We start from the raw sequence: 71687 nt of genomic DNA on the forward strand, positions 1-71687 counted from the left end.
ACCCTCTCTCCTTCCTCTCCTGAACCCTCTCTCCTTCCTCTCCTGAACCCTCTCTCCTTCCTCTCCCTCCCTCTCTCATTCCTCTCCCTCCCTCTCTCCTTCCTCTCCTGAACCCTCTCTCCTTCCTCCTCCCTCTCTCATTCCTCTCCCTCCCTCTCTCCTTCCTCTCCCTCCCTCTCTCCTTCCTCTCCTCCCTCTCTCCTCCTTCCTCTCCCTCCCTCTCTCCTTCCTCTCCCTCCCCTCTCTCCTCCCTCTCCCCTCCCTCCTCTCCCTCCCTTCTCCTCCCTCCCTCCCTCCTTCCTCTCCCTCCCTCCCTCTCCTTCCTCCCTCCCTCCCTCTCTCCTTCCTCTCCCTCCCTCTCTCCTTCCTCTCCTGAACCCTCTCTCCTTCCCTCCCTCCTTCCTCCCTCCCTCCTTCCTCCCTCCCTCCCTCATTCCTCCTCCCTCTCTCCTTCCCTCCCTCCCTCCTCCTCCTGAACCCCTCCCTCCTCCCTCCTCTCCCTCCCTCTCTCCTCTCCTCCCCCCCCTCCCCTCCCTCTCTCTCTCCCTCTCTCCCCCTCTCTCTCCCTCCCCTCTCCCCCTCCCTCCCCTCCCTCCCTCCCTCCCTCCCTCCCTCCCTCCCTCCCTCCCTCCCTCCCTCCCTCCCTCCCTCCCTAGGTGGTGTATAACATTCCTCCCTCCCTCCCTCCCTCCCTCCCTCTCGTCTAGGTGGTGTATAACATTCTGTACATCGCCAACTGTTTCTCATCTCTCCTCCCTCCCTCCCTCTCGTCTAGGTGGTGTATAACATTCTGTACATCGCCAACTGTTTCTCATCTCTCCTCCCTCCCTCTCTTCTAGGTGGTGTATAACATTCAGTACATCGCCAACTGTTTCCGGGAGCAACGGGCTACATGTGCTAAAGGGGCGGAGTGGAAGAAGGTTGCCAAGGTGATGGACCGGTTCTTCATGTGGATCTTCTTCATCATGGTCTTCCTCATGAGTATCCTCATCATCGGCAAGGCAACTTGACGGAGGGAGGGAGGGAGGGAGGAGAGAGATGGATGGATAGAGGGAGAGAGGAAGGGAGGGAGGAGAGGGATGGATGGATGGATAGAGGGAAGAGGGAGAGAGAGGAAGGGAGGGAGGAGAGAAGAGAGGGAGGAAGAGAAGGAGGGAGGAGAGGGATGGATGGATAGAGGGAGAGAGGAAGGGAGGGAGGAGAGAAGAGAGGGAGGAAGAGAAGGAGGGAGGAAGGGAGGAGAGGGATGGATGGATGGATAGAGGGAAGAGGGAGAGAGAGGAAGGGAGGGAGGAGAGAAGAGAGGGAGGAAGAGAAGGAGGGAGGAGAGGGATGGATGGATGGATAGAGGGAAGAGGGAGAGAGAAGAAGGAAGGGAGGAGAGGGAGGGACTAGAGGAAGAGAGGGTGGAAGAGAGGGGCATGGAGGTGAGGAAGAGGGAGGAGAGGAAGAGAGGAAGGGACAAGAGGAAGAGAGGGAGGGAGGGAGGAGAGGGGGAGAGAGGCACGGAAAGAGGTAGAAGAAGGACAGAGAGAGAGAGGGAGGGAGGGAGGGAGTGTGGCAGACGGAGGATAGAAGGACGAGGGAGGGAGAGGGGGAGGAGCCTCAATTCGTCGGGACATGAACTCTACAAGGTGTTGAAAGCCTTCCACAGGGATGCTGGCCCATGTTGACTCCAACGCATTCCACAGATGTGTCAAGTTGGCTGGATGTCCTTTGGGTGGTGGACCATTCTTGATATACTGTTGAGCTTTAAAAACCCAGCAGCGTTGCAGTTCTTGACACAAACCGGTGTCCCTGGCACCTACTACCACCCGGTTCAAAGGCACTTCAATCTATTGTCCTGCCCATTCACCCTCTGAATGACACACATACACCACCCATGTCTCAAGGCTAAAACATCCTTCTTTAACCCGCCTCCTCCCCCTTCATCTACACTGATCGATAGGCCGTCATTGTAAATAAGAATTTGTTCTTAAAACTGACTTGCCTTGTGAAAGAAAATGTTAAATAAAATCAATAAGTAGTGGATTTGACGTCAATAAGGGATCAGAGCTTTCACCTGAATTCACCTGGTCAGTCTGGGTCATGGTGTTCCTAACGTTTTGTCCACTCAGTGTGTACTACCAGGTAAATGGATCACAGAGCTATTGGAGAATGAGCAGATATACAAATATACAGTGGGTATACGGTTATTTAGAGTACAGATCAGAGATGGCCTGATGCAGTATAGTTCAGTTATTTAGAGTACAGATCAGAGATGGCCTGATGCAGTATAGTTCAGTTATTTAGAGTACAGATCAGTTATTTAGAGTACAGATCAGTTATTTAGAGTACAGATCAGTTATTTAGAGTACAGATCAGTTATTTAGAGTACAGATCAGAGATGGCCTGATGCAGTATAGTTCAGTTATTTAGAGTACAGATCAGAGATGGCCTGATGCAGTATAGTTCAGTTATTTAGAGTACAGATCAGTTATTTAGAGTACAGATCAGAGATGGCCTGATGCATTATAGTTCAGTTATTTAGAGTACAGATCAGAGATGGCCTGATGCAGTATAGTTCAGTTATTTAGAGTACAGATCAGTTATTTAGAGTACAGATCAGAGATGGCCTGATGCATTATAGTTCAGTTGTTTAGAGTACAGATCAGAGATGGCCTGATGCATTATAGTTCAGTTGTTTAGAGTACAGATCAGAGATGGCCTGATGCATTATAGTTCAGTTATTTAGAGTACAGATCAGAGATGGCCTGATGCAGTATAGTTCAGTTATTTAGAGTACAGATCAGAGATGGCCTGATGCAGTATAGTTCAGTTATTTAGAGTACAGATCAGAGATGGCCTGATGCAGTATAGTTCAGTTATTTAGAGTAGTTATTTAGAGTCAGTTATTTAGAGTACAGATCAGTTATTTAGAGTACAGATCAGAGATGGCCTGATGCATTATAGATCAGTTATTTAGAGTACAGATCAGAGATGGCCTGATGCATTATAGTTCAGTTATTTAGAGTACAGATCAGAGATGGCCAGATGCAGTATAGTTCAGTTATTTAGAGTACAGATCAGTTATTTAGAGTACAGATCAGAGATGGCCTGATGCATTATAGTTCAGTTATTTAGAGTACAGATCAGTTATTTAGAGTACAGATCAGTTATTTAGAGTACAGATCAGAGATGGCCTTGATGCGCTGTGCAGCATGGACGTTGTAGTCCTTTAGTCTCTATGGGCCAGGTGGCCGGTTGGTGAAGGTCATAGCCTGGGGGGAGACACTATTCAGGATGTGGGAGGTTTCTGGTAGAGAGGGAGAGAGAGAGGACTGTCTGGGAGAGGGAGATAGAGGACTGTCTGTTAGAGAGAGAGATAGAGGACTGTCTGGTAGAGGGAGTAAGAGGCTGATCCTAGATCTGTAGTCTTCCTGGAGAGTAGATTATAGATCCTCTAAAATAGAATTATGGGTGCCAAAGATCAGCACCACCTTGACCATGTCCTTGTTGCCATGGTCACCCAGAACTCTCTCTTCAGGTCATGATTCTGGGCTTCCTTCTGCAGTGGGGAGGAGAGGAGGAGCAGAGTGGGGAGGTATGGAGAGGAAGGGGAGAGAAGGAGGGAGGAGAGGTGGAGCATAGTGGGGAGGTGTGGAGAGGAAGGGGAGAGAGGGAGGGAGGGAGGACCAACATGGAGAGGAAGGGGGAGAGAGGGAGGCCCAACATGGAGAGGAAGGGGAGGGGAGAGGGAGGACCAACATGGAGAGGAAGGGGGAGAGAGGGAGGACCAACATGGAGAGGAAGGGAGGGGAGAGGAAGAGGGAGGACCAACATGGAGAGGAAGGGGAGAGAGAGGGAGGACCAACATGGAGAGGAAGGGGGAGAGAGGGAGGACCAACATGGAGAGGAGGGGAGAGGGGGAGAGGAGGGGGGGAGGACCAACATGGAGAGGAAGGGGAGAGAGGGAGGACCAACATGGAGAGGAAGGGGGAGGGAGAGGGAGGACCAACATGGAGAGGAAGGGGGAGAGGGAGGACCAACATGGAGAGGAACATGGAGGACCAACATGGAGAGGAAGGGGAGAGAAGGAGGACCAACATGGAGAGGAAGGGGGAGAGAGGGAGGACCAACATGGAGAGGAAGGGGAGAGAGGGAGGACCAACATGGAGAGGAAGGGGGAGAGAGGGAGGACCAACATGGAGAGGAAGGGGGAGAGAGGGAGGACCAACATGGAGAGGAAGGGGAGAGAGGGAGGGAGGACCAACATGGGAGAGGGGAGGGGAGGGAGGACCAACATGGAGAGGAGGGGGAGAGAGGGAGGACCAACATGGAGAGGAAGGGGAGAGAGGGAGGACCAAATGGTGGAGAGGAAGGGGAGAAGGGAGAGAGGGAGGACCAACATGGAGAGAAGGGGAAGGGGAGAGGGAGGACCAACATGGAGAGAAGGAGGGGGAGAGGAGAGGGAGGACCAACATGGAGAGGAAGGGGGAGAGAGGGAGGACCAACATGGAGAGGAAGGGGAGAGAGGGAGGACCAACATGGAGAGGAAGGGGGAGAGAGGGAGGACCAACATGGAGAGGAAGGGGGAGAGGGAGGACCAACATGGAGAGGGAAGGGGAGAGAGGGAGGACCAACATGGAGAGGAAGGGGGAGAGAGGGAGGACCAACATGGAGAGGAAGGGGAGAGAGGGAGGACCAACATGGAGAGGAAGGGGGAGAGGGAGGACCAACATGGAGGAGAGGGAGGACCAACATGGAGAGGAATGGGGGAGGGGAGAGGGAGGACCAACATGGAGAGGAAGGGGGAGAGGGGAGGGAGGGGGGGAGGGAGGACCAACATGGAGAGGGAAGGGGGAGAGAGGGAGGACCAACATGGAGAGGGAGGGGAGAGAGGGAGGACCAACATGGGAGAAGGAAGGGGAGAGAGGGGGAGAGAGGGAGGACCAACATGGAGAGGAAGGGGGGAGAGGGAGGACCAACATGGAGAGGAAGGGGGAGATGGGAGGACCAACATGGAGACCAACATGGAGAGGAAGGGGGAGAGAGGGAGGACCAACATGGAGGGAGGACCAACATGGAGAGGAAGGGGGAGAGAGGGAGGACCAACATGGAGAGGGGGAGAGAGGGAGGACCAACATGGAGAGGAAGGGGGAGAGAGGGAGGACCAACATGGAGAGGAAGGGGAGAGAGGGAGGACCAACATGGAGAGGAAGGGGGAGAGAGGGAGGACCAACATGGAGAGGAAGGGGAGAGAGGGAGGACCAACATGGAGAGGAAGGGGGAGAGAGGAGGACCAACATGGAGAGGAGGACCAACATGGAGAAGGGAGGAGGGAGGACCAACATGGAGAGGAAGGGGAGAGAGGGAGGACCAACATGGAGAGGAAGGGGGAGAGAGGGAGGACCAACATGGAGAGGAAGGGGGAGAGAGGGAGGACCAACATGGAGAGAGAGGGAGGACCAACATGGAGAGGAAGGGGAGAGAGGGAGGACCAACATGGAGAGGAAGGGAGGAGGACCAACATGGGAGAGAGGGAGGACCAACATGGAGAGGAAGGGGAGAGAGGGAGGACCAACATGGAGAGGAAGGGGGAGAGAGGGAGGACCAACATGGAGAAGGAGGGAGGACATGGAGAGGAGGACCAACATGGGAGGGGGAGAGAGGGAGGACCAACATGGAGAGGAGAGGGAGGACCAACATGGGAGGAAGGGGGGAGGGAGGACCAACATGGAGAGGAAGGGGGAGAGAGGGAGGACCAACATGGAGAGGAAGGGGAGAGAGGGAGGACCAACATGGGAGAGGGAGGACCAACATGGGAGAGGGGGAGAGAGGGAGGACCAACCAACATGGAGAGGAAGGGGAGAGAGGGAGGACCAACATGGAGAGAAGGGGGAGAGAGGGAGGACCAACATGGAGAGGAAGGGGGGAGAGGGAGGACCAACATGGAGAGGGAAGGGGATGGAGAGGGAGGACCAACATGGAGAGGAAGGGGGGGAGAGAGGGAGGACCAACATGGAGAGGGAGGGGGGAGAGGGAGGACCAACATGGGGAGGGGAGAGAGGAGGACCAACATGGAGAGGAAGGGGGAGAGAGGGAGGACCAACATGGAGAGGGGGAAGGGAGGACCAACATGGAGAGGAGGGGGGGAGGAGGGAGGACCAACATGGAGAGGAAGGGGGGAGGGAGAGGGAGGACCAACATGGAGAGGAGGACCAAATGGAAGGGGAGAGAGGGAGGACCAACATGGAGAGGAAGGGGAGAGAGGGAGGACCAACATGGAGAGGAAGGGGGAGAGAGGGAGGACCAACATGGAGAGGAAGGGGAGAGAGGGAGGACCAACATGGAGAGGAAGGGGGAGAGGGAGGGGAAGGGGAGAGAGGGAGGACCAACAGGAAGGGGAGGGAGGACCAACATGGAGAGGAAGGGGAGAGAGGGAGGACCAACATGGAGAGAAGGAGAGGGAGGACCAACATGGAGAGGGAGGACCAACATGGAGAGGACATGGGAGGGGAGGGGGAGGAGGGAGGACCAACATGGAGAGGAAGGGGAGAGAGGGAGGACCAATGGAGAGAGAGGAGGGGGAGAGAGGGAGGACCAACATGGAGAGGAAGGGGGAGACATGGAGGGAGGACCAACATGGAGAGGAAGGGGGAGAGAGGGAGGACCAACATGGAGAGGAAGGGGAGAGAGGGAGGACCAACATGGAGAGGAAGGGGGAGAGAGGGAGGACCAACATGGAGAGGGAGGGGAGAGGGAGAGGGAGGACCAACATGGAGAGAAGGGGGGAGAGGGAGGACCAACATGGAGAGGAAGGGGGAGAGAGGGAGGACCAACATGGGAGGGAAGGGGACCAAGAGAGGGAGGACCAAGGACCAACTGGAGAGGAAGGGGAGAGAGGGAGGACCAACATGGAGAGGGAGGACCAACATGGAGATGGAGGAGGATGGGAGGGAGGACCAACATGGAGAGGAGGGGGGAGGACCAACATGGAGAGGAAGGGGGAGAGAGGGAGGACCAACATGGGAGAAGGGGGAGGGGGACCAACATGGAGAGGAGAGGGAGGACCAACATGGAGAGGAGAGAGGGAGGGGGAGAGAGGGAGGACCAACATGGAGAGGAAGGGGAGAGAGGGAGGACCAACATGGAGAGGAAGGGGGAGAGAGGGAGGAGGAAGGAAGGGGAGAGAGGGAGGACCAACATGGAGAGGAAGGGGGAGAGAGGGAGGACCAACATGGAGAGGAAGGGGAGAGAGGGAGGACCAACATGGAGAGGAGGGGAGAGAGGGAGGACCAACATGGGAGGAAGAGAGAGGGAGGGGGAGAGGAGGGGAACAGGGAGGACCAAGGATGGGGAGAGAGGGAGGACCAACATGGAGAGGAAGGGGGAGAGGGAGGACCAAGGAAGGGGGAGGGAGGACCAACATGGAGAGGAAGGGGAGAGAGGGAGGACCAACATGGAGAGGGGGGGAGAGAGGGAGGACCAACATGGAGAGAGGAAGGGGGAGAGGGAGGACCAACATGGAGAGGAAAGGGGAGAGAGGGAGGACCAACATGGAGAGGAAGGGGAGAGAGGGAGGACCAACATGGAGAGGAAGGGGGAGAGGGAGGACCAACATGGAGAGGAAGGGGAGAGAGGGAGGACCAACATGGAGAGGAAGGGGGAGAGAGGGAGGACCAACATGGAGAGGAAGGGGGAGAGAGGGAGGACCAACATGGAGAGGAAGGGGGAGAGGGAGGGACCAACATGGAGAGGAAGGGGGGAGAGGAGGACCAACATGGAGAGGAAGGGGGAGAGAGGGAGGACCAACATGGAGAGGAAGGGGGGGGAGGGAGGGAGGACCAACATGGAGAGGGAGGACCAACATGGAGAGGAAGGGGGAGAGGGAGGACCAACATGGAGAGGAAGGGGAGAGAGGGAGGACCAACATGGAGAGGAAGGGGGGAGAGAGGGAGGACCAACATGGAGAGGAAGGGGGAGAGAGGGAGGACCAACATGGAGAGGAAGGGGAGAGAGGGAGGACCAACATGGAGAGGAAGGGGGGGAGGGAGGGAGGAGGAACCAACATGGGGAAGAGGGAGGACCAACATGGAGAGGAAGGGGAGAGGGAGGACCAACATGGAGAGGAAGGGGGAGGACCAACATGGAGAGGAAGGGGAGAGAGGGAGGACCAACATGGGAGAGGGGGGAGAGAGGGAGGACCAACATGGAGAGGAAGGGGAGAGAGGGAGGACCAACATGGAGGGGAGGACCAACATGGAGAGGAAGGGGAGAGAGGGAGGACCAACATGGAGAGGAAGGGGGAGAGAGGGAGGACCAACATGGAGAGGAGGGGGAGAGAGGGAGGACCAACATGGGAGGAAGGGGAGAGAGGGAGGACCAACATGGAGAGGAAGGGGGAGAGGGAGGGGGGAGAGAGGGAGGACCAACATGGAGGAAGGGGGGAGAGGGAGGACCAACATGGAGAGGAAGGGGAGAGAGGGAGGACCAACATGGAGAGGAAGGGGGAGAGAGGGAGGACCAACATGGAGAGGAAGGGGAGAGAGGGAGGACCAACATGGAGAGGAAGGGGGACCAACATGGAGAGGGAGGAGGACAACATGGAGAGGAAGGGGGAGAGGAAGGGGGAGAGAGGGAGGACCAACATGGAGAGGAAGGGGAGAGAGGGAGGACCAACATGGAGAGGAAGGGGAGAGAGGGAGGACCAACATGGATGGAGAGGAAGGGGAGAGAGGGAGGACCAACATGGAGAGGAAGGGGAGAGAGAGGACCAACATGGAGAGGAAGGGGAGAGAGGGAGGACCAACATGGAGAGGAAGGGGGAGAGGGAGGACCAACATGGAGAGGAGAGGGAGGACCAACATGGAGAGGAAGGGGAGAGAGGGAGGACCAACATGGAGAGGAAGGGGGGAGAGAGGGAGGACCAACATGGAGAGGAAGGGGAGAGAGGGAGGACCAACATGGAGAGGAAGGGGGAGAGAGGGAGGACCAACATGGAGAGGAAGGGGAGAGAGGGAGGACCAACATGGAGAGGACCAACATGGAGAGAGGGGAGAGGGAGGACCAACATGGAGAGGAAGGGGAGAGAGGGAGGACCAACATGGAGAGGAAGGGGAGAGAGGGAGGACCAACATGGAGAGGAAGAGGGAGGGGGGAGAGAGGGAGGACCAACATGGAGAGGAAGGGGAGAGAGGGAGGACCAACATGGAGAGGAAGGGGGAGGAGGGAGGACCAACATGGAGAGGAAGGGGAGAGAGGGAGGACCAACATGGAGAGGAAGGGGGAGAGAGGGAGGACCAACATGGAGAGGAAGGGGGGAGAGAGGGAGGACCAACATGGAGAGGAAGGAAGGGGAGAGAGGGAGGACCAACATGGAGAGGAAGGGGGGAGGGGGGAGGGAGGGAGGACCAACATGGGAGGAAGGAAGGGGGACCAACATGGAGAGGAGGGAGGAGGAGGACCAACATGGAGAGGAAGGGGGAGAGGGGGGACCAACATGGAGAGGAGGGGAGAGAGGGAGGACCAACATGGAGAGGAAGGGGAGAGAGGGAGGACCATGGAGAGGAAGGGGGAGAGGAGGGAGGGAGGGAGGACCAACATGGAGGAAGGGAGAGGGAGGACCAACATGGAGAGGAAGGGGGAGAGAGGGAGGACCAACATGGAGAGGAAGGGGGAGAGAGGGAGGGAGGGAGGACCAACATGGAGAGGAAGGGGGAGAGAGGGAGGACCAGCATGGAGAGGAAGGGAAAGAGGGAGGACCAACATGGAGAGGAAGGGGAGAGAGGGAGGACCAGCATGGAGAGGAAGGGAAGAGAGGGAGGACCAACATGGAGAGGAAGGGGAGAGAAGGAGGACCTACTTGGAGAGGAAGGGGAGAGAGGGAGGACCTACATGGAGAGGACGGGGAGAGAGGGAGGACCTACATGGAGAGGAAGGGGGAGAGAGGGAGGACCACGGGGAGAGAGAGGGAGGACCACGGGCAGAGAGAGGGAGGACCACGGGCAGAGAGAGGGAGGACCATGGGGAGAGAGGGAGGACCACGGGGAGTTAGAGGGAGGACCACAGGCAGAGAGAGGGAGGACCATGGGGAGGGATTCTAAGCCTGGTTCGGGGAACCCTGGGGGTTCAGTGTCCTTAATAGTCCCAGCTCCAAATCGGCCGCTAATCCGTTCCTTGAATGTTCCTACCGAATAAATCACCTGGGCGATGCCAGCTCGCGGCATTAAATCAAGGCCTCCAGGATTAGGTTAACCTAAATATATCTCCCTCTGGGTTTCTCCAATAGCTGATAGGATAATGGGTGAGCTCTGAAAGCGGTGACTGTCTCTGTCTCTGTCTGTCTCTCTAATCGTGAGCGTGCTCTGTAGGCTCAAGACTCCCTCTGCTCCACGTTGTTCTCAGTCTCTGATTCCGAATGGAGGTGGCCTCCCGTCGCTCAAACTGAGTTTAAGGGACCTGTTTTCAAGCTACTTGTCGGACGGTATGCCCTGCCTCCAGTCCGAACCGCTGCAGGAGCAGATGGCCTCGGATGGAGTGACTCCCGACACTTCCTCTCCTTTCGACTCTCCCTGCCCGGGCGGAAGGGAACAACCCGCGGTGACCAGCGCAGGTTGGTTTTTCTCGCCGCTGTGGAGCCGTCGGACCAAGACACATCGATGGGGGTTTGGGAGCGGAGTGGACAGCAACAGGGTGGAGGTTTGGCTGGATGATCACTCGTCCAGGTAAGACCTTGATGAGATGTTGAAAGTGTGTTTCTTTGTCCTGGTCTAAATAGTGCTCTATATAGGGCAGTGTTTCTTCATCCTGGTCTAAATAGTGCTCTATATAGGGCAGTGTTTATTCATCCTGGTCTAAATAGTGCTCCATATAGGGCAGTGTTTCTTCATCCTGGTCTAAATAGTGCTCTATATACAGTAGGGCAGTGTTTCCTCATCCTGGTCTAAATAGTGCTCTATATACAGTAGGGCAGTGTTTTTCCTCATCCTGGTCCAAAATAGTGCTCTATATACAGTAGGGCAGTGTTTCCTCATCCTGGTCTAAATAGTGCTCTATATAGGGCAGTGTTTCCTCATCCTGGTCTAAATAGTGCTCTATATAGGGCAGTGTTTCCTCATCCTGGCCAAAATAGTGCTCTATATAGGGCAGTGTTTCCTCATCCTGGTCTAAATAGTGCTCTATATAGGGCAGTGTTTCTTCATCCTGGCCAAAATAGTGCTCTATATACAGTAGGGCAGTGTTTCCTCATCCTGGCAGTGTTTATTCAAAATAGTGCTCTATATAGGGCAGTGTGTCTTCATCCTGGTCTAAATAGTGCTCTATATAGGGCAGTGTTTCTTCATCCTGGTCTAAATAGTGCTCTATATAGGGCAGTGTTTATTCATCCTGGTCTAAATAGTGCTCTATATAGGGCAGTGTTTCTTCATCCTGGTCTAAATAGTGCTCTATATAGGGCAGTGTTTCCTCATCCTGGTCTAAATAGTGCTCTATATAGGGCAGTGTTTCCTCATCCTGGTCTAAATAGTGCTCTATATAGGGCAGTGTTTCCTCATCATCCAAAATAGTGCTCTATATACATAGGGCAGTGTTTCCTCTGGCCAAAATATCCTGGTTTCTCATCTGGACCAAAATAGTGCTCTATATAGGGCAGTGTTTCCTCATCCTGGTCTAAATAGTGCTCTATATAGGGCAGTGTTTCCTCATCCTGGCCAAAATAGTGCTCTATATAGGGCAGTGTTTCTCATCCTGGTCCAAAATAGTGCTCTATATATAGGGCAGTGTATCTTCATCCTGGTCCAAATAGTGCTCTATATAGGGCAGTGTTTCTTCATCCTGGTCTAAATAGTGCTCTATATAGGGCAGTGTGTTCTTCATCCTGGTCTAAATAGTGCTCTATATAGGGCAGTGTGTCTTCATCCTGGTCTAAATAGTGCTCTATATAGGGCAGTGTTCCTTCATCCTGGTCTTTTTGCCCTAGCACTACACACCTGATTCCACTAATTAATGGTTTGATCATGAGTTGATACATGGGTACAGCTATGCAGTGCTGTCATTAAGATACACTGTGTGTGTGTGTGTGTGTGTGTCAGGGAGATGGTGGGAGGCTGGTTCGTGGAGACGCTACCCTCTCCTCAGACCTCCAGAGGGCCCAGCAGGTCTCCGTCCGACCCCAGCTCCAGCATGCTCCTTCTGGGTCGCGGCCGGGACTCCTTCCCCCTGTCCAGCCCCTCCCTCCGGATCTCCACCTCCATCCCCTCCCTGCCCCAACCCCCCCCTCACCAGACCTCTACCCTTTCCACCCCCAGTGGGGTGACCCCCTCACCCTCGAGAAGGCGGGCAGTTGCTCCCCCCGTACCCCTCGCTCCCCCCACTCTACCGTTTCTTCTCGCTCCCTTCGCTGTCCCCACTCCCCCAGCTCCCCTGCTCACCCCGCTCACCCCGCTCCTCACCCCGCTCTTCACCCCGCTCTCCGAGGAGGACTAGATCCTGTGGGCGAGGTGAGCCTTGTGGGCGAGCTGAGCCTTGTGGGCGAGGTGAGCCCTGTGGGCGAGGTGAGGGCTGTGACTGGATGATGAAGATACTGGCTGGAGGCTCTGGGAGGATAGGCTCTGTGGCGGAGCTCTGCCAGGGGGCCCTGCAACATGCTATAGAGGTGGTGTGGGCAGAACGCTGCTCTCTGTCTCTGCTCCGACAGGTACTACTCCTGTTAGCTCGTTATAGCTGGTTGACTGATTCATTGATTGGCTGGTTGATTGATTCATTGATTGGCTGGTTGACTGATTCATTGATTGGCTGGTTGATTGATTGGTTGGTTGATTGATTGGCTGGTTGATTGGCTTGATGATTGGTTGGTTGATTCATTGATTAGTTGGTTGATTGATATTTGATTGAATTACATTTATTGATTCATTGATTGGCTGGTTGATTGGCTGGTTGATTGGCTGGTTGATTCATTGATTTGTTGGTTGATTGATTGATTGATTGATTGATTGATTCTTTCTGTTGTTCCTCCAGGACCATGATGGATGTAGGGGATTGGTCCAGGTGGTTTCCCTGATGACGCCGGGCTGCGTGAGGGAAGAGTCTTCCAGCAACCATGCCCACCAAGAGCTGGTGAAGGGCATCCTGGGATATGTAGTTGCCACAGGGATGCCCATGAACATGACAGGAGACGTCTGTGAGGTAAACAATATCTACTTCTCTCTCAATTCAATTCAATGGGCTTTATTTGTATGGGAGTGAAATAGATAAAATAGTGAAATAAACAATAAAATTAACAGTAAACATTAGGCTCACAAAAGTTACACAATAATAAAGACATTTCAAATGTCAAATTATGTCTATATACAGTGTTGTAACGATGTGCGAATAGTTAAAGTACAAAAGGGAAAATGAATAATTAAGCATAAATATGGGTTGTATTTACAATGCTGTTTGTTCTTCACTGGTTGACCTTTTCATGTGGCAACAGGTCACAAATCTTGCTGCTGTGGTGGCACACTGTGGAATTTCACCCAGTAGATATGGGAGTTTATCAAAATTGGGTTTGTTTTCGAATTCTTTGTGTATCTGTGTAATCTGAGGGAAATATGTCTCTCTAATATGGTCATACATTGGACAGGAGGTTAGGAAGTGCAGCTCAGTTTCCACCTCATTTTGTGGGCAGCGGCCTTTCTCAATAGCAAGGCTATGCTCACTGAGTCTGTACATAGCCTGTCTTCTCTTGAGAGCCATGTCTGCCTGCGGCGGCCTTTCTCATTAGCAAGGCTATGCTCACTGAGTCTGTACATAGCCTGTCTGCCTACGGCGGCCTTTCTCAATAGCAAGGCTGTGCTCTCTGAGTCTGTACATAGTCAAAGCTTTCCACTTTCCGTCAATTTGTATAGCAGATCCCAAATTGAGTCTAAAGCTTTTTTTAAATCGACAAAGCATGAGAAGACTTTGCCTTTGTTCTGTGTCTCCTCTCAGTGGTTTACCTCAGGTAGAGGGGAGGAGGGGGGAGGAGGGGGACGGTCTGGGTCTCCTCTCAGTGGTTTACCTCAGGTAGAGGTGAGGAGGGGGGAGGAGGGGGAGGAGGGGGGAGGATGGGGGAATATGTTACTGAGTGGACGATCTACTAAATAAATGTAAAATACATTTTTAAAAATGAAAAGGTTTGTTGTGTCTCTCCTCCAGGACCCCAGGTTCACCACAGACGAGGACCAGACGGCAGGTTTCAAACTCAAGAGTGTCCTGAGTGTCCCGATTAAGAACAGTAGACAGGAGGTGAGCATCACGGAGACCTCCCAAATGGCAACCTCATCATACCATTCCAGACAGAAGTACTGTACCCTATTCCCCTCAGACAGTTCTAGACAGACGTAGTGTACGCAATTCCCCTCAGGCCATTCTAGACACCCTATTCCCCTCAGACCATTCTAGACAGAAGTAGTGTTCCCTATTCCCTTCAGACCATTCTAGAAACCCTATTCCCCTCAGACCATTCTAGACAGAAGTAGTGTACCCTATTCCCCTCAGACCATTCTAGACACCCTATTCCCCTCAGACTACTCTAGACACCCTATTCCCCTTAGACCATTCTAGACACCCTATTCCCCTCAGACCATTCTAGACACCCTATTCCCCTCATACCATTCTAGACAGAAGTAGTGTACCCTATTCCCCTCAGACCATTCTAGACAGAAGTAGTGTTCCCTATTCCCCTCATACCATTCTAGACAGAAGTAGTGTACCCTATTCCCCTCAGACCATTCTAGACACCCTAGTCCCCTTAGACCATTCTAGACACCCTATTCCCCTCAGACCATTCTAGACAGAAGTAGTGTACCCGATTCCCCTCATACCATTCTAGACAGAAGTAGTGTACCCTATTCCCCTCAGACCATTCTAGACACCCTATTCCCCTCAGACTATTCTAGACACCCTATTCCCCTCAGACCATTCTAGACAGAAGTAGTGTACCCTATTCCCCTCAGACCATTCTAGACACCCTATTCCCCTCAGACCATTCTAGACAGAAGTAGTGTACCCTATTCCCCTCAGACCATTTTAGACAGAAGTAGTGTATCCTATTCCCCTCAGACCATTCTAGACACCCTATTCCACTCAGACCATTCTAGACAGAAGTAGTGTACCCTATTCCCCCCAGACAGTTCTAGACAGACGTAGTGTACCCAATTCCCCTCAGGCCATTCTAGACACCCTATTCCCCTCAGACCCTTCTAGACAGAAGTAGTGTACCCTATTCCCCTCAGACCATTCTAGACACCCTATTCCCCTCAGACCACTCTAGACTCCCTATTCCCCTTAGACCATTCTAGACACCCTATTCCCCTCAGACCATTCCCTCAGACCATTCTAGACACCCTATTCCCCTCATACCATTCTAGACAGAAGTAGTGTACCCTATTCCCCTCAGACCATTCTAGACAGAAGTAGTGTTCCCTATTCCCCTCATACCATTCTAGACAGAAGTAGTGTACCCTATTCCCCTCAGACCATTCTAGACAGAAGTAGTGTACCTTATTCCCCTCAGACCATTCTAGACACCCTAGTCCCCTTAGACCATTCTAGACACCCTATACCCCTCAGACCATTCTAGACAGAAGTAGTGTACCCGATTCCCCTCATACCATTCTAGACAGAAGTAGTGTACCTTATTCCCCTCAGACCATTCTAGACACCCTATTCCCCTCAGACCATTCTAGACAGAAGTAGTGTACCCTATTCCCCCCAGACAGTTCTAGACAAAAGTAGTGTACCCTATTCCCCTCAGACCATTCTAGACAGAAGTAGTGTACCCTATTCCCCTCAGACCATTCTAGACACCCTATTCCCCTCAGACCATTCTAGACAGAAGTAGTGTACCCTATTCCCCTCAGACCATTCTAGACAGAAGTAGTGTACCCTATTCCCCTCAGACCATTCTAGACACCCTATTCCCCTCAGACCATTCTAGACAGCCTATTCCCCTCAGACCATTCCAGACACCCTATTCCCTCAGACCATTCTAGACAGCCTATTCCCCTCAGACCATTCTAGACACCCTATTCCCCTCAGACCATTCTAGACAGAAGTAGTGCACCCTATTCCCCTCAGACCATTCTAGACAGAAGTAGTGCACCCTATTCCCCTCAGACCATTCTAGACAGAAGTAGTGTACCCTATTCCCATTATACCATTCTAGACAGAAGTAGTGTACCCTATTCCCTCAGACCATTCTAGACACCCTATTCCCCTCAGACCATTCTAGACACCCTATTCCCCTCAGACCATTCCACCCTATTCCCCTCAGACCATTCTAGACAGAAGTACACCCTATTCCCCTCAGACCATTCTAGACAGAAGTAGTGTACCCTATTCCCCTCAGACCATTCTAGACAGAAGTAGTGTACCCTATTCCCTCAGACCATTCTAGACACCCTATTCCCCAGACTATTCTAGACACCCTATTCCCCTCAGACCATTCTAGACAGAAGTAGTGTACCCTATTCCCCTCAGACCATTCTAGACACCCTATTCCCCTCAGACCATTCTAGACAGAAGTAGTGCACCCTATTCCCCTCAGACCATTCTAGACAGAAGTAGTGTACCCTATTCCCCTCAGACCATTCTAGACAGAAGTAGTGTACCCTATTCCCCTCAGACCATTCTAGACACCCTATTCCCTCAGACTATTCTAGACACCCTATTCCCCTCAGACCATTCTAGACAGAAGTAGTGTACCCTATTCCCCTCAGACCATTCTAGACCCTATTCCCCTCAGACCATTCTAGACAGAAGTAGTGTACCCTATTCCCCTCAGACCATTCTAGACAGAAGTAGTGTACCCTATTCCCCTCAGACCATTCTAGACACCCTATTCCCTCAGACCATTCTAGACAGAAGTAGTGTACCCTATTCCCCTCAGACCATTCTAGACAGACGTAGTGTACCCAATTCCCCTCAGGCCATTCTAGACACCCTATTCCCCTCAGACCATTCTAGACAGAAGTAGTGTACCCTATTCCCCTCAGACCATTCTAGACACCCTATTCCCCTCAGACCACTCTAGACACCCTATTCCCCTTAGACCATTCTAGACACCCTATTCCCCTCAGACCATTCTAGACCCCTCAGACCATTCTAGACACCCTATTCCCCTCAGACCATTCTAGACAGAAGTAGTGTACCCTATTCCCCTCAGACCATTCTAGACAGAAGTACCCTATTCCCCTCATACCATTCTAGACAGAAGTAGTGTACCCTATTCCCCTCAGACCATTCTAGAGTCCCCTTAGACCATTCTAGACACCCTATTCCCCTCAGACCATTCTAGACACCCTATTCCCCTCAGACCATTCTAGACAGAAGTACACCCTATTCCCCTCAGACCATTCTAGACACCCTATTCCCCTCAGACCATTCTAGACACCCTATTCCCTCAGACCATTCTAGACAGTGTACCCTATTCCCCTCAGACCATTCTAGACAAAAGTAGTGTACCCTATTCCCCTCATACCATTCTAGACAGAAGTAGTGTACCCTATTCCCCTCAGACCATTCTAGACACCCTATTCCCCTCAGACCATTCTAGACAGAAGTAGTGTACCCTATTCCCCTCATACCATTCTAGACAGAAGTAGTGTACCCTATTCCCCTCAGACCATTCTAGACACCCTATTCCCCTCAGACCATTCTAGACAGCCTATTCCCCTCAGACCATTCCAGACACCCTATTCCCCTCAGACCATTCTAGACAGCCTATTCCCCTCAGACCATTCTAGACTCCCTATTCCCCTCATACCATTCTAGACAGAAGTAGTGCACCCTATTCCCCTCAGACCATTCTAGACAGAAGTAGTGCACCCTATTCCCCTCAGACCATTCTAGACAGAAGTAGTGTACCCTATTCCCATCATACCATTCTAGACAGAAGTAGTGTACCCTATTCCCCTCAGACCATTCTAGACAGCCTATTCCCCTCAGACCATTCTAGACACCCTATTCCCCTCAGACCATTCTAGACAGAAGTAGTGCACCCTATTCCCCTCAGACCATTCTAGACAGAAGTAGTGCACCCTATTCCCCTCAGACCATTCTAGACAGAAGTAGTGTACCTATTCCCCTCAGACCATTCTAGACACCCTATTCCCCTCAGACCATTCTAGACAGAAGTAGTGTACCCTATTCCCCCCAGACAGTTCTAGACAAAAGTAGTGTACCCTATTCCCCTCATACCATTCTAGACAGAAGTAGTGTACCCTATTCCCCTCAGACCATTCTAGACACCCTATTCCCCTCATACCATTCTAGACAGAAGTAGTGTACCCGATTCCCCTCATACCATTCTAGACAGAAGTAGTGTACCCTATTCCCCTCAGACCATTCTAGACACCCTATTCCCCTCAGACCATTCTAGACAGCCTATTCCCCTCAGACCATTCCAGACACCCTATTCCCCTCAGACCATTCTAGACAGCCTATTCCCCTCAGACCATTCTAGACTCCCTATTCCCCTCAGACCATTCTAGACAGAAGTAGTGTACCCTATTCCCCTCAGACCATTCTAGACACCCTATTCCCCTCAGACCATTCTAGACAGAAGTAGTGTACCCGATTCCCCTCATACCATTCTAGACAGAAGTAGTGTACCCTATTCCCCTCAGACCATTCTAGACACCCTATTCCCCTCAGACCATTCTAGACAGCCTATTCCCCTCAGACCATTCCAGACACCCTATTCCCCTCAGACCATTCTAGACAGCCTATTCCCCTCAGACCATTCTAGACTCCCTATTCCCCTCATACCATTCTAGACAGAAGTAGTGCACCCTATTCCCCTCAGACCATTCTAGACAGAAGTAGTGCACCCTATTCCCATTATACCATTCTAGACAGAAGTAGTGTACCCTATTCCCCTCAGACCATTCTAGACACCCTATTCCCCTCAGACCATTCTAGACAGCCTATTCCCCTCAGACCATTCTAGACACCCTATTCCCCTCAGACCATTCTAGACAGAAGTAGTGCACCCTATTCCCCTCAGACCATTCTAGACAGAAGTAGTGCACCCTATTCCCCTCAGACCATTCTAGACAGAAGTAGTGTACCCTATTCCCCTCAGACCATTCTAGACAGAAGTAGTGTACCCTATTCCCCTCAGACCATTCTAGACAGAAGTAGTGTACCCTATTCCCCTCAGACCATTCTAGACAGAAGTAGTGTACCCTATTCCCCTCAGACCATTCTAGACAGAAGTAGTGTACCCTACTCCCCTCAGACCATTCTAGACACCCTATTCCCCTCAGACCATTCTAGACAGAAGTAGTGTACCCTATTCCCCTCAGACCATTCTAGACAGAAGTAGTGCACCCTATTCCCCTCATACCATTCTAGACAGAAGTAGTGTACCCTATTCCCCTCATACCATTCTAGACAGAAGTAGTGTACCCTATTCCCCTCATACCATTCTAGACAGAAGTAGTGTACCCTATTCCCCTCATACCATTCTAGACAGAAGTAGTGTACCCTATTCCCCTCATACCATTCTAGACAGAAGTAGTGTACCCTATTCCCCTCATACCATTCTAGACAGAAGTAGTATACTATATAACAAATTGAGTGCTATTTGGGATACATAATATATCATCAAGGTTCAGGCTAATTCCAATTCTTCTGTCAATTCTGGAAGTAAACTGACATTCCAAATCTTGTGCAAATGTACGTAATTGTTTATCCGTCTTCCTCTTTACTCTCTACCCCCCCTCTCTCTATTATCCCCCCAAAAAATTATGTCTCTCTCTCTCCCCCTCTGCCTCTCTCTCTCTCTCTCTCTCTCTCTCCCTCTCCCTCCTCCTCCTTCTCTCCCTCCTCCTCCTCCTCTCCCCCTCCTTTTCTCCCTCCTCCTCTTCCCTCCCTCCTCCTCCTCCTCCTCTCCGCCCTCCTCTTCTCCCTCCTCCTCCTCCTCCTCTCTCTGTCCCCTCTCCCTCTCCCTCTACCTCTTCCTCCTCCTCTCCCCCTCCTCCTCTCCCTCTCCCGCCTCCTCTCCCTCCTCCCCCCCTCCTCTAGGTTCTAGGAGCAGCTCTGGTGCTGAACAAGAGGATCAGTGATGATGTCCAGAGTTCTCTGTTCACAGACCAGGATGAGAAGGTCCGTCCTGTCTGTCCGTCCGTCCGTCCGTCTCCGTCTGTCTGTCTGTCTGTCTGTTTGTTTGTTATTGGCTGTTTAACAATAGTATGAACTGTAATATAATTGGCTGTTAGTGGGTGAACCTCTAGTATGATCGGCTTGTTGAAGTGAGTGATCCAGTGATTGGCTGTTGATGAGTGTCTCTGGCCAGTGATAGGCTGTTGATGAGTAACTCTGACCAGTGATTGGCTGTTGATGAGTGACTCTGACCAGTGATAGGTTGTTGATGAGTAACTCTGACCAGTGATAGGCTGTTGATGAGTAACTCTGACCAGTGATTGGCTGTTAATGTGTGCATCTGCTCTGTGATAGGTCCTGGCCTGTCACATGGGTCTGCTCGGGCTGGTCCTGGACAATGTTCAGCTGTTTGAGAGTTCCAGACAGGAAGCCAACCGATGCCAGGTAGCTAGAAATCAATCAATCAATCATCAATCTCCATCGTGTTATATCTCTTGTGTGTGTGTGTGTGTGTGTGTGTGTGTGTGTGTGTGTGTGTGTGTGTGTGTGTGTGTGTGTGTGTGTGTGTGTCTCTCTCTCTCTCTCTCAGGTGTTGTTGACCCTGGCCAGGCTGCTGTCAGAGGAACAGAAGTCGATGGAGAATCTCCTGGGCAAGATGGCCGCCACCATCCTGCCTTTCGCACGGGCTCAGTACTGTACCATTTTCATCGCCAGGGACAGACCCAAGGTAACTACCACTATGATGTCATATCCTGTTCTTTATGATAGACAGTCTCCCTATTACAGTGACAGTTTGAGAGAAATTACTGTTTCTATTCTAAGCCAACTCTGCCGACCCCTAACCCCTAGCTCCTAACCCCTAGCTCCTAGCCCCTAGCACCTAGCACCTAACCCCTAGCTCCTAACCCCTAGCTCCTAACCCCTAGCTCCTAACCCCTAGCACCTAACCCCTAACACCTAACCCCTAGCTCCTAACCACTAGCTCCTAACCCCTAGCCCCTAACCCCTAGCTCCTAACCCCTAGCTCCTAACCCCTAGCTCCTAACCACTAGCTCCTAACCCCTAGCACCTAACCCCTAGGTCTAGTCCCCTAACCCCTAACTCCTAGCCCCTAACCCCTAGCCCCTAACCCCTAACCCCCCCCTAACCCCTAGCCCTATGCCCCTAACCCTATGACTCCTAACCCCTAACCACTAGCTCCTAACCACTAGCTCATAGCCCCTAACCCCTAGCTCCTAACCCCTAGCTCCTAGCCCCTAACATCTAACAACTAGCTCCTAACCCCTAACCACTAGCTCCTAAACACTAACCACTATCTCCTAACCCCTAACCACTAGATCTTAACCCCTAACCCTTAGCTCATAACCCCTCACAACTAACCACTAGCTCCTAACCCCTAAACTGTAACCACTATCTCATAACCATATGCTCCTAGCCCCTAACCACTAGCTCCTAAACACGAGCTCCTAGCCCCTAAACACTAGCTCCTAGCCCCTAAAAACTAGCTCCTAACCCCTAGCCACTAGCTCCTAACCCCTAAACACTAGCTATTAACCCCTAACCACAAGCCCCTAAACACTAGCTCCTAACCCCTAACCACTATCTCCTAACCCCTGACCACTAGCTCCTACCCCCTAAACACTAGCTCCTAACCCCTAAACACTAGCTCCTAACCCCTACCATGCAGGCCTGAAATAATGATCAGATAGGTTTATATAATCAATATAATAACTTGTGGGACATATGATGTATAGAAGTCTAAGGTTTGATTTTGATCTCAGAAGACACCACTTTCTGTTTATTAAAACACAAGACGTAACGTTTGTTTTTTGTTAGTTGACTGCAGTATTGTTTCTTCTTAGTTGACTGCAGTATTGTTTCTTCTTAGTTGACTGCAGTATTGTTTCTTCTTAGTTGACTGCAGTATTGTTTCTTCTTAGTTGACTGCAGTATTGTTTCTTCTTAGTTGACTGCAGTATTGTTTCTTCTTAGTTGACTGCAGTATTGTTTCTTCTTAGTTGACTGCAGTATTGTTTCTTCTTAGTTGACTGCAGTATTGTTTCTTCTTAGTTGACTGCAGTATTGTTTCTTCTTAGTTGACTGCAGTATTGTTTCTTCTTAGTTGACTGCAGTATTGTTTCTTCATAGTTGACTGCAGTATTGTTTCTTCTTAGTTGACTGCAGTATTGTTTCTTCTTAGTTGACTGCAGTATTGTTTCTTCTTAGTTGACTGCAGTATTGTTTCTTCTTAGTTGACTGCAGTATTGTTTCTTCTTAGTTGACTGCAGTATTGTTTCTTCTTAGTTGACTGCAGTATTGTTTCTTCTTAGTTGACTGCAGTATTTGTTTCTTCTTAGTTGACTGCAGTATTGTTTCTTCTTAGTTGACTGCAGTATTGTTTCTTCTTAGTTGACTGCAGTATTGTTTTTCTTAGTTGACTCAGTATTGTTTCTTAGTTGACTGCAGTATTGTTTCTTCTTAGTTGACTGCAGTATTGTTTCTTCTTAGTTGACTGCAGTATTGTTTCTTCTTAGTTGACTGCAGTATTGTTTTAGCTGGGTGGGTCCAGCATGATCTCTGCTTTTTACTATTTCTTTACGTCACTTATTAGTCTGGTTTTGGTCGTAAACGCTGCCATTGTTTCTGGGCGAACGCTGATTGGACCAGCCATTTTCTGTCTCATTCCAAACCCTGTTTATCGGCTGGAGGCCAGACTGATAAGCAGTTTTTTTAAAATGAACGTATTGTTCATTCTGGATTTACCAGGCTAGTGTTGTGTTTTCAGGACATTGCTGGAAATGGAGGGGAATCTGGGGGTGGAACCAGTGTAATTATTTTAACATTTTATCATTTTAATTCAAGGATTTTCCCATAGTGGGTTCCCAGAGTGACTTTCCTCCATTCCCACACCTGTGTGTTGTTACTAATGGTATATGGAAGTTCTGAACTGTATAAATGTAGAACCTTGTTGATGTGTTCTACTGTTCCATTGTGTTCTAGAACTCCTTCTCTGGGCTGGTCCATATGGAGGGAGAAGAACAAGGGTCAGAGTTCCAGATCTTTCAAAGGTTCTAGAAAGGGTTTTCCTCTCCTATCACTGTTGTGTCATTACATCAACGGCCATGTTTTGTTTCAGGCTATATATACACTGCTCAAAAAAATAAAGGGAACACTTAAACAACACAATGTAACTCCAAGTCAATCACACTTCTGTGAAATCAAACTGTCCACTTATGAAGCAACACTGATTGACAATAAATTTCACATGCTGTTGTGCAAATGGAATAGACAACAGGTGGAAATTATAGGCAATTAGCAAGACACCCCCAATGAAGGAGTGGTTCTGCAGGTGGTGACCACAGACCACTTCTCAGTTCCTATGCATCCTGGCTGATGTTTTGGTCACTTTTGAATGCTGGCGGTGCTTTCACTCTAGTGGTAGCATAAGACGGAGTCTACAACCCACACAAGTGGCTCAGGTAGTGCAGCTCATCCAGGATGGCACATGAATGCGAGCTGTGGCAAGAAGGTTTGCTGTGTCTGTCAGCGTAGTGTCCAGAGCATGGAGGCGCTACCAGGAGACAGGCCAGTACATCAGGAGACGTGGAGGAGGCCGTAGGAGGGCAACAACCCAGCAGCAGGACCGCTACCTCCGCCTTTGTGCAAGGAGGAGCAGGAGGAGCACTGCTAGAGCCCTGCAAAATGACCTCCAGCAGGCCACAAATGTGCATGTGTCTGCTCAAACGGTCAGAAACAGACTCCATGAGGGTGGTATGAGGGCCCAACGTCTACAGGTGGGGGTTGTGCTTACAGCCCAACACCGTGCAGGACGTTTGGCATTTGCCAGAGAACACCAAGATTGGCAAATTCGCCACTGGCGCCCTGTGCTCTTCACAGATGAAAGCAGGTTCACACTGAGCACATCTGACAGACGTGACAGAGTCTGGAGACGCCGTGGAGAACGTTCTGCTGCCTGCAACATCCTCCAGCATGACCGGTTTGGCGGAGGGTCAGTCATGGTGTGGGGTGGCATTTCTTTGGGGGGCCGCATAGCCCTCCATGTGCTCGCCAGAGGTAGCCTGACTGCCATAAGGTACCGAGATGAGATCCTCAGACCACTTGTGAGACCATATGCTGGTGCGGTTGGCCCTGGGTTCCTCCTAATGGAAGACAATGCTAGACCTCATGTGGCTGGAGTGTGTCAGCAGTTCCTGCAAGAGGAAGGCATTGATGCTATGGATTGGCCCGCCCGTTCCCCAGACCTGAATCCAATTGAGCACATCTAGGACATCATGTCTCGCTCCATCCACCAACGCCACGTTGCACCACAGACTGTCCAGGAGTTGGCGTATGCTTTAGTCCAGGTCTGGGAGGAGATCCCTCAGGAGACCGTCCGCCACCTCATCAGGAGCATGCCCAGGCGTTGTAGGGAGGTCATACATACACACACTACTGAGCCTCATTTTGACTTGTTTTAAGGACATCACATCAAAGTTGGATCAGCCTGTAGTGTGGTTTTCCACTTTAATTTTGAATGTGACTCCAAATCCAGACCTCCATGGATTGATAAATTTGATTTCCTTTGATAATTTTTGTGTGATTTTGTTGTCAGCACATTCAACTATGTAAAGAAAAAAGTATTTAATAAGAATATTTCATTCATTCAGATCTAGGATGTGTTATTTTAGTGTTCCCTTTTTTTTTTTGAGCAGTGTACCTCTCTATATACCTCTGTGTCTCTTCACTATATTTCTGTGTTTCCATAGAGACTGTAGCATCACTATATTTCTGTGTTTCCATAGAGACTGTAGCATCACTATCTTTCTGTGTTTCCATAGAGACTAGCATCACTATATTTCTGTGTTTCCATAGAGACTGTAGCATCACTATATTTCTGTGTTTCCATAGAGACTGTAGCATCACTATATTTCTGTGTTTCCATAGAGACTGTAGCATCACTATATTTCTGTGTTTCCATAGAGACTGTAGCATCACTATATTTCTGTGTTTCCATAGAGACTGCAGCATCTCTATATTTCTATGTTTCCATAGAGACTGTACCCTCTCGGACATAGACCTGACCCACGCCCTGCAGGTGCTGGTCTCCAAGGAGACAATGAACGTGTCCGGTGCCGATCAGGACCCCCACACGGGTAGTCTGGTCTGCTGCCCGATCAGAAACGGGAAGACAGGACAAATCATTGGTGCGTCCCTCTTTCCCTGAATGTATCTTCTCTACTTTATATGCAGCACTGTCTTTACAGGCCAATGACTGGATAAAACTCACTTTATTTATCTAACTATGTTTATATGACTTTAACCTCACTATAGAATTCCATTGACAACAACAACATGAATTCTATAACTACACCTCATACAACAGTAAAGAGGCAGGTGTCTCTGTTTGGTGTAGGGAGTCTTCTTCTTCTGTGGTTGTTAGAGACACGCTGTTAGTCGTAGGGAGTCTTCTTCTTCTGTGGTTGTTAGAGACACGCTGTTAGTCGTTAGTAGTCTTCTTCTTCTGTGGTTGTTAGAGACATGCTGTTAGTCGTAGGGAGTCTTCTTCTGTGGTTGTTAGAGGCACGCTGTTAGTCATAGGGAGTCTTCTTCTGTGGTTGTTAGAGACACGCTGTTAGTCATAGGGAGTCTTCTTCTTCTGTGGTTGTTAGAGTCACGCTGTTAGTCGTAGGGAGTTCTTCTTCTGTGGCAGAGATACGCTGTTAGTCAGTCTTCTTCTTCTGTGGTTCTTAAACCAGCGTATTACTGGCTCTTCAGTCTTTATTTACTGATCTATTCACTGACTAGTATTGAATGACTAGGAAGCATTGTATTTACTAGGAAGTCTGCAGAGAATCTTGGCAGTTGAGAATCTTGGCTGTAGATAATCTTGTATTTAATAGGAAGTCTGTAGATAATCTTGGCTGTAGATAATCTTGTATTTAATAGGAAGTCTGTAGATAATCTTGGTTGTAGAGAATCTTGCATTTACTAGGAAGCCTGTAGATAATCTTGGTTGTAGAGAATCTTGTATTTACTTGGAAGTCTGTAGAGAATCTTGTCTGTAGAGAATCTTGTATTTACTAGGAAGTCTGTAGAGAATCTTGTCTGTAGAGAATCTTGTATTTACTAGGAAGTCTGTAGAGAATCTTGTCTGTAGAGAATCTTGAATTTACTAGGAAGTCTGTAGAGAATCTTGTCTGTAGAGAATCTTGAATTTACTAGGAAGTCTGTAGAGAATCTTGTCTGTAGAGAATCTTGTATTTACTAGGAAGTCTGTAGAGAATCTTGTCTGTAGAGAATCTTGTATTTACTAGGAAGTCTGTAGAGAATCTTGTCTGTAGATCATCTTGTATTTACTAGGAAGTCCTCTATTAGCTGACTGAGTATTAGCAGCATTAGAGTGCGTCAGCCAGGGTGCTTAGCAGGGTTGTTAAATAGACAGTCCTAACCATCACTGATCTACAAACAACAGATAAGACTGTCTTAATTTGGGATATGCGTTTCGTTCGCGACCCACCTTGACAACATCCGGTGAAATTGCAGAGCGCCAAATTCAAATGACAGAAATAGTCATAATAAACATTCATAAAAATACATGTGTTATACATCGGCTTAAAGATTAACTTCTTGTTAATCCAGCCGTGGTGTCAGATTTCAAAAAGGCTTTACGGCGAAAGCAGACCATGCGATAATCTGAGGACTGCGCCCCGCTTACAAAAGCATACAAACATTTTACAACCCAGCAGAAGAGTCACGAAAGTCAGAAATAGCAATGAAATAAATCACTTACCTTTGATAATCTTAATTTGTTGGCATTCCAAAGGGTTCCAGCAACACAATAAATGGTTGTTTTGTTCGATAAAGTCCCTCTTTATATCCAAAAACCCTGTTTTGTTGGCACGTTTTGTTCAGTAATCCACTGGCTCTAAGGAGGTCAAAACATGCAGACGAATTTATCCTAATAGTACCGGTAAAGTTAGTCGAAACATGTCAAAAGATGTTTATAACTAATCCTCTGGGTGTCAATTATTATCTAAATAATCGCTAATATTTCAGCCGGACAAAAGCGTTTTCAATAGAAAGGAAAAAGAATGAGGGGTGCGCACACCGTCACGCGCAAAGGAGTAGTGGCAGTGAAAACGGACACCTGCCAAAACTTCTTATTCTTGTTTTTTTCTTCAGAAAACAAGCCTGAAACCATGTCTAAAGACTGTTGACATCTAGTGGAAGCCATAGGAACTGCAATCTGGGCCCTAAACCCTTTATATAGTCAATAGGCTTTGAATAGAAAATGACTCGCATCAAAGAAATGTCATTTCCTGGATGGTTTGTCCTCGGGTTTTCACCTGCCACATCAGTTCTGTTATACTCACAGCCATTATTTTAACAGTTTTAGAAACTTCAGAGTGTTTTCTATCCAATAATACAATTATATGCGTATACTAGCTTCTGGGCCTAAGTAACAGGCAGTTTACTTTGGGCACCTCATTCATCCAAACTTCGGAATACTGCCCCCTATCCATAAATTAACCACTACTGATCTCCACACCACAGAAACACATCCGCAATAGCATCTCAGAGTAGCAGAGCTGATCTAGGATCAGGTTCCCACCTGTCTATGTGGTCTTCTTCATTAGGATCTAAAAGGCAAAACTGATCCCAGGTCAGCACTCTGAGACGCTTCATGAATACAGGCCCTGGGCAAGACGATATCGTCATGACGATACCTGATAAGATTGAGTCATAAATCGTCATGAAGTTTGAAATTATTAAATAAATAAATAAAGTTATTAACAACTTTTCATCCATCCCTCTGTTGTTGTTGTTGTTTGTTATTTGTTGTTGGCTGTTGTTGTTTGTTGTTTGTTGTTGTCTGTTGTTGTTGTTGTTTGTTGTTGTCTGTTGTCTGTTCAGCCGTCTGCCAGCTGAAGAACAAGCTGTGCACGGCCCCTGGCGAGGCGGAGACGGGCAGGGCGTTTAACCGTTATGATGAGCGCCTCCTGGAGGACTTTGCGGTGTACTGCGGCCTGGCCCTGCAGACTGTCCAGACCGTCCAACGGATAGAGTACCAACGAGCCAGTCAGGACGTTACCCAAGAGGTGGGAGAGGAGACAGAAGTCTGTGTATATATGTATATACAGTGCCTTGCGAAAGTATTCGGCCCCCTTGAACTTTGCGACCTTTTGCCACATTTCAGGCTTCAAACATAAAGATATAAAACTGTATTTTTTTGTGAAGAATCAACAACAAGTGGGACACAATCATGAAGTGGAACGACATTTATTGGATATTTCAAACTTTTTAACAAATCAAAAACTGAAAAATTGGGCGTGCAAAATTATGCAGCCCCCTTAAGTTAATACTTTGTAGCGCCACCTTTTGCTGCGATTACAGCTGTAAGTCGCTTGGGGTATGTCTCTATCAGTTTTGCACATCGAGAGACTGAAATTTTTTCCCATTCCTCCGCAAAGTTCAAGGGGGCCGAATTATATATTATATATATATATATATATATATATATATATATATAGTACTAGTCAAGGGTTTTCTTTATTTTTTACTATTTTCTACATTGTAGAATAATAGTGAAGACATCACTACTTTGAAGAATCTAAAATATATTTTTATTTGTTTAACACTTTAACACTTTAACACTACATGATTCCATATGTGTTATTTCATAGTGTTGATGTCTTCACTATTATGTAGATAATAGTACAAATAAATAGAAAACCCTTGAATGAGTAGGTGTGTCCAAACTGTTGACTGGTGCTGTAAATAGAGGTGAAGTCTGAAGTTTACATACACCTTAGTGACAGGAATTTTATGAATAATGACTAAACAATATCTACATTTAAATAGAACTATAACTAATTAAACTTATACTCTGTTTTACAATATCTGATTAAAACCTCTTGCGTCGACCTGAGACGCAGACGTCTCATCTAGCCATCAGCAAATGCAAATGCGCTATGCCAAATGCTAATAGCACTCGTTAAAACTCAAACGTTCATCAAAACACACATGCAGGGCACTGAATTAAAGCTACACTCGTTGTGAATCTAGCCAACAAGTCAGATTATTAAAATGCTTTTCGGCGAAAGCATGAGAAGCTATTATCTGATAGCATGCAACACCCGAAATACCTGAAGGCGACGTCAACAAAAGAATTAGCGTAGCCGGCGCTACACAAATAGCAGAAATAAAATATAAAACTTTCATTACCTTGGACGAGCTTCTTTGTTGGCACTTCTATATGTCCCATAAACATCACTATTGGGTATTTTTTTCGATTAAATCGGTCCATATATCCAAAATATCCATCTATGGAAACTGTGATTCAGAAAAAAACAAAACGCTACGTCATTTTTTAAATTAAAAAAGTTGACGATAAACTATCACAAAACACTTCGAAATACTTTTGTAATCCAACTTTAGGTATCAGTAAACGTTAATAATCTATCAAATTGATCACGAGGCGATGTGTATTCAATAGCTCCATGATTTCAAACATCTTCCGAAATCTCTCTTCCAAAACTTCCTGTCGGAGACCGGATGGAAAGTGGTCTCTCTTCCTCGTTTGACCAAGAAACAACAAGAAGGCAATTGACAAGACTGGTGACATCGTGTGGAAGCTGTAGGACTTGCAATCTCGGCCCCATTTAATTTCGTGCCCCTTGAACAATACATGCAAGTGGCGCATGGATATTTTTTTCAGTTTTCAGTGATCTGTAGGCTTTTCACTTTTTAACTGTGTTAACTTACCAATAACGTTAGCTAACGGTTCTATATATATACATTTTTTGTTTTTTAATTTCTAAATAGTTAACTTTTAACTCAGTTTTTCTTGCGCTTTTTGATGAAACAGACGCTCTGTTATAGTCACAGCGGTGATTTAACCAGTTTTAGAAACGTGAGAGTGTTTTCTATCCACACATACAAATCATATGCATATACTATATTCCTGGCTATATTCATGACTATATTCCTGGCATGAGTAGCAGACGCCGAAATGTTGCGCGATTTTTAACGGAATGTTCGAAAAAGTAGGGGGTCGACATTAATAATGTTAGTTCATAAGGAAGGGATTATGTAGCATGAACAAGGAGTGATTAAACATAATAAACAACATTCCAACTTAGTTGGAGAGGTATGTGTTGTGTGTTTGTAAGCAAAGAGGGTCATTAACCTATGTTTGAACCCACTCAGCTATAACTCTGTGGTGAGTAAATAAGACAGCGAGAGCCTCTCCAGGGTTTCCGTATCTGGAACTGTCTGCTAAATAGTGATAGATAATGGTGAGACTTCAGGAGTTCATCCAGGTATAGTGTGTGTCGTGTTGGTGAGTTGGAATGAACTGTTGAATCTGCTTTGTCCTGGTCGGGAGGAGGAGATTCATTCTAGAACCTGTGACGTCATATATTGTATATAAACTGTTTGAACCTGCTTTGTCCTGGTCGGGAGGAGGAGATTCATTCTAGAACCTGTGATGTCATATTTTGTATATAAACTGTTTGAACCTGCTTTGTCCTGGTCGGGAGGAGGAGATTCATTCTAGAACCTGTGATGTCATATATTGTATATAAACTGTTGTTGGTGGTTCCATGGCAGCGCGCTCCGAGAATAAATACTATCATCTATTTTTGAAAAGACTGGTCTCCGTCTATTTTATGCAAATAAGAATCTTATAAATTCTTATAAATATTATAAATAATGATGAAATTCCGTTGACACTCACCAAATACATTTAATCTCAGTTTTTCCACAATTCCTTCATGTGTTTAAATAAGTTGTGTGTGTGTGTGTGTGTTTTTAAGTAATGTGCTGTGTTGACGTCACCAAATACATTTAATCTCAGTGTTTTTGTCCTTCATGTGTTTTTAAATATTTGTGTGTTGTGTGTGTGTGTGTGTGTGTGTGTGTGTGTGTGTGTGTGTGTGTGTGTGTGTGTCCTCTCCTAAGGTTCTGTCCTACCACCTCACTGCAGCTCAAGAGGAAATCCGAGCGTTGCAGGTGAACCACTGATACCAACAGACCAACACCTACCATCTCTCTACCCTACCATCTCTCTACCCTACCATCTCTCTACCCTACCATCTCTCTCTACCATCTCTCCCATCCATCTCTCCTACCATCTCTTTATCTTCTCTATCCTACCATCTCTCTATCCTTCCACCATCTACCATCTCTCTATCCTACCATCTCTCTATCCTTCCTCTATCCTACCATCTCTCTACCCTACCATCTCTCTACCCTACCATCTCTCTATCCCCATCTATCCTCATCTCTCTACCCTACCATCTCTCTATCCTACCATCTCTCTACCCTACCATCTCTCTCTCTATCCTACCATCTCTCTACCCTACCATCTCTCTACCCTACCATCTCTATCTACCATCTCTCTATCCTACCATCTCTATCCTCTCTATCCTACCATCTCTCTATCCTACCATCTCTCTACCCTACCATCTCTCTACCCTACCATCTCTCTACCCTACCATCTCTCTACCCTACCATCTCTCTATCCTTCTCTCTATCCTACCATCTCTCTACCCTACCATCTCTCTACCCTACCATCTCTCTACCCTACCATCTCTCTATCCTACCATCTCTCTACCCTACCATCTCTCTATCCTTCTCTCTATCCTACCATCTCTCTATCCTTCCCTCTATCCTACCATCTCTCTATCCTTCCCTCTCGCCTCACATCTCTCTATCCTTCCCTCTCTCTATCCTTCCCTCACATCTCTCTATCCTTCCCTATCTCCTACCATACCTTTATCCTTCCCTCACATCTCTCCCTCTATTCCTATTTCTACAGATCTCTCTCTCTTTCCACCCCACTATCTTTCTATCTCTCTCTATCCTTCCCTCACTCTATCTTTCCCTCTCTCCTCACATCTCTTTATCCTTCCCTCTCTCCTCACATCTCTTTATCTTTCCCTCTCTCCTCACATCTCTTTATCCTTCCCTCTCTCCTCACATCTCTTTATCCTTCCCTCTCTCCTCACATCTCTCTATCCTTCCCTCTCATCTCTCTATCCTTCCCTCTCTCCTCACATCTCTTTATCCTTCCCTCTCTCCTCACATCTTTTTATCCTTCCCTCTCTCCTCACATCTCTCTATCTTTCCCTCTCTCCTCACATCTCTTTATCCTTCCCTCTCTCCTCACATCTCTTTATCCTTCCCCCTCTCCTCACATCTCTTTATCCTTCCCTCTCTCCTCACATCTCCCTCTATTCCTATTTCTACAGATCTCTCTCTCTCTCTTTCCACCCACTATATTTCTGTCTCTCTTTCCATATCTCTCTCCCTCCCTCTCTTACCCTTTCTCTGCCAATCTCTCCCTTCCCTTTTCAGTGTTTCCCCTAGGATTTATTTTCAGCAGCGGCGGTGTGTCCGGATATGCTACTCCACAATGCATGAACATTAAATGACGTTTTCTTCCTTTACAATCTGAAAGTCGAGAACCGTTTTCATTTAATATCAATGGCGTCGCCAGCCAATTCTATATGAATCAATCAAAGATGTTAAGCTAACGATTACTACATACATTTACCACTAAGGTTTTATATACATTTTATTTTTTTATCTGTTATTTTACCAGGTAAGTTGACTGAGAACACATTATCATTTGCAGCAACGACCTGGGGAATAGTTACAGGGGAGAGGAGGGGGATGAATGAGCCAATTGTAAACTGGGGATTATTAGGTGACCGTGATGGTTTGAGGGCCAGATTGGGAATTTAGCCAGGACACCGGGGTTAACACTCTTACGATAAGTGCCATGGGATCTTTAATGACCTCAGAGAGTCAGGACACCCGTTTAATGTCCCATCTGAAAGACAGCACACCACACAGGGCAACGTCCCCAATCACTGCCCTGGGGCATTGGGATATTTTTTTTAGACCAGAGGAAAGAGTGCCTCCTACTGGCCCTCTAACACCACTTCCAGCAGCATCTGTTCTCCCATCCAGGAACTGACCAGGACCAACCCTGCTTAGCTGCAGGGTGGTATGCTGCTGGCGTTCTAGAACTCACCATTGTTCCCTCAGGTGTATTACTGGTGATGGTTCTAGAACTCACCATTGTGCTCTTAGGTGTATTACTGGTGATGGTTCTAGAACTCACCATTGTTCCCTTACGTTTATGACTGGTTTTCATTTATCGCTAAGGTTGGCTCCACTTCCAGGATTACTAGCTGACTAGTTACACTGGAGGTTTCTATGACGATCTGATGAGAATCTGATGATCTGATGAAGCTGCTGCTAAATGAATACAGGGAAAATACTGCCCTTCTCAATCTCTCTCTATATCCACCCATCCCTCTCTATTTCCACCCATCCCTCTCTATATCCACCCATCTCTCTCTATATCCACCCATCCCTCTCTATATCCACCCATCTGTCTCTATATCCACCCATCCCTCTCTATATCCACCCATCTCTCTCTATATCCACCCATCTCTCTCTATATCCACCCATCTCTCTCTCTATATCCACCCATCCCTCTCTATATCCACCCATCCCATCTATATCCACCCATCCCTCTCTATATCCACCCATCTCTCTCTATATCCACCCATCCTCTCTATATCCACCCATCCCTCTCTATATCCACCCATCTCTCTCTATATCCACCCATCTCTCTCTATATCCACCCATCTCTCTATATCCACCCACCTCTATATCTCTCTATATCCACCCATCCCTCTCTATATCCACCCATCTCTCTCTATATCCACCCATCTCTCTCTATATCCACCCATCTCTCTATATCCCCATCTCTATATCCACCCATCTCTCTCTATATCCACCCATTCCCTCTCTATATCCACCCATCTCTCTCTATATCCACCCATCCCTCTCTATATCCACCCATCCCTCTCTATATCCACCCATCTCTCTCTATATCCACCCATCCCTCTCTATATCCACCCATCTCTCTCTATATCCACCCATCCCTCTCTACATCCACCCATCTCTCTCTATATCCACCCATCCCTCTCTACATCCACCCATCTCTCTCTATATCCACCCATCTCCATCTATATCCACCCATCCCTCTCTATATCCACCCATCCTCTCTATATCCACCCATCTCTCTCTATATCCACCCATCTCTCTCTATATCCACCCATCTCTCTCTATATCCACCCATCCCTCTCTCTATCCACCCATCTCTCTCTCTCCTTATCATCCCCCATAACCACCAGTCCCTCTCTTCCTCCCCCTCCGTCTCTCTCTCCCCCTCCTTCCCCATAACCACCTGTCCCTCTCTTCCCCTTCTCCCCTCTCCCTCCTCCCCTTCCCCCTCTGTCCCTCCTTCCCTCTCTTCCTCCCTCCCTTCCCCCTCCCCTTCTCTCTCTCTCCCCTCCTTCCTCTCTCTCTCTCCCTCCTTCCCTCTCTTCCTCCCTCCCTTCCCCCGCTCCTTCTCTCTCTCTCCCCCTTCTCTCTGTCCTCTCCCTCCCTCCTCCCTTCCCTCCCTCTCTCTCTCTCTCTCTCCCTCTCTCTCTCCTTCCCTCTTTCCTCCCTCCCTTCCTCCCTCTCCCTCCCTCCCTCCCTCCCTCCCTCCCTCCCTCCCTCCCTCCCTCCCTCCCTCCCTCCCTCCCTCTCTTCCTCCCTCCCTCCCTTCCCCCTCTCCTTCTCTCTCTCTCTCCCCCTTCTTTCCCAGCAGAGGGTTGGATGTCTCAGAGGAAACTAGAGAGCGGTGTCAGTCAGATTAGTGTAATGGCTCTCTCTCTCCCTCCCTCCCTCCCTCCCCCTCCCCCTCTCTCCCTCCCTCGCTCCCTCCCTCCCTCCCTCCCTCCCTCCCTTCCCCCTCTCCTTCTCTCTCGCTCTCTCCCTCCTTCTATCCCAGCAGAGGGTTGGATGTCTCCAGAGGAAACTAGAGAGCGGTGTCAGTCAGATTAGTGTAATGGCTCTCTCTCTCCCTCCCTCCCTCCCTCTCTTCCTCCCTCCCTTCCCTCTCTCCTTCTCTCTCACTCCCTCCTTCTATCCCAGCAGAGGGTTGGATGTCTCCAGAGGAAACTAGAGAGTGGTGTCCTCCCTCTCCCTCCCCTTCTCTCTCTCTCTCCCTCCTTCCCTCTCTTCCCCCTCTCCTCTCTCTCTCTCTCTCTCCCTCTCTCTCCCTCCCTCTCTCTCTCCCTCCCTCTCTCTCTCCCTCCTTCTATCCCAGCAGAGGGTTGGATGTCTCCAGAGGAAACTAGAGAGCGGTGTCAGTCAGATTAGTGTAATGGCTCTCTCCCTCCCTCCCTCTCTCCCTCCCTCCCTCCCTCTTCCTCCCTCCCTCCCTCTTCCTCCCTCCCCCCTCTCTCTCTCCCTCCTTCTATCCCAGCAGAGGGTTGGATGTCTCCAGAGGAAACTAGAGAGCGGTGTCAGTCAGATTAGTGTAATCTCCCCCTCTCTCTCTCTCCTTCCCTCTCTTCCTCCCTCCCTCCCTTCCCCTCTCTCTCTCTCTCTCTCTCTCTCTCTCTCTCTCTTTCTCCATCCCTCTCTCTCTCCTTCCCTCACTTCCTCCCTCCCTCCTTCCCCCCTCTCCTTCTCTCTCTCTCTCTCCCTCCCTCTACCCCAGCAGAGGGATGTCTCCAGAGGAAACTAGAGAGCGGTGTCCTTCCTCTCCCTCCCTCCCTCCTTCCCTCTCTTCCTCCCCCTCTCCCCCCCCCTCTCTCTCTCTCTCCCTCCTTCTATCCCAGCAGAGGGGGATGTCTCCAGTGGAAACTAAAGAGCGGTGTCCTTCCTCTCCCTCCCTCCTTCCCTCCCTCCTTCCCCTCCTCCTCCCTCCCTCCCTCCCTCCCTCCCTCCCTCCCTCCCCTCCCTCCCTCCCTCCCTCCCTCCCTCCCTCCCTCCCTCCCCTCCCTCCTTCTACCCCAGCAGAGGGTTGGGTGTCTCCAGAGGAAACTAGAGAGCGGTGTCAGTCAGATTAGTGGTTGCTGAGGTGTGTTTCTCCTCTGTCTGAGCTAAATCCAGATTAGACCAGGGGATTAACCAGATTAACCACCATCATTAGAGGTCAGAGGTCAACTTCCCACTGTCTTGACCCCCCAGAACTCCTCACCTCTACCTCTTAACAGATACCTGCAAATACCTGACTAGAGAGGTCAGAGGTCAACTTCCACTGTCTTGACCCCCCAGAACTCCTCACCACTACCTCTTAACAGATACCTGCCTGCCTGTGTGTGTGTGTGTGTTCAGTATGTGTTTTTGAATCCCTCCTCTCTCATCCTAACCAGGAAGCTGAAATCCCCTCTGCCCAATCACTGCGCATCCTGGACTTCAGCTTCTCTGATTTTGGCCTATCAGAGGACTCCACGGCTCAGGCCACAGTTAGAATGTTCCTGGATCTCAACCTGGTACAGGACTTCAACATCGACTACAAGGTACTACACACACGCACGCACGCACGCACACACACACACACACACACACACGCACACGCACACACACACATATTAATGTGTAACTTTGATCCTGTGAGTTTGACTCTGTTCTCTCTCTCCCAGTGTCTCTGTCAGTGATCTGAAGAAATGTGGTTCTGAGTGTAAGGCGTGGTTACCGTAGCAATGTGCCCTACCACAACTGGAGTCACGGCCTCAGCACCGCTCAGTGTATGTTCGCTATGATGATGTCTACAGACCAGCTACAGGTGAGAGGTCAGAGGTCAGAGGTTAGGGCTCAGTGTATGTTCGCTATGATGATGTCTGCAGACCAGCTACAGGTGAGAGGTCAGAGGTCAGAGGTCAGAGGTTAGGGCTACAGGTGACCCTTTATCAAATCAGCCTCAGCAAATCACATTTTATGTTGACCAAATTTGACACTCTCCCTCTGACCTCAGAAAAACACTTTCACAGGTTAACATGCTGCTCCTCTTCCTCTCTGGTGCCTCTCCGTTAATTCATTATTAAAGCCTCCTCAAATCACCCTCTCTCTTCTCCCTCCCTTCCCCTCTTCTCCCTCCCAGAGGTTCTCTCTTCTCCCTCCCTTCCCTCTTCTCCTTCCCTCTCTCTTCTCCCTCCCTTCCCTCTCTTCCCTCCCCCTCTCTCTTCTCCCTCCCCTTCCCTCTTCTCCTTCCCTCTCTTTTCTGTCTCTCTCTCTCTCTCTGTCTCTGTCTCTGTCTCTCTCTCTGTGTCTGTCTCTCTCTCTCTCTCTGTCTCTCTCTCTCTCTGTCTACAGACCTCTCTGTGTCTGTCTCTTCTCCTCCCTTCCCCTCTTCTCCTTCCCTCTCTCTTCTCCCTCCCTTCCCCTCTTCTCCTTCCCTCTCTTTTTCTGTCTCTCTCTCTCTCTCTGTCTCTGTCTCTGTCTCTCTCTCTGTGTCTGTCTCTGTCTCTCTCTCTCTCTCTCTGTCTCTCTCTCTCTCTGTCTCTCTCTCTGTGTCTGTCTCTTCTCCCTCCCTTCCCCTCTTCTCCTTCCCTCTCTCTTCTCCCTCCTTCCCCTCTTCTCCTTCCCTCTCTTTTTCTGTCTCTCTCTCTCTCTGTCTCTGTCTCTGTCTCTCTCTCTGTGTCTGTCTCTGTCTCTCTCTCTCTCTCTCTGTCTCTCTCTCTCTCCTCTCTCTCTCTCTCTGTGTCTGTCTCTTCTCCCTCCTTCCCTCTTCTCCTTCCCTCTCTCTTCTCCCTCCCTTCCCCTCTTCTCCTTCCCTCTCTCTCTTTTCTGTCTCTCTCTCTCTCTCTCTCTCTCTCACTCTCTCTCTCTCTCTGTCTCTGTCTCTCTCTCTCTCTGTCTCTGTCTCTCTCTGTCTCTGTCTCTCTCCCTCTCTGTCTCTGTCTCTCTCTCTGTGTCTGTCTCTCTCTCTGTCTCTCTCTCTCTCTCTCACTCAGTCTAATTTATCTCGTCTGGAGGTGTTGGCTCTGATGATAGCTACTCTGAACCACGACCTGGATCACAGAGGAGTCAGTAACTCCTACATAGAGAGGTACACTCTCACCTCTCATTCTATCCTTCCATCCTTCTCTACATTCTAATTAATTCATTTTACATTCCATGATTTTGTTGTTTACTTTGATTCATTCCACCACTCTCTCCCCCTCTCTCCTCTCTCCCTCTCTTCTCTCTCCCTCTCTCCCCCTCTCTCCTCTCTCCCCCCCTCTCTCCTCTCTCTCTCTCTCTCCCTCTCTCCCCCTCTCCCCCTCTCTCCTCTCTCCCCCTCTCTCCTCTCTCTCCCTCTCTCTCCTCTCTCCCCTCTCTCCCTCTCTCTCCCTCTCTCCCCTCTCTCTCCTCTCTCTCCCCCTCTCCCTCTCTCTCCCCCCTCTCTCTCTCCCCCTCTCTCCCTCTCTCCCCCTCTGCTCTCCTCCTCTCTCCCCCTCTCTCCTCTCTCCCCCTCTGCTCTCTCTCCTCTCTCCCCCTCTCTCCCTCTCCCCCTCTCTCCCTCTCTCCCCCTCTCCTCTCTCTCCTCTCTCCCCCCCTCTCCTCCCTCCCTCCCCCCCTCCCTCCCTCCCTCCCCCCCTACTCCCCCCTCTACCCCCCTCCTCTCTCCAGGACTCAGCAGCCTCTAGCCCAGCTGTATGGAACCTCCTCTCTGGAGCATCATCACTATGACATGTGCCTCTTCATCCTCAACAACCCGGTTAGAACCCTCCCTCATCCCTCCCTCATCCCTCCCTCAATCCCTCCCTCATCCCTCCCTCATCCCTCCCTCCATCCCTCCCTCATCCTCCCTCCATCCATCCCTCCCTCATCCCTCCCTCCATCCCTCCTTCATCCCTCCCTTATCCCTCCCTCCATCCCTCCCTCATGCATCCCTCCCTCCCTCATCCCTCCCTCCATCCCTCCCTCATCCCTCCCTCCATCCCTCCCTCCCTCCATCCATCCCTCCCCCTCATCCCTCCCTCCATCCATCCCTCCCTCATCCCTCCCTCCATCCCTCCTTCATCCCTCCCTTATCCCTCCCTCCATCCTTCCCTCCCTCATCTCTCCCTCCATCCATCCCTCCCTCATGCATCCCTCCCTCCCTCCCTCATCCCTCCCTCCATCCCTCCCTCATCCCTCCCTCCCTCTCTCATCCCTCCCTCATCCCTCCCTCTCATCCCTCCCTCATCCCTCCCTCATCCCTCCCTCTTTCCATTCTTTCGTTCTTTTGATCATCCATTTCTTCATCCATCATTGACTCACTCTTCTCTCATCCTCTCTCCCTCTCCCTTTCCTCTCCCTCTCTCTCTCCCTCTCTCCTCTCTCTCTCCCCCCCCCCCTCTCCCTCTCTCTCTCCCTCTCCCTCTCTCTCTCCCTCTCCCTCTCCCTCAGGGAAGTCAGATCCTCAGTGGTCTGTGTCCTGATGACTACAGGACAGTGTTACCCATGATAGAGAAAGCCATCCTGGCTACGGACCTGGCTGTCTACATGGAGTATGTATACTGTACTATATATCTACTTATATATAGTATGTATTCTGTACTATATAACTACTTATATAGAGTATGTATTCTGTACTATATAACTACTTATATAGAGTATGTATACTGTACTATATAACTACTTATATAGAGTATGTATACTGTACTATATATCTACTTATATATAGTATGTATTCTGTACTATATATCTACTTATATATAGTATGTATTCTGTACTATATATCTACTTATATATAGTATGTATACTGTACTATATATCTACTTATATATAGTATGTATACTGTACTATATATCTACTTATATAGAGTATGTATTCTGTACTATATATCTACTTATATAGAGTATGTATTCTGTACTATATAACTACTTATATAGAGTATGTATACTGTACTATATATCTACTTATATATAGTATGTATTCTGTACTATATAACTACTTATATAGAGTATGTATACTGTACTATATATCTACTTATATATAGTATGTATTCTGTACTATATAACTACTTATATAGAGTATGTATACTGTACTATATAACTACTTATATAGAGTATGTATACTGTACTATATATCTACTTATATATAGTATGTATTCTGTACTATATAACTACTTATATATAGTATGTATACTGTACTATATAACTACTTATATAGAGTATGTATACTGTACTATATATCTACTTATATATAGTATGTATTCTGTACTATATAACTACTTATATAGAGTATGTATACTGTACTATATATGTACTTATATAGAGTATGTATACTGTACTATATAACTACTTATATGGAGTATGTATACTGTACTATATATGTACTTATATAGAGTATGTTTACTATAAATGTGCTTATATAGAGTATATATACTGTACTATATATGTGCTTATATGGAGTATGTATTCTGTACTATATAACTACTTATATGGAGTATGTATTCTGTACTATATAACTACTTATATAGAGTATGTATACTTTACTAAATATGTGTTTATATAGAGTATGTATACTGTACTATATAACTACGTACAGTATATTTTGTCTATATAGATTATGTATACTTTACTATATATTGCGTGGCAGCCTAGCGACAGGTAGCCTAGCGACAGGTAGCCTAGCGACAGGTAGCCTAGCGACAGGTAGCCTAGCGACAGGTAGCCTAGCGACAGGTAGCCTAGCGACAGGTAGCCTAGCGGCAGGTAGCCTAGCGGCAGGTAGCCTAGCGGCAGGTAGCCTAGCGGCAGGTAGCCTAGCGGCAGGTAGCCTAGCGGCAGGTAGCCTAGCGGCAGGTAGCCTAGCGGCAGGTAGCCTAGTGGTTAGAGTGTTGGATTAGTAACCGAAAGGTTGCAAGATCGAATCCCCTGAGCTGACAAGGTAAACATCTGTTGTTCTGCCCCTGAACAGGCAGTTTAACCCACTGTTCCCCGGTAGGCTGTCATTGAAAATAAGAATTTGTTCTTAACTGACTTGCCTCGTTAAATAAAGGTTAAATAAATAAATAAATAAAATATATATATATACTCTACTGTTTAAAAAGTTTGGGGTCACTTAGAAATGTCCTTGTTTTCAAAATGAACAGGAAATAAAGTCAGGATGTTGACAGGTAATGATTTTTCATTGAAATAATAATTGTCTCTTTCAAACTTTGTTTTTTTGTCAAAGAATCCTCCATTTGCAGCAATTACAGCCTTTGCAGACCTTTGGTATTCTAGTTGTCAAGGTGTTGAGGTAACTCTTCACCAGATCTTTAGATTTACCATTCTAGTTGTCAATGTGTTGAGGTAACTCTTCACCAGATCTTTAGATTTACCATTCTAGTTGTCAATGTGTTGAGGTAACTCTTCACCAGATCTTTAGACTTACCATTCTAGTTGTCAATGTGTTGAGGTAACTCTTCACCAGATCTTTAGATTTACCATTCTAGTTGTCAATGTGTTGAGGTAACTCTTCACCAGATCTTTAGATTTACCATTCTAGTTGTCAATGTGTTGAGGTAACTCTTCACCAGATCTTTAGACTTACCATTCTAGTTGTCAATGTGTTGAGGTAATATGAAGAGATTCACCCCATGCTTCCTGAAGCACCTCCCACAAGTTGGATTGGCTTGATGGTCAAGCTCCTCCCACAACAGCTCAATAGGGTTGAGATCCGGTGACTGCTGGCCACTCCATTATAGACAGAATACCAGCTGACTGCTTCTTCCCTAAATAGCTCTTGCGTAGCTTGGAGCTGTGCAGGAGTTTTTTTCAGAGATGTATAATCACATGGTAAACTGACACCGCCTGGTATAGAGGTCCTGGAGGGCAGGGAGCTCTGTCCAGTCTACCATGTGATTCTACATCTCTGACACCACCTGGTATAGAGGTCCTGGAGGGCAGGGAGCTCTGCCCAGTCTACCATGTGATTCTACATCTCTGACACCGCCTGGTATAGAGGTCCTGGAGGGCAGGGAGCTCTGCCCCAGTTTACCATGTGATTCTACATCTCTGACACCGCCTGGTATAGAGGTCCTGGATGGCAGGAGCTCTGCCCAGTCTACCATGTGATTCTACATCTCTGACACCGCCTGGTATAGAGGTCCTGGATGGCAGGGAGCTCTGCCCAGTCTACCATGTGATTCTACATCTCTGACACCGCCTGGTATAGAGGTCCTGGAGGGCAGGGAGCTCTGCCCCAGTTTACCATGTGATTATACATCTCTGACACCGCCTGGTATAGAGGTCCTGGAGGGCAGGGAGCTCTGCCCCAGTTTACCATGTGATTCTACATCTAGCAGGGGAGACTCTCTGTGGTAGCCTTACTCTCTCACTCTCTGTGTGTGTGTGTGTGTGTGTGTGTGTTCAGGAGGAGGGCAGAGTTCTTTGAACTGGGTCAGAGAGGAGTGAGGTGGGAGGAGGACAGGCACAGAGACTTACTAAGGTGAGAATGCTAAACCCTATATAGTGCACTACTTTATGACACCCTATTCTCTATATAGTGCACTACTTTGACCATCTAGTCGTGATCGACTCTGATCCGTGGGTGTGTGTGTGTGTGTGTGGTGTGTATGTGGTGTGTGTGTGTGGTGTGTATGTGGTGTGTGTGTGTGTGTGTGTGTGTGTGTGTCTCCCACAGGTCGATGCTGATGACAGCCAGCGACATTGCTGCCATTACAAAGCCTTGGCATATTCAGAAGAGGGTAAGCACACACACACACACACACACACACACACACACACACACACACACACACACACACACACACACACACACATACACACGGTTTATCCCTCATTCTCTCCCTCCTCAGACAGCCAAGTTGGTGGCATCAGAGTTTTTCGCTCAAGGAGACCGAGAGAAGGAAGAGTTCAACATCAAACCTGTCGTAAGTAGCTATCGCTGCCTGGAACTTAGTTCAACATCAAACCTGTCGTAAGTAGCTATTGCTGCCTGGTTTGATGTTTGATGTTGATGTTGAACTAAGTTCCAAGACAACATGTTAACTCAGTTGACCTCTGACCTGCAAGACAACATGTTTAATTCAGTGGACCTCTGACCTGCAAGACAACATGTTAACTCAGTTGACCTCTGACCTGCTAGATAACATGTTAACTCAGTTGACCTCTGACCTGCAGGACAACATGTTTAATTCAGTTGAACTCTGACCTGCAAGACAACATGTTAACTCAGTTGACCTCTGACCTGCAAGACAACATGTTTAACTCAGTTGACCTCTGACCTGCAAGATAACATGTTAACTCAGTGGACCTCTGACCTGCAGGACAACATGTTTAATTCAGTGGACCTCTGACCTGCAAGACAACATGTTAACTCAGTTGACCTCTGACCTGCTAGATAACATGTTAACTCAGTTGACCTCTGACCTGCAGGACAACATGTTTAATTCAGTTGAACTCTGACCTGCAAGACAACATGTTAACTCAGTTGACCTCTGACCTGCAAGACAACATGTTAACTCAGTTGACCTCTGACCTGCAGGACAACATGTTAACTCAGTTGACCTCTGACCTGCAAGACAACATGTTTAATTCAGTTGAACTCTGACCTGCAAGACAACATGTTAACTCAGTTGACCTCTGACCTGCAAGACAACATGTTAACTCAGTTGACCTCTGACCTGCAGGACAACATGTTAACTCAGTTGACCTCTGACCTGCAAGACAAAATGTTAACTCAGTTGACCTCTGACCTGCAAGACAACATGTTAACTCAGTTGACCTCTGACCTGCAAGACAACATGTTAACTCAGTTGACCTCTGACCTGCAAGACAACAGGTTTTGCAGGTCGCGAGTTCAAACCCCGAGCTGACAAGGTACAAATCTGTCGTTCTGCCCATGAACAGGCAGTTAACCCACTGTTCCTAGGCCGTCATTGAAAATAAGAATTTGTTCTTAACTGACTTGCCTGGTTAAATAAAGGTAAAATAAAATAAATAAAAATGTTAACTCAGTTGACCTCTGACCTGCAGGACAACATGTTAACTCATATTGTTGTTAACTCAGTGGAGGTTTGTGGTTTTGCAGGCGTGACAATAAGTTCCATCTGTTTGTCCCCAGGACATGATGAACAGAGACAACAGCACTCGTCTTCCTCACATGCAGGTCAACTACATCGATGGGATGTGCCATCCCTTATACCAGGTGGGTACTAGTCCATTCACCCTCTATACAACCTGGGTAGGTACTAGTCCATTCACCCTCTATACAACCTGGGTAGGTACTAGTCCATTCACCCTCTATACAACCTGGGTAGGTACTAGTCCATTCACCCTCTATACAACCTGGGTAGGTACTAGTCCATTCACCCTCTATACAACCTGGGTAGGTACTAGTCCATTCACCCTCTATACAATCTGGGTAGGTCCTAGTCCATTCACCCTCTATACAACCTGGGTAGGTACTAGTCCATTCACCCTCTATACAACCTGGGTAGGTACTAGTCTATACAACCTGGGTAGGTTCTAGTCCATTCACCCTCTATACAACCTGGGTAGGTACTAGTCCATTCACCCTCTATACAACCTGGGTAGGTACTAGTCTATACAACCTGGGTAGGTACTAGTCTATACAACCTGGGTGGGTCCTAGTCTATACAACCTGGGTGGGTACTAGTCTATACAACCTGGGTAGATAGTAGACCATTCACCCTCTATACAATCTGGGTAGGTCCTAGTCCATTCACCCTCTATACAATCTGGGTAGGTCCTAGTCCATTCACCCTCTATACAATCTGGGTAGGTGCTAGTCCATTCACCCTCTATACAATCTGGGTAGGTCCTAGTCCATTCACCCTCTATACAACCTGGGTAGGTACTAGTCCATTCACCCTCTATACAACCTGGGTAGATAGTAGACCATTCACCCTCTATACAACCTGGGTAGGTACTAGTCCATTCACCCTCTATACAACCAGGTGGGTACTAGTCCATTCACCCTCTATACAACCTGGGTAGATAGTAGACCATTCACCCTCTATACAACCTGGGTAGGTACTAGTCCATTCACCCTCTATACAACCTGGGTAGGTACTAGTCCATTCACCCTCTATACAACCTGGGTAGGTACTAGTCTATACACCCTCTATACAACCTGGGTAGATAGTAGACCATTCACCCTCTATACAACCTGGGTAGGTACTAGTCCATTCACCCTCTATACAACCTGGGTGGGTACTAGTCTATACAACCTGGGTAGGTACTAGTCCATTCACCCTCTATACAACCTGGGTAGGTACTAGTCCATTCACCCTCTATACAACCTGGGTAGATAGTAGACCATTCACCCTCTATACAACCTGGGTGGGTACTAGTCTATACAACCTGGGTAGGTACTAGTCCATTCACCCTCTATACAACCTGGGTAGGTACTAGTCCATTCACCCTCTATACAACCTGGGTAGATAGTAGACCATTCACCCTCTATACAACCTGGGTAGGTACTAGTCCATTCACCCTCTATACAACCTGGGTAGGTCCTAGTCCATTCACCCTCTATACAACCTGGGTGGGTACTAGTCCATTCACCCTCTATACAACCTGGGTGGGTACTAGTCTATACAACCTGGGTAGGTACTAGTCCATTCACCCTCTATACAACCTGGGTGGGTACTAGTCCATTCACCCTCTATACAACCTGGGTAGGTCCTAGTCCATTCACCCTCTATACAACCTGGGTAGATAGTAGACCATTCACCCTCTATACAACCTGGGTGGGTACTAGTCCATTCACCCTCTATACAACCTGGGTAGATAGTAGACCATTCACCCTCTATACAACCTGGGTAGGTACTAGTCTATACAACCTGGGACCATTCAGATAGTAGACCATTCACCCTCTATACAACCTGGGTAGGTACTAGTCCATTCACCCTCTATACAACCTGGGTAGGTACTAGTCCATTCACCCTCTATACAACCTGGGTAGGTAGTCTACAACCTGGGTGGGTTCTAGTCTATACAACCTGGGTGGGTACCAGTCTATACATCCTGGGTGGGTACTAGTCTATACAACCTGGGTGGGTTCTAGTCTATACAACCTGGGTGGGTTCTACAAGTCTATACAACCTGGGTGGGTACTAGTCTATACAACCTGGGTGGGTACTAGTCTATACAACCTGGGTGGGTACCAGTCTATACAACCTGGGTGGGTACTAGTCTATACAACCTGGGTGGGTTCTAGTCTATACAACCTGGGTGGGTCTACTATACAACCTGGGTGGGTTCTAGTCTATACAACCTGGGTGGGAACCAGTCTATACAACCTGGGTGGGTACTAGTCTATACAACCTGGGTGGGTACTAGTCTATACAACCTGGGTGGGTACTAGTCTATACAACCTGGGTGGGTACTAGTCTATACAACCTGGGTGGGTACTAGTCTATACAACCTGGGTGGGTCTAGTCTATACAACCTGGGTGGGTACTAGTCTATACAACCTGGGTGGGTACTAGTCTATACAACCTGGGTGGGTCTAGTCTATACAACCTGGGTGGGTACTAGTCTATACAACCTGGGTGGGTCTAGTCTATACAACCTGGGTGGGTACTAGTCTATACAACCTGGGTGGGTACCAGTCTATACAACCTGGGTGGGTACCAGTCTATACAACCTGGGTGGGTACCAGTCTATACAACCTGGGTGGGTCTAGTCTATACAACCTGGGTGGGTACTAGTCTATACAACCTGGGTGGGTCTAGTCTATACAACCTGGGTGGGTACTAGTCTATACAACCTGGGTGGGTACTAGTCTATACAACCTGGGTGGGTACCAGTCTATACAACCTGGGTGGGTACTAGTCTATACAACCTGGGTGGGTCTAGTCTATACAACCTGGGTGGGTCTAGTCTATACAACCTGGGTGGGTACCAGTCTATACAACCTGGGTGGGTACTAGTCTATACAACCTGGGTGGGTCCTAGTCTATACAACCTGGGTGGGTTCCAGTCTATACAACCTGGGTGGGTACCAGTCTATACAACCTGGGTGGGTACTAGTCTATACAACCTGGGTGGGTACCAGTCTATACAACCTGGGTGGGTACTAGTCTATACAACCTGGGTGGGTACTAGTCTATACAACCTGGGTGGGTACTAGTCTATACAACCTGTGTGGGTACCAGTCTATACAACCTGGGTGGGTACCAGTCTATACAACCTGGGTGGGTACCAGTCTATACAACCTGGGTGGGTACTAGTCTATACAACCTGGGTGGGTACCAGTCTATACAACCTGGGTGGGTCCTAGTCTATACAACCTGGGTGGGTACTAGTCTATACAACCTGGGTGGGTACTAGTCTATACAACCTGGGTGGGTACTAGTCTATACAACCTGGGTGGGTCCTAGTCTATACAACCTGGGTGGGTACTAGTCTATACAACCTGGGTGGGTACCAGTCTATACAACCTGGGTGGGTACTAGTCTATACAACCTGGGTGGGTCTAGTCTATACAACCTGGGTGGGTACTAGTCTATACAACCTGGGTGGGTACTAGTCTATACAACCTGGGTGGGTACTAGTCTATACAACCTGGGTGGGTACTAGTCTATACAACCTGGGTGGGTCCTAGTCTATACAACCTGGGTGGGTGCCAGTCTATACAACCTGGGTGGGTACTAGTCTATACAACCTGGGTGGGTTCTAGTCTATACAACCTGGGTGGGTACTAGTCTACACAACCTGGGTGGGTACTAGTCTATACAACCTGGGTGGGTCTAGTCTATACAACCTGGGTGGGTACCAGTCTATACAACCTGGGTGGGTACTAGTCTATACAACCTGGGTGGGTCTAGTCTATACAACCTGGGTGGGTACTAGTCTATACAACCTGGGTGGGTCTAGTTTATACAACCTGGGTGGGTACTAGTCTATACAACCTGGGTGGGTACTAGTCTATACAACCTGGGTGGGTACCAGTCTATACAACCTGGGTGGGTACTAGTCTATACAACCTGGGTGGGTCTAGTCTATACAACCTGGGTGGGTCTAGTCTATACAACCTGGGTGGGTACCAGTCTATACAACCTGGGTGGGTACTAGTCTATACAACCTGGGTGGGTCCTAGTCTATACAACCTGGGTGGGTTCCAGTCTATACAACCTGGGTGGGTACCAGTCTATACAACCTGAGTGGGTACTAGTCTATACAACCTGGGTGGGTACCAGTCTATACAACCTGGGTGGGTACTAGTCTATACAACCTGGGTGGGTCCTAGTCTATACAACCTGGGTGGGTACTAGTCCATTCACCCTCTATACAACCTGGGTAGATAGTAGACCATTCACCCTCTATACAACCTGGGTAGGTACTAGTCTATACAACCTGGGTAGATAGTAGACCATTCACCCTCTATACAATCTGGGTAGGTCCTAGTCCATTCACCCTCTATACAACCTGGGTAGGTACTAGTCCATTCACCCTCTATACAACCTGGGTAGGTACTAGTCTATACAACCTGGGTGGGTACCAGTCTATACATCCTGGGTGGGTACTAGTCTATACAACCTGGGTGGGTTCTAGTCTATACAACCTGGGTGGGTACTAGTCTATACAACCTGGGTGGGTCCTAGTCTATACAACATGGGTGGGTCTAGTCTATACAACCTGGGTGGGTACTAGTCTATACAACCTGGGTGGGAACCAGTCTATACAACCTGGGTGGGTACTAGTCTATACAACCTGGGTGGGTACTAGTCTATACAACCTGGGTGGGTACTAGTCTATACAATCTGGGTGGGTACCAGTCTATACAACCTGGGTGGGTACTAGTCTATACAACCTGGGTGGGTCTAGTCTATACAACCTGGGTGGGTACTAGTCTATACAACCTGGGTGGGTACTAGTCTATACAACCTGGGTGGGTCTAGTCTATACAACCTGGGTGGGTACTAGTCTATACAACCTGGGTGGGTACTAGTCTATACAACCTGGGTGGGTACCAGTCTATACAACCTGGGTGGGTACCAGTCTATACAACCTGGGTGGGTACCAGTCTATACAACCTGGGTGGGTCTAGTCTATACAACCTGGGTGGGTACTAGTCTATACAACCTGGGTGGGTCTAGTCTATACAACCTGGGTGGGTACTAGTCTATACAACCTGGGTGGGTACTAGTCTATACAACCTGGGTGGGTACCAGTCTATACAACCTGGGTGGGTACTAGTCTATACACCACAACCTGGGTGGGTCTAGTCTATACAACCTGGGTGGCTCTAGTCTATACAACCTGGGTGGGTACCAGTCTATACAACCTGGGTGGGTACTAGTCTATACAACCTGGGTGGGTCCTAGTCTATACAACCTGGGTGGGTTCCAGTCTATACAACCTGGGTGGGTACCAGTCTATACAACCTGAGTGGGTACTAGTCTATACAACCTGGGTGGGTACCAGTCTATACAACCTGGGTGGGTACTAGTCTATACAACCTGGGTGGGTACTAGTCTATACAACCTGGGTGGGTACTAGTCTATACAACCTGTGTGGGTACCAGTCTATACAACCTGGGTGGGTACCAGTCTATACAACCTGGGTGGGTACCAGTCTATACAACCTGGGTGGGTACTAGTCTATACAACCTGGGTGGGTACCAGTCTATACAACCTGGGTGGGTCCTAGTCTATACAACCTGGGTGGGTACTAGTCTATACAACCTGGGTGGGTACTAGTCTATACAACCTGGGTGGGTACTAGTCTATACAACCTGGGTGGGTCCTAGTCTATACAACCTGGGTGGGTACTAGTCTATACAACCTGGGTGGGTACCAGTCTATACAACCTGGGTGGGTACTAGTCTATACAACCTGGGTGGGTCTAGTCTATACAACCTGGGTGGGTACTAGTCTATACAACCTGGGTGGGTACTAGTCTATACAACCTGGGTGGGTACTAGTCTATACAACCTGGGTGGGTACTAGTCTATACAACCTGGGTGGGTCCTAGTCTATACAACCTGGGTGGGTGCCAGTCTATACAACCTGGGTGGGTACTAGTCTATACAACCTGGGTGGGTTCTAGTCTATACAACCTGGGTGGGTACTAGTCTACACAACCTGGGTGGGTACTAGTCTATACAACCTGGGTGGGTCTAGTCTATACAACCTGGGTGGGTACCAGTCTATACAACCTGGGTGGGTACTAGTCTATACAACCTGGGTGGGTCTAGTCTATACAACCTGGGTGGGTACTAGTCTATACAACCTGGGTGGGTCTAGTCTATACAACCTGGGTGGGTACTAGTCTATACAACCTGGGTGGGTACTAGTCTATACAACCTGGGTGGGTACCAGTCTATACAACCTGGGTGGGTACTAGTCTATACAACCTGGGTGGGTCTAGTCTATACAACCTGGGTGGGTCTAGTCTATACAACCTGGGTGGGTACCAGTCTATACAACCTGGGTGGGTACTAGTCTATACAACCTGGGTGGGTCCTAGTCTATACAACCTGGGTGGGTTCCAGTCTATACAACCTGGGTGGGTACCAGTCTATACAACCTGAGTGGGTACTAGTCTATACAACCTGGGTGGGTACCAGTCTATACAACCTGGGTGGGTACTAGTCTATACAACCTGGGTGGGTCCTAGTCTATACAACATGGGTGGGTACTAGTCTATACAACCTGGGTGGGTACTCTAGTCTATACAACCTGGGTGGGTTGTAGCTTTTGTAGGCCATCAGAAATGTATGAATTTGTATTCATTGCTCTCACACTCTCTCCCCCCTCCCCCACTTTCCTCTCTCTCTCTCTCTCTCTGGAACCCTCACTTTCTACACCCCTCACTTTCTCCCCCTCGTTTCTCAGACTCTTTCTGGGATGTTTGACTCCTGTTCTCCACTGTTGGACGGCCTCATGAGGAACAGAGAGAATTGGATGCTGCTCGCCGAGACGGGGGGAGGAAGGAGGAGGAGAGGAGGAATAGAGAGATGAAAGAGAGGAACAGAGAGAACTGGGTGCTCCTCATCGAGACGGGGGAGGAAGGAGGAGGAGAGGAGGAATAGAGAGATGAAAGAGAGGAACAGAGAGAACTGGGCGCTCCTCATCGAGACGGGGGAGGAAGGAGGAGGAGAGGAGGAATAGAGAGATGAAAGAGAGGAACAGAGAGAACTGGGCGCTCCTCATCGAGACGGGGAGGAAGGAGGAGGAGAGGAGGAATAGAGAGATGAAAGAGAGGAACAGAGAGAACTGGGCGCTCCTCATCGAGACGGGGGGAGGAAGGAGGAGGAGAGGAGGAATAGAGAGATGAAAGAGAGGAACACAGAGAACTGTATCATGACTTTGTTGTTTGAGTGCGAATCAAGACTGGAGTATCACTGGTTATCGTCTGGTAGACCCTCCCCCAACAGCAACATCACTGGTTATCGTCTGGGTAGACCCTCCCCCAACAGCAATATCACTGGTTACCATCTGGGTAGACCCTCCCCCAACAGCAACATCACTGGTTATCGTCTGGGCAGACCTCCCCCAACAGCAACATCACTGGTTATCGTCTGGTAGACCCTCCCCCAACAGCAACATCACTGGTTATCGTCCCTGGAACTCTGTCAGTCTCTACTGTACTGTTTACTGTTTACCCTGGAACTCTCCACTATACCTGGTTTACCCTGGAACTCTCTACTATACCTGGTTTACCCTGGAACTCTGTCACTCTCTACTATACCTGGTTTACCCTGGAACTCTGTCACTCTCTACTATACCTGGTTTACCCTGAAACTCTGTCACTCTCCACTATACCTGGTTTAACCTGGAATTCTCCACTATACCTGGTTTAACCTGGAACTCTCCACTATACCTGGTTTAACCTGGAACTCTCCACTATACCTGGTTTACCCTGGAACTCTGTCAGTCTCTACTATACCTGGAACTCTGTCACTCTCCACTCTACCTGGTTACCCTAGAACTCGTGTCACTCTCTACTATACCTGGTTTAACCTGGAACTCTCCACTATACCTGGTTTAACCTGGAACTCTGTCACTCTCTACTATACCTGGAACTCTGTCACTCTCTACTATACCTGGAACTCTGTCACTCTCTACTATACCTGGTTTAACCTGGAACTCTGTCACTCTCTACTATACCTGGTTTACCCTGGAACTCTCCACTATACCTGGTTTAACCTGGAACTCTGTCACTCTCCACTATACCTGGTTTAACCTGGAACTCTGTCACTCTCCACTATACCTGGTTTACCCTGGAACTCTGTCACTCTCTACTATACCTGGTTTAACCTGGAACTCTGTCACTCTCCACTATACCTGGTTTACCCTGGAACTCTGTCACTCTCTACTATACCTGGTTTAACCTGGAACTCTGTCACTCTCCACTATACCTGGTTTACCCTGGAACTCTGTCACTCTCTACTATACCTGGTTTACCCTGGAACTCTGTCACTCTCTACTATACCTGGTTTACCCTGGCAAGAAGACGAATGTAGGTAGAGAGACCTTCACCTCTAGACAACAGAGGATCCGGTCATTCTAAGACTTTATAGGACAATATGGACTGCTTCCCAAACGGTGCTGTTTGGGACTCCATGGATTTATATCCATACACATCCACAATTCATGTAATATCTATATTCACAATGTAATGTAATATATTACAGATTGGTCAATACAGTATAATGTAATATAATACAGATTGGTCAATACATTGTATTGCACTGTATGTGTCAGATATACACTACACCAGAGATACTCTACACCAGAGATACTCTACACCAGAGATACTCTACACCAGAGATACTCTACACCAGAGATACTCTACACCAGATATACTCTACACCAGAGATACTCTACACCAGAGATACTCTACACCAGAGATACTCTACACCAGAGATACTCTACACCAGAGATACGCCACACCAGAGATACTCTACACCTACACCAGAGATACTCTACACAGAGATACCAGATACTCTACACCAGAGATATACACCAGAGATACTCTACACCAGAGATACTCTACACCAGAGATACTCTACACCAGAGATACTCTACACCAGAGATACTCTACACCAGAGATACTCTACACCAGATACACTACACCAGAGATACTCTACACCAGAGACACCAGAGATACTCTACACCAGAGATACTCTACACCAGATATACACCAGAGATACTCTACACCAGAGATACTCTACACCAGAGATACTCTACACCAGAGATACTCTACACCAGAGATACTCTACACCAGAGATACTCTACACCAGAGATACACCAGAGATACTCTACACCAGATATACACCAGAGATACTCTACACCAGAGATACTCCACACCAGAGATACTCTACAACAGAGATACTCCACACCAGAGATACTCTACACCAGAGATACTCCACCAGAGATACTCTACACCAGAGATACTCTACACCAGAGATACTCTACACCAGAGATACTCTACACCAGAGATACTCCAGAGATACAGAGATACTACACCAGAGATATACACCAGATACTCTACACCAGAGATACCAGAGATACTCTACACCTCTACACCAGAGATACTCTACACCAGAGATACTCTACACCAGAGATACACCAGAGATACTCTACACCAGAGATACTCTACACCAGAGATACTACACCAGAGATACACCAGAGATACTCTACACCAGAGATACACCAGAGATACTCTACACCAGATACTCTACACCAGAGATACTCTACACCAGAGATACTCTACACCAGAGATACACCAGAGATACTCTACACCAGAGATACTCTACACCAGAGATACTCTACACCAGAGATACTCTACACCAGAGATACTCTACACCAGAGATACTCTACACCAGAGATACTCTACACCAGAGATACACCAGAGATACTCTACACCAGAGATACTCTACACCAGAGATACTCTACACCAGAGATACTCTACACCAGAGATACTCTACACCAGAGATACTCTACACCAGAGATACACCAGAGATACTCTACACCAGAGATACTCTACACCAGAGATACTCTACACCAGAGATACTCTACACCAGAGATACTCTACACCAGAGATACTCTACACCAGAGATACTCTACACCAGATATACACCAGAGATACTCTACACCAGAGATACTCTACACCAGAGATACTCTACACCAGAGATACTCTACACCAGAGATACACCAGAGATACTCTACACCAGAGATACTCTACACCAGAGATACTCTACACCAGAGATACTCTACACCAGAGATACTCTACACCAGATATACACCAGAGATACTCTACACCAGAGATACTCTACACCAGAGATACTCTACACCAGAGATACTCTACACCAGATATACACCAGAGATACTCTACACCAGAGATACTCACACCAGAGATACTCTACACCAGAGATACTCTACAGAGATACTCTACACCAGAGACTCTACACCAGAGATACTCTACACCAGAGATACCAGAGATACTCTACACCAGAGATACTCTACACCAGAGACTACACCAGATATACACCAGAGATACTCTACACCAGAGATACTCTACACCAGAGATACTCTACACCAGAGATACTCTACACCAGAGATACTCTACACCAGAGATATACACCAGAGATACTCTACACCAGAGATACTCTACACCAGAGATACTCTACACCAGAGATACTCTACACCAGAGATACTCACACCAGAGATACCAGAGATACTACACCAGAGATACTCTACACCAGAGATACTCTTCACCAGAGATACACCAGAGATACTCTACACCAGAGATACTCTACACCAGAGATACACCAGATATACTCTACACCAGAGATACACCAGAGATACTCTACACCAGAGATACTCTACACCAGAGATACTCTACACCAGAGATACTCTACACCAGAGATACTCTACACCAGAGATACTCTACACCAGAGATACTCTACACCAGAGATACTCTACACCAGAGATACTCTACACCAGAGATACTCTACACCAGAGATACTCTACACCAGAGATACTCTACACCAGAGATACTCTACACCAGAGATACTCTACACCAGAGATACTCTACACCAGAGATACTCTACACCAGATATACACCAGAGATACTCTACACCAGAGATACTCTACACCAGAGATACTCTACTCTGACCAGAGATACTCTACACCAGAGATACTCTACACCAGAGATACTCTACACCAGAGAGAGATACTCTACACCAGAGATACTCTACACCAGAGATACTCTACACCAGAGATACTCACCAGAGATACTCTACACCAGAGATACACCAGATATACTCTACACCAGAGATACTCTTCACCAGAGATACTCTACACCAGAGATACTCTACACCAGCGATACTCTACACCAGCGATACTCTACACCAGAGATACTCTACACCAGAGATACTCTACACCAGAGATACTCTACACCCTATTCCTGGAGAGATGCCCTTCTTAAAACTCCAACCCTGTTCCAGAAAATCTCTCCAGGAACAGGGTTGGAGTTAAAACCTTCAGGAGGGTCTCTCTCCAGGAACAGGGTTGGAGTTAAAACCTACAGGAGGGTCTCTCTCCAGGAACAGGGTTGGAGTTAAACCTACAGGAGGGTCTCTCTCCAGGAACAGGGTTGGAGTTAAAACCTACAGGAGGGTCTCTCTCCAGGAACAGGGTTGGAGTTAAAACCTACAGGAGGGTCTCTCTCCAGGAACAGGGTTGGAGTTAAAACCTTCAGGAGGGTTTCTCTCCAGGAACAGGGTTGGAGTTAAAACCTACAGGAGGGTCTCTCTCCAGGAACAGGGTTGGAGTTAAAACCTACAGGAGGGTTTCTCTCCAGGAACAGGGTTGGAGTTAAAACCTCCAGGAGGGTTTCTCTCCAGGATCATGGTTGGATTCAAAACCTACAGGAGGGTTTCTCTCCGGGAACAGGGTTGGATTCAAAACCTACAGGAGGTAGTGTGTTGTAGAGATGTAGAGTACTGCTCTGGGTGTTGTATTTCTACCTGCTCCTAGAGAGATGTAGAGTACTGCTCTGTGTGTTGTATTTCTACCTGCTCCTAGAGAGATGTAGAGTACTGCTCTGTGTGTTGTATTTCTACCTGCTCCTAGAGAGATGTAGAGTACTGCTCTGTGTGTTGTATTTCTACCTGCTCCTAGAGAGATGTAGAGTACTGCTCGGGTGTTGTATTTCTACCTGCTCCTAGAGAGATGTAGAGTACTGCTCTGGGTGTTGTATTTCTACCTGCTCCTAGAGAGATGTAGAGTACTGCTCTGGGTGTTGTATTTCTACCTGCTCCTAGAGAGATGTAGAGTACTGCTCTGGGTGTTGTATTTCTACCTGCTCTGATACCTGTCTGGGACCTCTCACGGAACCCACAGGACCAGGACTGGTTTCACTGAGGCCTTAAAACAAATAAGTGCCCCTTGTTCTGAGATAGAACACACTGCTTGAATGAACGGAATTAGACTCTATACTGCTTGAATCAATAGAACACAATGCTTGAATTAATAGAACACGCTGCTTGACTAACAGACTCTATGCTGCTGAATCAACAGAATTTGACTCTATGCTGCTGAATCAACAGAATAAGACTCTATACTGCTTGAATCAACAGAATAAGACTCTATACTGCTTGAATCAATAGAATAAGACTCTATACTGCTTGAATGAATAGAATAAGACTATATACTGCTTGAATCAATAGAATAAGACTATATACTGCTTGAATCAATAGAATACACTGCTTGAATGAACATAATAAGACTCTATACTGCTTGAATGAATAGAATAAGACTATATACTGCTTGAATCAACAGAATAAGACTATATACTGCTTGAATCAACAGAATAAGACTATATACTGCTTGAATCAATAGAATAAGACTATATACTGCTTGAATCAATAGAATAAGACTCTATACTGCTTGAATCAATAGAATACACTGCTTGAATGAACAGAATAAGACTATATACTGCTTGAATCAATAGAATAAGACTCTATACTGCTTGAATCAATAGAATATACTGCTTGAATCAACAGAACAAGACTCTATGCTGCTTGAATGAACAGAATAAGACTATATACTGCTTGAATCAATAGAATACACTGCTTGAATGAACAGAATAAGACTCTATACTGCTTGAATGAATAGAATAAGACTATATACTGCTTGAATCAATAGAATAAGACTCTATACTGCTTGAATCAATAGAATAAGACTATATACTGCTTGAATGAATAGAATAAGACCATATACTGCTTGAATCAACAGAATAAGACTCTATACTGCTTGAATCAATAGAATAAGACTATACTGCTTGAATCAATAGAATACACTGCTTGAATGAACAGAATAAGACTCTATACTGCTTGAATGAATAGAATAAGACTATATACTGCTGAATTAACAGAATACACTGCTTGAATGAACAGAATAAGACTCTATACTGCTGAATGAACAGGATAAGACTATACTGCTTGAATCAATAGAATAAGACTATATACTGCTTGAATCAATAGAATAAGACTCTATACTGCTTGAATGAATAGAATAAGACTATATACTGCTGAATCAACAGAATAAGACTATATACTGCTGAATGAACAGAATAAGACCATATACTGCTTGAATGAATAGAATAAGACTATATACTGCTTGAATCAACAGAATAAGACTATATACTGCTTGAATCAATAGAATAAGACTATATACTGCTTGAATCAACAGAATAAGACTCTATACTGCTTGAATCAATAGAATAAGACTATATACTGCTTGAATCAATAGAATAAGACTCTATACTGCTTGAATCAATAGAATACACTGCTTGAATGAACAGAATAAGACTATATACTGCTTGAATCAATAGAATAAGACTATATACTGTTTGAATCAATAGAATAAGACTCTATACTGCTTGAATCAATAGAATACACTGCTTGAATCAACAGAATAAGACTATATACTGCTTGAATCAATATAATTAGACTATATACTGCTTGTATTAGCATAATACGACTCTATACTGCTTGAATCAACAGTGTGTGTGTGGTATATGACTCTAATAAGTGTTTCTATATATATTACTGTAATAAACGTTTCTATATATATTACTGTAATAAACGTTTCTTTATATTACTGTAATAAACGTTTCTATATATATTACTGTAATAAACATTTCTATATATATTACTGTAATAAACGTTTCTATATATATTACTGTAATAAACGTTTCTAGATATATTAATGTAATAAACGTTTCTAGATATATTACTGTAATAAACGTTTCTTTATATTACTGTAATAAACGTTTCTTTATATTACTGTAATAAACGTTTCTTTATATTACTGTAATACACATTTCTTTATATTACTGTAAAAAACACTTCTTTATATTACTGTAATAAACGTTTCTTTATATTACTGTAATAAATGTTTCTATATATATTACTGTAATAAACGATTTCTTTATATTACTGTAATAAACGTTTCTTTATATTACTGTAATAAACGTTTCTATTTATATTACTGTAATAAACGTTTCTTTATATTACTGTAATAAACGTTTCTTTATATTACTGTAATAAACATTTCTTTATATTACTGTAATAAACGTTTCTTTATATTACTGTAATAAACATTTCTTTATATTATTGTAAAAAACACTTTATATTACTGTAAAAAACACTTACTGTAATAAATTATTCTTATTATTACTGTAATAAACGTTTCTTTATTTTACTGTAATAAATTATTCTTTATATTACTGTAATAAACGTTTCTTTATATTACTGTAATAAACGTTTATATTACTGTAATAAACATTTCTTTATATTACTGTAATAAACATTTCTTTATATTACTGTGGCTCTTGTGTTTGTATCAGTGTGTTCATATATTAACTTTACATTTCAACCCAGGTTACAACAGGGTGAGTTTCTAGCTCCTTGCCAACTTTGCAGTATTTTGTTATTTAAGTGTTATTTCTTACCTAGAAGATTGAGTTAGAAGGATGCTTCTGGTTGTCTTAGTGGATGTTCCTATTCTTGAATCTGCAAACCAGCCAACGTGAGGGAACGTCACCCGCCGTGGGAAACCGAAAGCAACAGCCTTTGGCAAAAAGGGCCCTCCTTGGTGATGGGAAGCCCCGGATTGGTAATACGGGCCACCTTGGTGATGGGAAGCCCGGATCGGCAATACGGGCCTCCTTGGTGATGGGAAGCCTGGATCGGCAATACGGGCCTCCTTGGTGATGGGAAGCCCGGATCGGCAATACGGGCCTCCTTGGTGATGGGAAGCCTGGATCGGCAATACGGGCCTCCTTGGTGATGGGAAGCCCCGGATTGGCAATACGGGCCTCCTTGGTGATGGGAAGCCCCGGATCGGAGACAGACTTCAAACAGCTTCGTCGCCCGGCTCCCGCTTCGAGATCAGGTCAGGAGGTACCTCTCGGTCGCTGGAGCAAAAACCCTGTGCTACCCTGGGGATGGAGGACATTAGATCAGGTCAGGAGGTACCTGCGCCTTCGTCCTCTGTTCTAAATGTCTCTCTGGTGGCTTCTACGGTGAATGAGGCTTCATTGGTTATAGGAGGCTTCATTGGTTATAGGAGGCTTCATTGGTTATAGGAGGCTTCATTGGTTATAGGAGGCTTCATTGGTTATAGGAGGCTCGAGAATTGCGGGTGTGCGAGATTCCGGGCCTCTCGAAAGTCCTCAATGGGTCTCCCGAATCAAGCGAGGCGTAGGAATGGCCAGCTGTTGTCTTACGCAGTTCCATGGTAAGAAACGTCTCGGTCGCTGGAGCAAAAACCCTGTGCTACCCTGGGGATGGAGGACATTAGGAATGGAAAACCCTGTGCTACCCTGGGCATGGAGGACATTAGGAATGGAAAACCCTGTGCTACCCTGGGGATGGAGGACATTAGGAATGGAAAACCCTGTGCTACCCTGGGGATGGAGGACATTAGGAATGGAAAACCCTGTGCTACCCTGGGGATGGAGGACATTAGGAATGGAAAACCCTGTGCTACCCTGGGGATGGAGGACATTAGGAATGGAAAACCCTGTGCTACCCTGGGGATGGAGGACATTAGGAATGGAAAACCCTGTGCTACCCTGGGGATGGAGGACATTAGGAATGGAAAACCCTGTGCTACCCTGGGGATGGAGGACATTAGGAATGGAAAACCCTGTGCTACCCTGGGGATGGAGGACATTAGGAATGGAAAACCCTGTGCTACCCTGGGGATGGAGGACATTAGGAATGGAAAACCCTGTGCTACCCTGGGGATGGAGGACATTAGGAATGGAAAACCCTGTGCTACCCTGGGGATGGAGGACATTAGGAATGGAAAACCCTGTGCTACCCTGGGGATGGAGGACATTAGGAATGGAAAACCCTGTGCTACCCTGGGGATGGAGGACATTAGGTATGGAAAACCCTGTGCTACCCTGGGGATGGAGGACATTAGGTATGGAAAACCCTGTGCTACCCTGGGAATGGAGGACATTAAGAATGGTAGCTAGGATCGACTGAAACAGGACAACATTAGGAATGGTAGCTAGGATCGACTGAAACAGGACAACATTAGGAATGGTAGCTAGGATCGACTGAAACAGGACGACATTAGGAATGGTAGCTAGCATCGACTGAAACAGGACGACATTAGGAATGGTAGCTAGGATCGACTGAAACAGGACGACATTAGGAATGGTAGCTAGGATCAACTGAAACAGGACAACATTAGGAATGGTAGCTAGGATCTACTGAAACAGGACGACATTAGGAATGGTAGCTAGGATCGACTGAAACAGGACAACATTAGGAATGGTAGCTAGGATCAACTGAAACAGGACGACATTAGGAATGGTAGCTAGGATCGACTGAAACAGGACGACATTAGGAATGGTAGCTAGGATCGACTGAAACAGGACGACATTAGGAATGGTAGCTAGGATCGACTGAAACAGGACGACATTAGGAATGGTAGCTAGGATCGACTGAAACAGGACGACATTAGGAATGGTAGCTAGCATCGACTGAAACAGGACGACATTAGGAATGGTAGCTAGGATCGACTGAAACAGGACGACATTAGGAATGGTAGCTAGGATCGACTGAAACAGGACGACATTAGGAATGGTAGCTAGGATCAACTGAAACAGGACAACATTAGGAATGGTAGCTAGGATCGACTGAAACAGGACGACATTAGGAATGGTAGCTAGGATCGACTGAAACAGGACGACATTAGGAATGGTAGCTAGGATCGACTGAAACAGGACGACATTAGGAATGGTAGCTAGGATCGACTGAAACAGGATGACATTAGGAATGGTAGCTAGGATAGACTGAAACAGGACGACATTAGGAATGGTAGCTAGGATTGACTGAAACAGGACGACATTAGGAATGGTAGCTAGGATCGACTGAAACAGGACGACATTAGGAATGGTAGCTAGGATCGACTGAAACAGGACGACATTAGGAATGGTAGCTAGGATCGACTGAAACAGGACGACATTAGGAATGGTAGCTAGGATAGACTGAAACAGGACGACATTAGGAATGGTAGCTAGGATCGACTGAAACAGACTGAAACCCGTGCATTAAAAAAAAACAAGACAATTGTGCAATCTGGTTTGCTTAATATAAGACATTTGACATGATTCATATTTTTTTAACTTTTGATACTTAAGTATATTTAAAACGAAATACTTTTAGACTTACTCAAGTAGTAGCCTTGAGTCATTTTCTATTATTACGGTATCTTTACTTTTACTCAAGTATGACATTTGGGTATTTTTCTCACCACTCTTGTCTCTGTTATGTACCTCTGGGACGCAATGCGCACTCCGCTCCCCTAGATGGCGCTGTACATTACTTCCCAATGGCAGAAGTCCTAATGTGTTGTCGTTAGCACACACCGTTGTGTGCTTGTTTGCTGTCGAACGGAGAGGAGGTAGAAATATGACAGGGAAACGAAAAACTAAATCTACTCCTCAGGTATTGTCAGACCCATAAAGATTTTTTTTTTATCGGAGCAATGATAGGATGGTTTTAGCCAGCGAGTTATGTAGCAAGGGGGAATTTTTGTCTTGCGTTACAAAACACGGATGGGCCACTATGGCATCTACATGACTGTCTTAACTAGCTAACAAACTAAACGTGTCTCTAAATAGTTTCATTTTTACATTTTTTTTTTTTTGCAGTTAGCTTCGGTTATATTACTGTTTTCCCAAGATAGTGTAGCCAGATCATTATATTAGTATAACTAGCTAACAAGCTTACAACCAAATTACCGTCCATTGACAGTATACCATGAGCTTTTTAAAGAGGGAGCTGCTCAGGGTAACATTCATTAGCGCACACCGTAAGCAAAACGATTTGCAACGGGAAAACCAGCGTTTCTTTTTTTTGTAATTCAGTGGCGCGTTCAGCAGGACTCAACGTTTTGGAACATTCAGATAGAAATAGGCAATGTAGAACAAACATGCCTCTGACATGTTAGAATAAGTAATCACATCTTCTTTATTCAAGGCATTTTATATCTGCTACTAAACGTGGTCCCGGGAGTCCCTCCCCTTTCTCAGTCTGTTTATTCAGTTTGGTTTCTAATGAATACACCCAGTTATCAAACCACATCGTAAAACTTGACTCAATCAGTTGTAATGTCGTCAGCTGTTTACACTAGCTAGTGAATTGAATTTCACCAACAGTTCTTCTTTAGGAGTCAGATTCTGCCGACGGGCAGAAGAAATGCCGTCCGGAGGAGCCGACAGCGAGACCGACTACCGCTGAGGTACCGACCAGACTGAGGGAGGAGGTGGAGAGACTCTATAAACTGACGATGCCTGAAGACTTCTACCTCTTCTGGGACTTCTGCTCCCTGCTCAGCCCCGATAACCCCGGGTAGGTTACCCACTCACCCAGTCCCTGATAACCCCGGGGTAGGTTACCCACTCACCCAGCCCTGATAACACCTGGGGTAGGTTACCCACTCACCCAGCCCTGATAACCCCGGGGTAGGTTACCCACTCACCCAGCCCTGATAACCCCGGGGTAGGTTACCCACTCACCCAGCCCTGATAACCCCGGGGTAGGTTACCCACTCACCCAGCCCTGACAACCCCTGGGGTAGGTTACCCACTCACCCAGCCCTGACAACCCCGGGGTAACCCACTCACCCAGCCCCGGGTAGGTTACCCACTCACCCAGCCCTGATAACCCCGGGGTAGGTTACCCACTCACCCAGCCCTGACAACCCCGGGGTAGGTTACCCACTCACCCAGCCCTGATAACCCCGGGGTAGGTTACCCACTCACCCAGCCCTGACAACCCCGGGGTAGGTTACCCACTCACCCAGCCCTGACAACCCCGGGGTAGGTTACCCACTCACCCAGCCCTGACAACCCCCAGGGTAGGTTACCCACTCACCCAGCCCTGGCAACCCCTGGGGTAGGTTACCCACTCACCCAGCCCTGATAACCCCCGGGGTAGGTTACCCACTCACCCAGCCCTGATAATCCCCAGGGTAGGTTACCCACTCACCCAGCTCCCGGGGTAGGTTACCCACTCACCCAGCCCTGATAACCCCGGGGTAGGTTACCCACTCACCCAGCCCTGATAACCCCTGGGGTAGGTTACCCACTCACCCAGCCCTGATAACCCCGGGGTAGGTTACCCACTCACTCAGCCCCGATAACCCCGGGGTAGGTTACCCACTCACCCAGCCCTGATAGGTTACCCAACCCCTGATAACCCCCAGGGTAGGTTCCCCACTCACCCAGCCCTGACAACCCCAGGTTACACACTCACCCAGCCCCAATAACCCCGGGGTAGGTTACCCACTCACCCACAACCAGCCCGATAACCCCCGGGGTAGGTTACCCACTCACCCAGCCCTGACAACCCCGGGGTAGGTTACCCACTCACCCAGCCCTGACAACCCCAGGGTAGGTTACCCACTCACCCACAACCAGCCCGATAACCCCGGGGTAGGTTACCCACTCACCCAGCCCTGACACCCCCGGGGTAGGTTACCCACTCACTCAGCCCCGATAACCCCCGGGGGGTAGGTTACCCACTCACCCAGCCCCGGGGTAGGACACCCACCCGGGTAGGTTACCCACTCACCAGCCCCGATAACCCCGGGGTAGGTTACCCACTCACCCAGCCCTGACAACCCCGGGGTAGGTTACCCACTCACCCAGCCCTGATAACCCCGGGGTAGGTTACCCACTCACCCAGCCCCGGGGTAGGTTACCCACTCACACAGCCCTGATAACCCCGGGTAGGTTACCCACTCACCCAGCCCTGACAACCCCCGGGGTAGGTTACCCACTCACTCAGCCCCTGATAACCCCGGGGTAGGTTACCCACTCACCCAGCCCTGATAACCCCCGGGGTAGGTCACCCAGCCCTGATAACCCCTGGGGTAGGTTACCCACTCACCCAGCCCTGATAACCCCGGGGTAGGTTACCCCCTCACCCAGCCACGATAACCCCGGGGTAGGTTACCCACTCACTCAGCCCTGATAACCCCCGGGTAGGTTACCCACTCACCCAGCCCTGATAACCCCGGGGTAGGTTACCCACTCACCCAGCCTGACAACCCTCGGGGATACCCACCCCAGCCCCGGGGTAGGTTACCCACCCACTCAGCCCTGACAACCCTCGGGGTAGGTTACCCACTCACCCAGCCCACGGGGTAGGTGACCCACTCACCCAGTCCAACAACCCCTGGGGTAGGTTACCCACTCACTCAGCCCCGATAACCCCCGGGGTAGGTAAAACAACCAGCAAGACTCTAGTCAGTCCTGTCTGTACACTCTGTATCATATTAGCAGTCAACAGCCTGAAACACATAGAAACACGCTATCTTATTAGCATTTAACAGCCTGAAACACATAGAAACATGCTATCTTATTAGCATTCAACAGCCTGAAACACGCTATCATATTAGCATTCAACAGCCTGAAACACATAGAAACACGCTATCTTATTAGCATTCAACAGCCTGAAACACGCTATCTTATTAGCATTCAACAGCCTGAAACACATAGAAACACGCTATCTTATTAGCATTCAACAGCCTGAAACACATAGAAACACGCTATCTTATTAGCATTCAACAGCCTGAAACACGCTATCTTATTAGCATTAAACAGCCTGAAACACGCTATTTTAGAATCATATTGACCACATATAATTCCCCTCTCTAGACGCGCTGAAGGAAATCCTGGGTTTGAGGTTGGTTGGCCCGTTTGACATTCTGGCGGAGGCCCACCGTAGCTCAGCCAACCCCCAGCCCAACTACCACCTACACTGGAGGTACTTCTACGACCCTCCGGAGTACCAGACCGTACTGCAAGGGAATGGAGACAACCTGCTACACCTGGGTTACTACAGGTAATGACCCTCCTACACCTGGGTTACTACAGGTAGGGGTTACAGGTAGGGATTACTACAGGTAGGGGTTACTACAGGTAATGACCGTCCTACACCTGGGTTACTACAGGTAGAGGTTACTACAGGTAGAGGTTACTACAGGTAGGGGTTACTACAGGTAATGACCATCCTACACCTGGGTTACTACAGGTAATGACTGTCCTACACATGGGTTACTACAGGTAGGGGTTACTACAGGTAATAACCCTCCTACACATGGGTTACTACAGGTAATGACACTCCTACACATGGGTTACTACAGGTAATGACCCTCCTACACATGGGTTACTACAGGTTGGGGTTACTACAGGTAATGACCCTCCTACACAGGGGTTACTACAGGTAGGGGTTACTACAGGTTACTGCAGGTAGGGGTTACTACAGGTAGGGGTTACTACAGGTTACTACAGGTAGGGGTTACTACAGGTTACTACAGGTAGGGGTTACTACAGGTTACTACAGGTAGGGGTTACTACAGGTTACTACAGGTAATGACCATACTACACATGGGTTACTACAGGTTACTATAGGTAGGGGTTACTACAGCAACATGTTACTACAGGTAGGGGTTACTACAGCTCCATGTTACTACAGGTAGGGGTTACTACAGGTAGGGCTTACTATGGGAAGGCATTACTACAGCTACAGGTTGCCATAGGAAGGCATTACTACAGCTACAGGTTACTACAGGAAGGCATTGCTGCAGCTTACTACAGGAAGGCGATACTACAGCTACAGGTTACTATAGGAAGGTGTTACTACAGCAACAGGTTACTACAGGAAGGTGTTACTACAGGAAGGTGTTACTACAGCTACAGGTTACTACAGGAAGGTGTTACTACAGGAAGGTGTTACTACAGCTACAGGTTACTACAGGAAGGGGTTATTACAGCTACAGTTACTACAGGAAGGCATTACTGTTACTACAGGTTACTACAGGAAGGTTTTAGCTACAGGTTACTAAGAGGTTACTACAGGAAGGTGTTACTATAGGAAGGCGTTACTACAGCTACAGGTTACTATAGGAAGGGTTTACAGCTACAGGTTACTACAGGAGGGGTTACTACAGGGAAATTTACTACCAGGAAGCGTTACTACAGCTACAGGACAGCCACAGGTTACTACAGGAAGGTAGGAAGGCGTTACTACAGCTACAGGTTACTATAGGAAGGTGTTACTACAGCTACAGGTTACCACAGGAAGGGTTATTACAGCTACAGATTACTATAGGAAGGCATTGCTGGCTTCAGGTTACTACAGGGAAGGTGTTACTACAGCTACAGGTTACTATAGGAAGGCGTTACTACAGCTACAGGTTACTACAGGAAGCATTGCTACAGGTTACTACAGGAAGCTACAGGAAGGTTACTACAGGAAAGGGTTACTGAAGGCGTTACTACAGGTTACTATAGGAAAAGGTGTTACTACAGCTACAGGTTACTACAGGAAGTTACTACAGGTTACTACAGCCACAGGTTACTACAGGAAGGGCGTTACTACAGGAAGAGCGATACACTACAGCAGGTTACTATAGGAAGGTGTTTCAGCTAAGGTTACTACAGGGGGTTACTACAGCTAAGGTTACCACTCCTAGTAGCCCTCCTACACAGGTTACTACAGGAAGGCGTTACACAGCTAATGACCCTCCTACACACAGGTTACTACAGGAAGGCGTTACTACAGGAAGAAGTTTACTACACAGGTACAACAGGAAGGGGTTACTACAGGAAGGGGTTACTACAGGAAGGCGTTACTACAGCTTCCTACTACAGGAAGGGGCATTACTACAGTTACAGGTTAATGAAGGTGTTACTCAGGAAGGGGTTACTACAGGAAAGGGGTTACTACAGGAAGGGTTACTACACGAAGGGGTTACTACAGCTACCTACACAGCTACAGGTTACTACAGGAAGGTAGGGGTTACTACAGGTTACTACAGCTACAGGTTACAACAGGGGGTTACTACAGGTACAGGTTACTACAGGAAGGTTATAGGGAAGGTGTTAGGAAGAGTGGCCCCTACCTTTGAAATTTACTACAGGAAGTACTACAGCACAGGTTACTACAGGAAGGGTTACAGGTTACAGGTAACTACAGGGTTACTACAGGTAGGGGTTATTACAGGTTACTACAGGTAATGACCATACTACACATGGGTTACTACAGGTTACTATAGGTACAGGGAAGGGGTTACTACAGCAACATGTTACTACAGGTAGGGTTTACTACTGGGCAGGGATTACTACAGCTCCATGTACAGGTTACTACAGGGAGTCGCTACTACTGGCTGCAGTACACAGGGAAGGTTACTACAGGAAAGGGGTTACTAGAGCTACAGGAAGGCGTTACTACAGGTCGAGCGTTGCTACAGGAAAGGCATACTACAGCTACAGGTTACTGCAGAGGCGATAAGGTTACTACAGGTAGGGGTTACTACAGGTAATGACCATCCTACACCTGGGTTACTACAGGTAATGACTGTCCTACACATGGGTTACTACAGGTAGGGGTTACTACAGGTAATAACCCTCCTACACATGGGTTACTACAGGTAATGACACTCCTACACATGGGTTACTACAGGTAATGACCCTCCTACACATGGGTTACTACAGGTTGGGGTTACTACAGGTAATGACCCTCCTACACAGGGGTTACTACAGGTAGGGGTTACTACAGGTTACTGCAGGTAGGGGTTACTACAGGTAGGGGTTACTACAGGTTACTACAGGAAGGCTTTTACTATAGAAGGTGTTACTACACAGGAAGGGCTACAGGTTACTACAGGAAGGCGTTACTACAGGTTAGTTACAGCTACAAAGGTACTACAGGAAGGGGTTACATTACAGGTGTTACTACACGAAGGGCTACAGCCACAGGTTACTAAAGGTGAGGAAGGCGTTATTAGGTTACTACAGGAAGGCTACAGCTACATTACTACAGGAAGGGACAGGTGTTACTACAGCTACAGGTTTACTATAGCTACAGGTTATTACAGGAAGGCGTTACACAGCTACAGGAAAGGTGTTACTACAGGAAGGAACAGCTACAGGTTACTACAGGAAAGGTTTACCACAAGAAGGCGCTACAGGTTACTACATGAAGGTTACTATAGGAAGGAATGTTACTACAGCTACAGGTTACTACAGGAAGGACAGGAAGGCGTTACTACAGCTACAGGTTACTACAGGAAGGCATTGCTGCAGATTACTACAGGAAGGTGATACTACAGCTACAGGTTACTACAGGAAGGCGTTACTACAGGAAGGTGTTACTACAGGAAGGCGCTACAGCTACAGGTTACCTACAGGTTACTACAGGAAGGTGTTACTACAGCTACAGGTTACTACAGGAAGGCGTTACTACAGCTACAGGTTATTACAGGAAGGCGTTACTACAGCTACAGATTACTACAGGAGGCATTGCTGCGTTACTACAGGAAGGTGATACTACAGGTAATGACTGTCCTACACAGGTTACTACAGGTAGGGGTTACTTTGACAGTCCTACACCTGGGTTACTACAGGTAATGACTGTCCTACAGGAAGGGTTACTACAGGAAGGGGTTACTACAGCTAATCAGGTTACTACAGGAAGGGTTACTACAGCTTCAGGTTCCTACACATGGGTTACTACAGGTAGGGGTTACTACAGGTAATGACCCTCCCTACACAGGGAGAAGTTACTACAGGCAATGACCCTCCCACAGGAAGGGGTTACTACAGGAAGGGGTTACTACATGTTACTACAGGTAGGGGTTACTACAGGAGCTACAGGTTACTACAGGAAGGGGGTTACTACAGGTTACTACAGGTAGGGGTTACTACAGGTACAGGAAGTTTACTATACAGGTTACTACAGGTACAGCATACTACACATGGGTTACTACAGGTTACTATAGGTAGGGGTTACTACAGCAACATGTTACTACAGGATGGGTTTACTACTGGTAGGGTTACTAGAGCTACAGGTTACTACAGGAAGGCGTTACTACAGCTACAGGGCTTACACGGGAAGGCATTACTACAGGAAGGGTTGCCACAGGAAGGCATTACTACAGCTACAGGTTACTACAGGAAGGGGTTACTACAGCTACAGATTACTACAGGGAAGGCATTGCTGCAGATTACTACAGGAAGGTGATACTACAGCTACAGGTTACTATAGGAAGGTGTTACTACAGCTGCAGGTTACTACAGGAAGGCGTTACTACAGCTACAGATTACTACAGGAAGGCATTGCTGCAGCTTACTACAGGAAGGTGATACGACAGCTACAGGTTACTATAGGAAGGTGTTATTACAGCTACAGGTTACTACAGGAAGGTGTTACTACAGGGAAGAGGTTACTACAGGAAGGTGTTACTATGAGAGGCGTTACTACAGCTACAGGTTTATTATAGGAAGGTGTTACTACAGCTACAGGTTACTACAGGAGGCGTTGCCACAGGAAGGCGTTACTACAGCTACAGGTTACTAGGAAGGTGACAGGCGTTACTACAGGAAGGCGTTACTACAGCTTCAGGTTACTACAGGAAGGCATTACTACAGCTACAGGTTACTACAGGAAGGCGTTACTACAGCTACAGGTTACTACAGGAAGGCGTTACTACAGCTACAGGTTACTACAGGAAGGCGTTACTACAGGAAGAAGTTACTACAGCTACAAGGTACTACAGGAAGGGGTTACTACAGGAAGGGGTTACTACAGGACGGGGTTACTACAGGAAAGGGTTACTACAGCTACAGGAAGGCGTTACTACAGGAAGGCGTTACTACAGCTTCAGGTTACTACAGGAAGGCGTTACTACAGCTTCAGGTTACTACAGGAAGGCATTACTACAGCTACAGGTTACTACAGGAAGGCGTTACTACAGCTACAGGTTACTACAGGAAGGCGTTACTACAGGAAGAAGTTACTACAGCTACAAGGTACTACAGGAAGGGGTTACTACAGGAAGGGGTTACTACACGAAGGGGTTACTACAGCTACAGGTTACTTCAGGAAAGGGTTACTAGAGCTACAGGTTACTACAGGAGGGCATTACTACAGCTACAGGTTACTACAGGAAGGCGTTACTACAGGAAGGCTTTACTATAGGAAGGCGTTACTACAGCTACAGGTTACTACAGGAAGGCGTTACTACAGCTACAGGTTACTACAGGAAGGCTTTACTATAGGAAGGCGTTACTACAGCTACAGGTTACTACAGGAAGGCATTACTACAGCTACAGGTTACTACAGGAAGGCGTTACTACAGCTACAGGTTACTACAGGAAGGCGTTACTACAGCTACAGATTACTACAGGAAGGCATTGCTGCAGCTTACTACAGGAAGGCGATACTACAGCTACAGGTTACTATAGGAAGGTGTTACTACAGCAACAGGTTACTACAGGAAGGTGTTACTACAGGAAGGTGTTACTACAGCTACAGGTTACTACAGGAAGGTGTTACTACAGGAAGGTGTTACTACAGCTACAGGTTACTACAGGAAGGCGTTGCTACAGGGGTTACTACAGCTACAAGTTACTACAGGAAAGGGTTACTACAGCTACAGGTTACTACAGGAAGGCGTTACTACAGGAAGGCGTTACTACAGCTTCAAGGTACTACAGGGAAGGGGTTACTACAGGAAGGGGTTACTACGAAGCTACAGCTACAGCGTTACTACAGGGAAAGGGTTACTAGAGAGTTACTACAGGAAAGGTTACTAGAGCTACAGGTTACTACAGGGAAGGCATTACTACAGCTACAGGTTATTACAGGAAGGGGTTACTACAGCTACAGGTTACTACAGGAAGGTGTTACCACAGGAGAGCGTTACTACAGGAAGGCGTTACTATAGGAAGGTGTTACTACAGCTTCAGGTTTTACAGGAAGGCGTTACTGCAGCTTACAGGTTACTACAGGAAGGCATTACTACAGGAAGGGGTTACTACAGCTACAGGTTACTACAGGAAAGGGTTACCACAAGAAGGCGTTGCTACAGGTTAGTACAGGAAGGGGTTGCTACAGATTACTACAGGAATGCGTTACTACAGCTACAGGTTACTACAGGAATGCGTTACTACTGGAAGGGGTTACTACAGGAAGGCTTTACTACAGGAAGGCGTTACTACAGCTACAGGTTACTACAGGAAGGGGTTACTACAGCTACAGGGTACTACAGGAAGGCGTTACTACAGGAAGGCGTTGCTACAGGTTACTACAGGAAGGGGTTGCTACAGCTACAAGTTACTACAGGAAGGCGTTACTGGGAAGGGGTTACTACAGCTACAGGGTACTACAGGAAGGGAGTTACTACAGCTGGGAGTTATTACAGGAAGGCGTTACTACAG

At 47.5% G+C, this 71687-nt stretch overlaps 3 protein-coding genes across 3 annotated transcripts in view; all 3 read left to right on the forward strand.

The window, feature by feature from the left end:
* LOC112238669 (neuronal acetylcholine receptor subunit alpha-9-I) overlaps window positions 1–1010 on the forward strand; it is a 54036-nt gene extending 53026 nt beyond the window's left edge. Inside the window, exon 9 of the mRNA XM_042315587.1 lies at window positions 840–1010. Coding sequence (XP_042171521.1) covers window positions 840–1010 — 171 coding nt within the window. The remainder of the gene's footprint in view (window positions 1–839) is intronic.
* Window positions 1011–10467: 9457 nt separating this feature from the next.
* On the forward strand, window positions 10468–50899 carry LOC121844983 (cGMP-specific 3',5'-cyclic phosphodiesterase-like). Its single transcript, XM_042315588.1, has 22 exons — window positions 10468–10706; window positions 12072–12291; window positions 12398–12676; window positions 12997–13164; window positions 14158–14247; window positions 20032–20112; window positions 20464–20553; window positions 20699–20836; window positions 23110–23177; window positions 25162–25313; window positions 28024–28208; window positions 31072–31122; window positions 36342–36508; window positions 36634–36754; window positions 37923–38017; window positions 38581–38668; window positions 39343–39443; window positions 42298–42372; window positions 42568–42631; window positions 42743–42817; window positions 44011–44094; window positions 50756–50899. The coding sequence occupies exons 1-22, from the start codon at window positions 10468–10470 to the stop codon at window positions 50879–50881; spliced, it is 2757 nt and encodes a 918-aa protein (XP_042171522.1). The 3' UTR covers window positions 50882–50899.
* A 10872-nt stretch (window positions 50900–61771) lies between these two features.
* Window positions 61772–65311, forward strand: LOC121844984 (histone PARylation factor 1-like). Its single transcript, XM_042315592.1, has 3 exons — window positions 61772–61902; window positions 62627–62809; window positions 65120–65311. Exons 1-3 carry the CDS (start codon window positions 61867–61869, stop codon window positions 65309–65311), a joined length of 411 nt encoding a protein of 136 aa, XP_042171526.1. The 5' UTR covers window positions 61772–61866.
* The last annotated feature ends 6376 nt before the right edge of the window (window positions 65312–71687 follow it).

Source organism: Oncorhynchus tshawytscha, unplaced genomic scaffold, assembly GCF_018296145.1.
Source record: "Oncorhynchus tshawytscha isolate Ot180627B unplaced genomic scaffold, Otsh_v2.0 Un_contig_5675_pilon_pilon, whole genome shotgun sequence".
Classification (NCBI taxonomy): Eukaryota; Metazoa; Chordata; class Actinopteri; order Salmoniformes; family Salmonidae; genus Oncorhynchus; species Oncorhynchus tshawytscha.

What these genes read in the sequence shown, in the direction of transcription:
- LOC121844983 (XM_042315588.1), top strand. Translation starts at nt 10,468, where the DNA reads ATGCCCTGCCTCCAGTCCGAACCGCTGCAGGAGCAGATGGCCTCGGAT. An exon ending in CCCTTTCCACCCCCAGTGGG is followed by an intron (nt 12,292 to 12,397) that starts GTGACCCCCTCA and finishes CCACTCCCCCAG; the next exon opens with CTCCCCTGCTCACCCCGCTC. An exon ending in TCGCCAGGGACAGACCCAAG is followed by an intron (nt 20,837 to 23,109) that starts GTAACTACCACT and finishes ATTGTGTTCTAG; the next exon opens with AACTCCTTCTCTGGGCTGGT.
- LOC121844984 (XM_042315592.1), top strand. Translation starts at nt 61,867, where the DNA reads ATGACAGGGAAACGAAAAACTAAATCTACTCCTCAG. An exon ending in AAACTAAATCTACTCCTCAG is followed by an intron (nt 61,903 to 62,626) that starts GTATTGTCAGAC and finishes GTTCTTCTTTAG; the next exon opens with GAGTCAGATTCTGCCGACGG. An exon ending in TCAGCCCCGATAACCCCGGG is followed by an intron (nt 62,810 to 65,119) that starts TAGGTTACCCAC and finishes TTCCCCTCTCTA; the next exon opens with GACGCGCTGAAGGAAATCCT.